A 70,443-nucleotide genomic window follows, 5' to 3' on the forward strand; every position below is an offset into this window, starting at 1 on the left:
GAGGCTGCCATCCACAGACGCACAGAGGCAGACCTGCAGTGGCGTCAGGAGGCCTGGGCCACCTTCCAGGGACACTGTGCGCTGATGGCGAACTCCGTTGCCAGCCTTTCTGCACACATTGCCCATGCCATCCCTCCCCTAGCACTGCCCCCGCCCCCTCCTGCTCCTCCTGCAATGGCCCCTCCTGCTCCTCCTCCTGCCCCTCCTGCAATGGCCCCTCCTGCCCCTCCTGCCCACCTCCCCGTTCAGGCTGCCCCAATGCAGCCTGCCCCCCATGTCCAGGTCCGCCCCTGCAGGAGTGGTCGCAGGGGCCACCCCTCCCAGGAGTAGCACCCCTCCCCCTCCAAGTTCAAGGTCTCCTCCCCTTCTCCCCCCTTTGTAAATAAAAAACGACAAGTTTTTTTGGTGAAACCAAACTGTGTTGTTGTGTATTGGGAGGTAAGGGGAAAGGAGATAAGGGAAGGGGAGGGGAGGATTGGGGGAAGGGGAGGGGAGGGAGTTGTCCAGGGAAACCAAGGCGACTCTACTCCAGGGCCTGTGAGAACATGTCCGTGAGGTCCTCCTGGATGCGCACCCCATCATGGTGCACCTGCCCCCGCCCTCTCCTGCAGTGGCCCCTCCTGCTCCTGCTCCTCCTGCCCACCTCCCCATTCAGCCTGCCCCCTATGTCCAGGTCCACCCCCGCAGGAGCGGTCACAGGGGCTACCCTTCCCAGGAGTAGCTTCCCTCCCCCTCCCAGTTCAAGGTCTCCTCCTCCTCTCAGTTCAAGGTCTCCTCTCTGTTACGCGAGGTAACGTGAATAATTAATTTAGAATGCTGATCAACCTAATAAAATCATGAAGATGACAAATGCGGACTCCAAATTCCATATCTATCACTGGTTTTCTAAAAAAAAAAAGGGAAATAATTGTAAAGAGTTATGAGTTTGTGATGCATAAATGAATACCAACTCTGAAGATAAAATTTAACCACAGGACTATATTTGACATGCATAAAATCACAATCAAGTAAGGGATAGATTACAAAAGAGTAAACACAACACAAAATACATTAAACACAGTCTAGGCGCGGAGGGCGATTGCGGTGATGCTGGCGACCTCGATCCTTTGGTCCTTCCGGGCCTCAGGAGAGGAACTGCCAGGAGATCCCTTGATGGACGAAGCTGTGGCTGGCGACCTCGATCTTTTGGTCCTTCCGGGCCTCAGGAGAGGAACAGCCAGGAGATCCCTCGAAGATGACTGGAATCGGGTGCGCCGATTTGAGCCTTCTGCACGAACCTCGAATCCTCTTCCTATTCTTCGGGACAGCTCGAACAGACAATGGTAGCCTAGAATATCCCTAAACCTAACCCTGAACTAAAAGAAAACCCTAGCTATGGCTGACGCGCCCGACGAACAAACTCGACGACGGCTGAAATGCTTTGAACCAACGACGATAGTTAATCTAACTAAACCTAAATCTAAACCTAATCCTAATTGGTAGGTACAAGCCTTCCGCTTGACCTGACCAAACCCTTAACAGACAAGAGCACTCTGCTCTGAACTAGACTGCTCATACATATTTCATATAACAATCATGAACATTCTGCACATCTCCCTCTCCCCCAAACTGTGGTGTTATGTATTGGGAGATAAGGGGAGAGGAGGGAGTTGTAGGGGGAAACCGAGGCGACCCTACTGTGGGGCCTGTGAAAACATGTCAGTGAGGGCCTCCCGGATGCGCACCCCATCCTGGTGTGCCTGGCCGCTGGCAGCTGTGTGGGGCTGTTCGTAGGCCTGGCCCTCCGCTGCCATCCATGCGGGAAGGAAGGCCTCCCTGCTCCGCTCCACAATGTTGTGGAGCACGCAGCATGCGGCCAGTACCTCCGTTGCATTCTGCTCACCCATCTCGAGACGGGTGAGCAAACACTGGAAGCGGGCTTTTAATCGGCCAAAGGCGAGCTCCACTTGATTGTGGGCCCGGTTGAGGTGGTCGTTGAACCGGGCCCGGTTCTGGTCCAGCTGCCCCGTGTACGGCCGCATTAGCCAGGGCAGCAGGGGGTAGGCCCCGTCCCCGATGACACAGATGGGCATAGGCACATCCCCGACAGTCAACTCCCGCTGGGGGAAGTAGGTGCCCGCCTCCAGCCTGCGAAACAGTCCGGAGTTGCGGAGGATGCGGGAGTCGTGTGCCCTTCCGGACCAGCCCACATAAATGTCCAGAAAGCGGCCCCGGTGGTCCACGAGGGCCTGCAGAACAATGGAGCAGTACCCCTTTCTGTTCATGAAATGGGCTGCTCGATGCTCCGGGGCCCGGAAGGGGATGTGGGTTGTATCCAGGGCTCCCCCGCAGTTGGGGAACCCGAGGGCAGCGAAGCCGGCGAGGGTAGCATCCACGTTCCGCAGGCGGATCACTCTGGGGAGCAGGACGTCATTGATGGCATGGACGACCTGCAGAAGGGTGCAGAGAAACACAGAGGAACATATCACATAAGGCAGGGGTGGATGTGTGCTCCCTTGGCCCCCTCCCCGTGATTCCCTCTGTCCTCGCACGCACACACACACACACCACAGCCCCCTCGCCCTACACCCCCCCCCCCCAGCAGGCCTGTGCAAGGGAGGGACAGCCTGAACTCCTGGGTGACCCAGCGTGGAGTCTTGGCTGCCCTTGGGCATGGAGTGCAGCACCCTCCCCCCACCCCACTCTCCACTCCTCCTGGGACTTACCTCCATCACGACAGCGCCGACAGTGGATCTGCCCACCCCGAATTGGTGTGCCACTGATCGGTAGCTGTCCGAGGTGGCTAGCTTCCAGACTGCGATGGCGACCCTCTTCTTGATGGGGATGGGTGCACGCAGCCGGGTGGTGGCTCTCTGAAGTGCAGGGGTGAGCCAGGCACAGAGCTCCAGGAATGTCTGCTTTCGCATGCGGAAGTTCCGGAGCCATTGCTGGTCATCCCATTGCCCTAGGACCAGCCGGTCCCACCAGTCGGTACTGGTGTCCAGTCTCCACAGTGGCCTCTCCACCCTGGGGTGGGGGTACCACAGGGATGCCATGGCCTCTCTGGTGAGGGAGTCCAAAGTGGTCTGTGCCTCCTGGTCCTGGAACAGGAGGGCACCAGCCTGGAGCAGCAGCTGCAGGCACTGCAAAATGTCCGACACGGGCCAGAGCAGGGACATGGCCACCCCATGTTCCATGGCACAAGAAACAAGGCAAGGAAAAAAAACCTGGCAAAAGCAGTAGGTGGCCAAAGGCAGCTGTGTCCAAAAGTCAGAGGGTAACCACCAAATCTGCTATGGCTGTCAGTCCCTGCAAGAGGAATATAGCACGGAGTGGAGAGAAATGGCTGTCCGGGGAGATCCCTTTAAGCATGTGTCTGAAAGGAGCTCCAGCCCCCGCCCCCGGAAAGGGCTAGTGCCCTTGTGCCCTCTGCAAAATGGTTCCGGGCTTCTGCTTTTGCGGAAAAGCGCGCCGCCAATGTAGACGCGCTTTTCCACAAAAGCGCATTGTTATAACACGAATTCCACGCCAATCTAGACGTTCTTTTCCCAAAATGCTTTTAACGGAAAACTTTTCCGTTAAAAGCATTTCCGGAAAATCATGTCAGTCTAGACGCAGCCTATGTGTGGCAAGGTCCTTGCCCTAGGACTCTTTCTTCAGCCACAAATGACCAGGAAACCCTCTCTTGTGCAGTCACCAATATCTTTTAATTGCTAGCTTCCCACCACCTTCTATTTACAGAGTTTTATTTTCCCCAGCAGGTAACTCAGCACCCTTTTACTTCTGGCAGAGACACTTAGCCGCTCTCTGACTCCTCTCTCTCCACTTCCCTTCTGGCTGCCTTATCTAGCCCTCTGGTTAATGAGTCCCACAGCTGCTTCCATTAGCCCTTCAGACATGGGCTTGTTCAGCTGGCTGTAACTGGCCTTTTCAGCCAGGCTGTAGTGGCAGACCTCTGGCTTATACCTGCAGTCTGTCCAATAGATACCCAATAGATAAAGAAACAACAACTAAGTTTTCTTTAATCATCCCAAGATGATTAAAGAAAACTTAGTTTGATGGCATTTAATCGGGCAAGAAACTACTTAATAATTGAGGTTGTGAAATCCTCATTCTATGATTATGTCCTCACTTTCTTATTTTTTGTATGATCTCTGTCTGGTTTTTAATTGTTTTTGTCTGTTGTATAATTAATTTTGCTAGATATAAATCAATTAAAGTAGTGGAGTATGATTGGTTAGATTATTCTGTTACAGTGTGTTAGGATTGATTAGTGAAATTTTAGTAAAATAATTGTTTAATGTATAGCTAAGCAGGACTCAAGTTTCACTATATAAACTGGGGTTCAAGAAGGAGACTAGCAAAAAAGGAAAAGAAGGAACAGAAATAATAGGAAAGACCCAAAAGAACTCACTTCCAAGACACAACCTAAGTTCAGAGCTGCCAAGAATCCTCTACATAAGGTTGCCAGATGGTTTAACCAAAAATACCGAACCAGGGAGGACAAAAAGGGGGAAGACAAAAGGTGTTGAGAAAAAAAAAAAGGACCCCGAAAGTTATTAAGAAAAAAAAAACCCCAAAACAACCCAGCATTAAAATAGCATGACCCCTTTAAGTACGAGAGGGGTGACGTTGAGCACTAAGACCCCCACGGAAGGCATTGGTTCCCCTTGCTTCAGGTCTTTTTGCTGGTGGCCATCTTGTTTTCTTGATTGAGAAAAGGTAAGCAAAGGGGGCGTAGGTCTGGGGAAAAGGGGTTAGGCCCAGTTGCCGAGTATGTCATAGGGTTGCCAGGTGTCCGGTATTTCTGCCTCCTGGCAGGGGAAAAAAACAGAAAATACTGAACATTTTAGGTGTCCAGTGTTTTCTGAATTTTTTTACTGGGCAGAAGGAGAAAATACTGGACTGTCCGGGTTAATACTGGACACCTGGCAACCCTACCTCTGCATGACTGACATGCAGCAACCAGAATCCAGACGAGACAGACCTGGCCTGGGCAACAGGGGAAGTTTGTCTGCCTTGATCAGGATTGGTGAGGCTCGTACTGTATGCTTAGTATGTGTATTCTGCTTGCTTGGTAATTTTTAATAACTAGAGAGTAAGGCTATTCCTGTGTATGTCTCTTTCACTGATAAAAGGCCCTGCAAACCTGCAGGAAGTTGTGCCCTGAGACCTAGGATTTGGGTAATGGTGGGCATTTAAATGTATAGGGTTACACTGTCAGCCCTAGGAACTGGGTAAAAATGTGTGCCCCTAGGCTATGCCTACACTGCAGGTTTCTTGCGCAAGAACAGCTTGCAGCACGTCTACACTGCTCATGTGTTCTTGCACAAGTAAATTTACAGTAAAGCATCCGAAGAGAGGGTTTTTTGCGCAAGTTATTCCTCTCCCCATGAGGAATAAGCCCTTTTGCACAAGAGCTCTTGCGCAAGAAGACAGCGTGGACGGGCAACAGAGCTTTCTTGCACAAGAGAGCTTCCCCACTGCCATTGAGGCTCTTGTGTAAAAGCACATGGCAGCGTGGATGCACTCTGGCGCAAAACATTTCAACAACCAGCATTGTTGTGGCCTTTTAGAGCTGCTTTTCTCTCGATATGTTGTAGTCCTCCAGCATGACCCTGTCACACCATACTCTAGGGCTGTGTCTAGACTGGCAAGTCTTTCCACAAAAGCAGCTACTTTTCTGGAAAAACTTGCCAGCTGTCTACACTGGCTGCTTGAATTTCCGCAAGAACACTGACTTCCTACTGTCTGAAATCAGTGCTTCTTGCGGAAATACTATGCTGCTCCCATTCGGGCAAAAGTCCCTTTTGTGCAAAGCTTTTGCGCAAAAGGGCCAGTGTAGACAGCTCAGATTTGTTTTGCGCAAAAAAGCCCCGATCGCGAAAATGGCGATCGGTGCTTTTTTGCGCAAAAACGCGTCTAGATTGGCACGGACGCTTTTCCGCAAAAAGTGCTTTTGCGGAAAAGCGTCCATGCCAATCTAGACGCTCTTTTCCGCAAATGCTTTTAACGAAAAACTTTTCTGTTAAAAGCATTTGCGGAAAATCATGCCAGTCTAGACATAGCTTAGGGCTATGTCTACACTGCAGGCTTCTTGCGCAAAACATTTAGGCTGTGTCTACACTGGCCCCTTCTTCGGAAGAGGCATGCTAATTTCTAACTTTGGAATAGGGAAATCCGCGGGGGATTTAAATATCCCCCACGGGATTTAAATAAACATGGCTGCTGCTTTTTTCCGGCTTGGGGAAAAGCCGGAAAAGAGTGTCCAGACTGGCGCGATCCTCCGGAATAAAGCCCTATTCCGGAGGATCTCTTATTCCTACTTTCAAGTAGGGCTTTATTCTGGAGGATCACGCCAGTCTGGACACTCTTTTCCGGCTTTTCCCCAAGCCGGAAAAAAAGGGGCGGCCATGTTTATTTAAATCCCGCGGGGAATATTTAAATCCCCCATGGATTTCCCTATTCCAAAGTTAGAAATTAGCATGCCTCTTCCGAAGAAGGGGCCAGTCTAGATGTAGCCTTATTGCGCGAGAAGCCTGCAGTGTAGACACAGCCCTAGAGTGTGGTGTGACAGGGTCATGCTGCAGGACTACAATATATCAAGAGAAAGGCAGCTCTAAAAGGCCGCAACAACCCTGGTTAATCAGGAGCAAATGAGACATGGCTGCTGTAAATCAATCAGAGCCCTCTGATCTCACCTGAGGCTGCTGTGGAGCATTTTAAAAAGAAGACCTCCTTGCAGGGAGGGATGGAGAGAGTAAATGGAGTAAGAGGAGACCACAGAAGATAGGAAAAGAACCAGACAAATGAAGAAAGGTAACCAATGGCAACATTGCCAGAGACAGCAAAGGGGGGTGAGATGCTCCTAACGGGTTTTTGACCCTTCTTTTCCTGGTAGCCTAAGAACTGAAGAGGACTGTTTTTGCAGTCCAGGCTGACCCCAATTCCCTTTGTAGCTGGGGGACCATAGCTCAAACCCTGCCAAGGTCTAATAGCACAGTACTGAGACTATCAGGTTAAGGACTTAGCAGGTTACTGGGACCTAGAAGTGGGGTTACCCTGCCACAGTGGGTACAATTTTGTGCACACTGACAATAGTGTAGGATGTTCAGGGAAGGTGAATGACACATCTTTAAGAACACAGGACTGTTAAAAATAAACAACTACAAGCACAGACTTTCTTTCCCAACCTGTGAATTACCATTGGGAATGCTGACATTCTAGTAATAATCCTGGAGGTTCCAGTCTACCCCTTGGTCTTCTGGCTTATAATGGGATTGGTCACTTCAACAGCACCCATGTATGACTTGACTATTGGCTCAGCAGGTTCAGAATGATAATTGAATATGCTTCTGGTCATTTGAAGAGATGCTGGCATTGAATACTCTCAAGATTAGACATCAGTATGAAAAATATCCTAATTATTATAGCTGCCTGCTGTGTCCTATATAAAATATATGAAGCAAAGAGGGGAAAGTTTCTGCCTGGATGAAGGGCAGCAGTGGAGAGGCTAACTTCTGAATTTAGAGCCATTAAAATTGCTCAACACTGAGCTAACTGCTCAGCAAGGCTTGGAAAGACCATTTTATAGTGAACCAGTATAGTTTATGTTGTGTTGTGCTGCTGGCTCTGCTCTTTTGTGGCTTGGTAAGAGCTCTGTAGTGAGACATTTCTACTGACCTAACTCTCAGGGTAGGAATTGCTATGCTAAGTGGAGGGCTTCTCTTAGCAACATAGCAACCCTCTTTCAGGGAGGTGTATAGAAGCATCTCCTCTCTGCTGTAGCCTTTTAAGTGAAAAGCCCTGAGCATGCAGTAGAGCTGGGAGTTGGAAAAGAATTCATTAGTACAGATTAGACTAAATTGCTTCTCAAACTGTAAATTACAGTTTTTTCAATAGCTTGGAAATCACATTTCTGATATTTGAGATTGGGGAAAAAAAGCATATCTAAAATTGAAAAAGGGAAATATATATTTTCACATAATGCATAAGACCTGGACAGAATCTGTTTTTAAAAGACAGACATTCATATAGATAAGAAGACTATCCAGTCACAATTATAGGATTTTATTTTAAAAGTTTGGAATGGATGTGAGGCCTAATTTTGGAGAACAAACAGCCTGTACATAATGGGATTAGTCAGAAACTTTCCTTGTACGAAGCTTCTTTCATAACTAACTATACTAAAATTTCAACAATGAGCAGTCTGTGGCACCTTTAGTGATGAATACATTTATTAGGTCATGAGCTTTTGTGGGTATAGCTCATCTGATGAAGTGGGTTTGAGTAGAAATTACAGAATACAATGTATTTATTTTTGTGTGTGAGAGTGTGCGTGTGTGTGTGTGCAGTTTTACCCAGGAAAGCTCATGACCTCAGATTCAGTAATTTTCAGTCCAACTCATTTGATGAAGTGGGTTTTACCTATGAAAGCTCATGAACTAATAAATTTTAGTCCTCAAGGTGCCAGAAAACTGCTAGTTGTTTTTATAGTCACAGACTAACATGGCTACCGCTGATACTTTATACTAGGTTTCTTACACCTTGCTTCTCTAAAGGATATGGTACTGGTCACTGTTGGAGACAGGGCACTAGACTAGATGGACCAATGGTCATATCTGCTATGGCACTTTCTATGTTTGTGGCTTTACTGTAATTGATATTTCTTGCAATTTCAATAGGCTTCACATACAGTAGAACCTCAGTTACAAACATCTTGGGAATGAAGCTTGATAACTCTGAACTGAGTATTATGGTTATTTCAAAGGTTTACAACTGAACATTGATTTAATACAGCTTTGAAACTTTAGTATGCAGAAAAAAATGCTGCTTTCCCCCCTTTAAATAGTTTACATTTTACACAGTACTATTGTTTGCTTTAAAAAATTCTCTCTTCTGCTGCCTGAATGTATATCTCATTTGTGAAAGATGTTTGACTGGTCATTTAATAACTTTGATGTTTATAACTGAGGTTCTACTGAGTTATAAGACCATCAATATTGTCAGGGATAAGGGGTTGGAATTATGGGAAAATTGTTTCCATTCATTCCTTATTTGGTGTAGAATGTTTTCCTGGAAGCTTCCTCTTTTTTGTCTTTCAGAAAGCAATCAGGAAGATAATCGTTTTTGCTACAGGTGATTGGAAAATCAGAAATACTAATTTTTAATGGTTTCTGTCACTTTTAAACAAAGAGAAATGAAGCGAGCCACCATTTAACTAGAGAAGGAATGGGAAGGACTAGCACAGATAAAAGAAATGAGACAGCAGAGTAGGGGCCCCATCCTCAGGCACGCGCAGGTAGCCACAGAAGCGAGGAGGTGGCACGTGTGCAGGAGGAAGGCCTTGAGCTAGGACACAAAAGTGGCGCCTGCGCTCTCACTACGAGAGGCTCAGCCCGCCTGAACGGGAAGCTTGCGCAATCGCAGTGGGGGCTACCTCCGCGGGAAAACGGCGAGCATGCGCAATGTGCGCGTGTTGGGCGCGGAGGAAGGGGGGGCCGGCCCGCGACGCATGCGTCACGTAAGCTTGTGTGCGGTTGCCGGCGCCTCCTCGCCTTTAAGCGGGTGGTTTAGTGTCCTCCGTCAGGAGGCGAGGGAAGGGAGGGGGGAACAGCGCCTGCGGTGCAGAGTGCGTGGCTGGCTCGGCGCGGGCCGCTCGTTCCCGCGCGGCGAGGATGTCTGGCTGGGAGCGGGAGATGGACTTCGGGCCCGGCGGCTCGGGGCGGGGCGGCGCGGGCGACGGGCGCATCTACGTGGGCAACCTGCCGGCCGACGTGCGGGAGAAGGACCTGGAGGAGCTGTTCTACAAGTACGGCCGCATCCGCGACATCGAGCTCAAGAGCAAGCGCGGCCTGGTGCCCTTCGCCTTCGTGCGCTTCGAGGACCCGCGGTGAGCCGGCCGCGCGGGGGGTGGGCCGGCCTGGGCCGCAGCGACGCGCTCCCGCGGCCCGCCCAGGCGGATTCCCCCCGGCCCCGTGACGGGAGGCTGCTCTGCGCCAGAGCCGGGCCCTCGGCGCCTCCCCGCCTTCGCCCCCGGCCTGCCCCTCCCCCGCAGAAGGCGCCTGCCGGCCTCTCCTCGCGGGAGCGCCGACCCCGGCCCCCCCTTCCCCACACACCCTTCCTGCCGCGCCCGCGCCTCCCCCGGCCCTGGCCCTGTCAGCGGGGATCCGCGCTCCCCCTGCGAGCCGAAGGAAGCCTGCGACACCGCTGCGTCGTCCTTCCCCACCCGGGGGGGGGGGCAAAGGCCCATCGGGCTGTTCCGATCCTTCCCCCGTCGCTTGGCTTCCCCCCTCTGCTAGTTGAAATGAGCAGATTTCCCACTTCGAATCCAAGATGCCACCGCGCAGTGTGTAATGTCACAATTGTATCTCCTGGGAAGCAATTGTACTACGGACTCCCAGGTGTGAGCTTGTAAATTAGTGTCTGTGTGTGTGTGTGTGGGGGGGGGGGGGTGTAAGAAAGAAAGCACCAATGGATTAGGTTTGAAAATTTTTCCTCCAGTCTGGCTCAGCAAGGGATACTGCTTTGCACCACATTGTTGTTAAATACAAAAAAAAAAAAAGGACAAGTAGGAGGGAGGAATGCAAGCTCATTGTTACCCTTTTTTAGTGAGTTAAACTGATTGCAGCATTTTAGATAACTGTCCTGTGAATTCTCCCAAGCTTTCCTTTTTTGGGGAGCATCAGATGGGATAAGTCTGGGTCATGGTCTTGTACAAACAGTGACCTGTTTGTGAATGTACACATAGTCCTAGATTCTGAATTTTTGTTCATCTGACTGTGTACACAAAAAACAAAGTCTAGTTATACCTTAAAGACTAACAAAACATGTAAATGGTATGATGAGCTTTCATAGGCAAAACCCACTTCTTCAGATGACTGGAGTATTTTTTTTTTTTTTTTAAAAAGACTTAAATGGGTTTTGCCCATGAAAGCTCATCATACCATCTACATGTTGTGTTAGTCTTTAAGGTATAACTAGACTTTTTTGTGTGTACAGTCAGATGAACAGAAATTCAGAATCTAGGACTATGTGTACATTTACAAACAGATTACTGTTTGTACAAGACCAACACTACATGTAGATGGTATGAGTTTTCATGGGCAAAACCCATTTAAGTCTCTTTTTTTTTTTTTTTTTTAAATACTCCAGTCATCTGAAGAAGTGGGTTTTGCCTATGAAAGCTCATCATATCATCTACATGTTTTGTTAGTCTTTAAGGTGCTACTAGACTATTCCTTGTTTTATAAGTTTTTCCAGTTACAAACTAACTTGGCTACCCCCTCTGAAGGTTTTACACATGAAGTTACCATCTTTTCTTCCCTTAAAAATCGGTTTGTGATGTTTAAGTACTCGCACACTCAAACTGATGCTTACCTGCAGCAATTATGACAATTCATGCCTGCTAGGTCTTACATTTATGGTTTTGTTTTTTAATATGGGCATATTGTGCCTAAACAGTTATCATTGGTGACATGTACCTGAATTTCCTAATAGTGGAGTTACAATATCACACATGATGACAGTGAATTCAGGCTTTTTTATTCTCTATTTTTAATCAGAGTTGATGGACATATTGTAGATGTCGTCTTAGATATTACAGAGACACTAGTTCTTTGGCTCAGCAGAGACACTGCATCACAGATATCTGATTGCCAGTGACAGAGAAAGCAATATCCTTATAGCAGTTACAACAATTATTTAACAGTTACAACTGGGGAAAAAAGAATGTAAATGAGAGAATTGTGGGGTTTTTCCCCCCTTTTTAAGGTAGATTAACATTTGGTGGGAGGTGTGTAACAGTCAGAATTATGTGACCAGCCATTTCCTCTAGGACCATCAGGCAATGTGTTATGGACCACTGTTGATTAAGACTTTATAATTTTGTTCCCAAAATGGGTAAGTCGCTACAACAGTGAGGCAATCTAATAGGAAGAGGTGTTCTTTGTTTATGTAATTTGATAGATTATTTTGTTTACGGGTATTTTGTTGATGCTTAAGAAGAATTTAAATCTATAGGCCTCCTTGGTGCTATGATGATACAAATGCCAACTAATAACAATAGAGGCAAAACTTCTCAGGATTTAGATGCTCTAATGCATTGTGTTCTTATATATATCACCTTCCAGAGTTATTTCTATTTTATGCAAAACTTTCAGAAATTCATTTTAGAGGGGGTTTGGTTTGCACATTTTGTAAAATTCAGCTTGTAAGGTCTGAAATTTGAAGAGATTTATGTTTAAACAGTTATAACTTTGCATTTAGTTTCAGGGTTTTGGTTTCAGTTCATACCCTTCTGCTTGCATTAGCACAAGCCAGCTGGGATGGGAAGCGAGATTAGATTTAGACTTTAATACAACATCAGAATTCTCTCAGAAACAAAAGTCCCTTTATATACTTATGCAAGCCAAATCACCATAATGAGGTAGTTACTAATAAGTAGGTTATTAGTGAAGGTAAAGTATTTGTCGTCATTGATCCATACAGAACAAAGCGCTTTCATAATCTGGTAGGCAGAGTTAAATGAAAATGCAGCCTTTCTGAGAAAGTAAGGGAAAATGACTAGCCCTCTGCAAATCTGCGGATATCTGCAGGTATTCACATCCATAGCCACAGCTCACTTTTGTGAATATGGATGCAAATACAAATTTTGTATCTGCACAGTGCTCTAAAAGTGGCCCCCTCCTGAAAGAATAGAGGATAGCCTGAACTTGTTGATGAATGCAATATACTGTGACTCTCCTGTGTTTTCCAGTGACCATATTGTATTTTAGCTGAAATGTATGGTACACAGGAACCTAAGAGATTAGAAAAAACTTATACTGGTTTACAGATATGACAGTGGAGCTAGCCAGTGATAGCTGATGAGCCCATTTCATACTTAGTCCAAAATATCCTAAAATATTGTTTTCAGCTACTTTAAAAACTGCAGTATTTCTAACATGCGTAATGTCCCACTAAGATGTTGGGAATCACTGATTAAGCATCATTAATCACTGATTCGTGTTGTTTGTTTGCAGAGATGCAGAAGATGCAGTTTATGGGAGAAATGGTTATGATTATGGTGAAAGCCGACTGCGTGTTGAATTCCCCAGATCCTCCCGAGGTCGGGGTGGAGGTTTTGGTGGGGGGCTGCGTGGGAGGAATGGCCCTCCATCACGACGCTCAGAATTTCGAGTCCTTGTTTCAGGTATGTTACTTTCTACTTCAGCCTGGCTAGGACTCATCCTAATGCTGTCTCTCTTGCTTATTGCATCCTTGTCTCGGGGAGAAGGAGCTTCTCGTATCATTTCATCAGTTTAAGGTTTTTCCTATAACATAAAAACCTCTTCCTGTAAAGGAGTATCACAGTGCAAGGAGAGGACAATCCCTTTCCAGGTTGACTCAAGGAGGAATCTTGTTGGTTTTTGGAGTGCATCTTGGTGAATGGTGAGCAGAAAAGTCTTTATACGGGGTCAGTTATGAACTCAGTTTTGGATTTCGAAAGGTACCAATATTGCATGAGTGAACAGGTAGGTAGGAGGAACTTGGGCATCATTCTTGTATGATGAAAACAGATGGGCGCTAGATGGAATGGTTCCTAATATTTCATCATGATCAGAAAGGATATCTTACGAGGTAATTTGTTTTGATAAGGGTTGACATTTCATTCATTTACAAAAAAATGCTGTGGTCTGTGCCTCAGCAGCTCCACACGATCTGCTTATCGACAAATGATCTACTCACTGTGGGAAAGAATGGCTTAAGGCACCATGGAAGGGAGCCCCCTCAATCAACCAGTGGATTCTTAAGGTGGGACTTCATACCAAAAAACCTAAAGAAACAAACTGAACAGGCCATTCAAGTAGTGAGTTGACATTGGGCCATATGGGTGGAGGGAGCCCTTTGGAGGAGAGAAATGAAAGTATGTTTTGAAAGTTCTGCAATGTATATCAAACCCCAGGAGGAAATTCAGTACTCCCTGACAGCAGATGCTTGGAACAGTCCATAAAACACAAAACCATACCTATATATATCTCCCAAATACATGCTTATCTCCTTGCATTACTTTAAGATATCCACACCTCTGTTCTCTGCATGCTCCTGTGAGTTTGGCTTAAAGAGTGTCCTGCAAGGAAGCCACTCTACTGTATTGATAATATCTTCAGCATTGCAGCAGGATCTGAATACTAATCATTGATACGAGGAGAACATCCCCTCTTCAGGAGCCTGGGAGGGCTGGGGGAGAATAACTGAAAATCATCCTTTTTTTATAATTATTATTTTTCACGTGAGTGTGAAAACCTGCATTGATAGAGGGTGTTGAGAAGCCTTCTTGAAAATTGCCAGGACCAGTACATTCGAGTCTCCAGCATGTTGTGGGGCAGGAAAACTCAATCCTTTACCTTCCTTTAGGTAAATGTGCCGATTAATTACCAGTAAAACGCATGTGTTTTGCTCACTGCCAGAGGATGAGCTGTTGGAATCTCAGGACCCAAATTAATACAACTGATATGAATTGGACAAGCCAATCTTGGATGGGGAGCTGAGCTTGAGGAACCTTAAGGAAAAAATGTCCTACTTTGAAAGCAAAATCTTCATTACAAACATACAGGGCTTGAGGGGTGGTTCTGAATTACTTTGCAACAGCAGAAATACTAGTTTCCTCTGAAATATCAGCACTTTGAATTCCAGAGAGACCCAGGGATTATCTTACTGACAGGAGGTCCAAATTTTGAACCTTGCATGAAGGGCTCTGCTGCTGGTTTTCTGGAATGGAACTTAGTACTGTTTTTGGATCCCTCCATTCTTTTTGCAGTTCTGATCCTATGGAAAAGTGATAAAGGACATGGAAGTGATGGAGCCCTTGGCATGGCGGGGTCAGCATCCCTGGGACAGCCTGAGTAGATGGCTTTTTTGTTTATGTAGTGTCTTATGTTTTGTGTTCTCCATGCTTAGGGCTTCCTCCATCAGGCAGCTGGCAGGACCTGAAGGATCATATGCGTGAAGCTGGTGATGTTTGTTATGCAGATGTTCAGAAAGATGGAATGGGTATAGTTGAGTTTCTCCGCCAGGAAGACATGGAATACGCACTGCGTAAATTGGATGACACCAAATTCCGCTCTCATGAGGTGGGTTCATGCCTTCAGGGGAAGAGCATGTGCGTGCAGAGTCATGGAGGAGCATACACTTTTTTTTTCCCTTGTCATGCTGGTCTCAGGAGGCATAAGAACAGAAACCTAATCATGGAGTTGGTGATTAATAGTAACCTGTTAGAATAATATAAAGGGCCTTTCCTACATTTTATGATGCATACCCCACTATGGCTTGGCATGTTAGGGTCTTGGCTCAGTGCATGAAGTAACTAATACTGGATTTAAAAAAAAAAAAAAACATTTGGAAGGGACAGGTCCCAGACAAGCCTGTTTGTCTTACCTGAGAGCTGTTCTGTAGGGTACACCTTTCATTACCAGGAAGCCAAGAATTTGGACTGCTTGCCTCTGACTTCTACGAGGTAAGCTAACTTGCTATGGCATTTTCCCTTTTGCCATAGTGGCTCACAGCCTTCTTTCAACTAAGCCAACTTGTGTTGCCTCTGCCAGCTGGGGGCTTTGTCAGCAAACTGCAGCATTCTCCCAGAGGACAAACTGAACAGCTCTGTTGGTTTCTATAGCTATTTATCCCTTGCCCCAGCATGGAACCTCTTCTGATGGTCTCCTGGTGTCTTAGCCAGTAAACCACAGCTTTTTCATTCTTGGAGCGGTGCTACTTCATTGCAACCACCTTCCAGTGGATGACCTGTTCTGCTCCAACCATCTCCTCTGCAGCTGAAGGCTGAGAGTGCTTGCTATGGAGATTTCCTTACCGAACTTGAGGTGCTGATACATGATTGTGACCTGAGAGTTTGGCCTCTCCTTACGGTGCTGAAGGACCATACTGGTACCTATAGCTATTCCCTGCAGCAGTTAAGGATGGAGTCAGACCATTGAGACCTTCACCCTCTAGCAGCACTGGCTGCCACAGCCTCTTCCTTTGTGGTTGGATGTGGGAGGCACTTGTCCATGTTCCTCTTCTGGCTGCTGAGCCTCTGCCCTTGCAGATGATTATGGCTATCAAGGTATTTCTCATTAGTATATGCACAAAATTGTTTAATAACATACCTCTTTGAGGCATCAAGTGCCAGCGCAGAGTTTGACCCAAGCAGCAGTAGATGGATTATAACACCCTCTTTGTGAAAACTCCAATATTTGATTATTTGATTGAGCTCCATTTGGTGATGTTCATATTAGTGGACAACTTAATCAGGATGCAATGTAAATGTTTGGGTTTTCTTCTTTGTTTAAATTTCAGGGTGAAACTTCCTATATCAGAGTCTGTCCTGAAAGAAGTACCAGCTATGGCTACTCGCGGTCCCGTTCTGGTTCAAGGGGTCGCGATTCTCCCTACCAAAGCAGGGGATCACCACGCTACTCGTCCCCCTTCAGGCCATACTGATTGCATCCCACAGGGACTTTTTAAAAATGTGAACTGAGCCTCCTTTTTGCTCAGAATTTACATTCCAAAACTGATGGATATAGTTTTTCGTAGGAGCTCTTTGTTTTTCCTTTTTATTCAATAAAAGTCTTTTTTTATGACTTAACTGTTTTTACTAGGGAAATATTGGAAACTAGATATTTGGAAGATCTGCAGCTTAGTTTTGTTTTTGGTTTGGAAAATGTCAAGTGTACTTTTTTTTCCCTCCTGAGGAAAAATAAGCTTGAGAATTAGTGCAGTATCTCTTGATGGCTTGTCTACAGGATGGTGATAAAAAGCAATGGAGTGACTGTATGGCTCAGCCTGTTGTGTAGAAATATATTTAAATGTTTTAGTAACTCACAAGCGGTGGTTGTTTTTTTGTACAATTAGAAGATCACTGCATTAAGAGAAGGTGGGGAGTAGGTGCAAGCAACTTTTGGGAGGTTGTGGGCTGCTAGATGCCTAGATATGTACTGAGTGGTTTTCCCTTCTTGCGGTATCAGAACAGTACACTCCACAAGGGCAAGTGGAAAGGGACTGAATTGCCTGAAAGCATTTTCACACATGCAACGGTATTAATGAGCTGACTTTCTCCCCTTTACAATAACTAGGAAAAATAATTAAAATTGGGCAGTAGCACCTTTTCTCAGTTGTGCTTTATGCATTTATCAAGCATCTCGGGCCAATGCAAAAGTACAGCTTGTTTTACAAATGCCTAAAATCACAGTGCAGTTAGTGACTCATGAAGTCAGAGGCTATGGTAGGACAAATAATAAAATCCTGCTGCTCCTGGCTGTTCTTATAAACAGTCTCTAAATAATACTTAACACTTTTCAGCATTAGAGCCCATAGTGCTTTACAGAAAAGACTAGTATCATTTACATATAGCATATGTGGGGAACAGGAGGGAAGCAATTTGACTCAGGATCATACAGGAGGGTAGGAATACAGAGCTAAGAAAATCTTAGGGCTGGAAGAGACCTCAGGAGGCCATCAAGTCCAGCCCCCTGCCCAAAGTAGGACCAATCCCAACTAAATCAACCCAGGTCTAATGAATACTAGGACCAATCCCAACTAAATCAACCCAGGTCTAATGATTACCAGTGCTTCATCTAGGACTGTTAATGCATTTCTTTCGGTAAACGTGTACATATTTACGTACAAGGGTGGGGAGGAGGTAGCTTCAGGAGAGCTGGTGCATATGGAAAGCCAGCTTTTAAGTAGGCTTCTTGTGAGCACTGACTCTGAGGGAGCCCCCTGCACTGCTGCCTCTAATACAAAGGTGGGGGGGTAGCTATGTGTTACCCTTTACACGTTTACATTATCACATTCCTAGCTCCAACCATTAACACACTCCTTCTAGTGGAGGTGTATCATGGAGCTCATGGTTTATGTTGTCTACCTGGGCTAGAGAAGATTGATAGACTACTTAAATGTGTTCTGATGTGACCAAAAAAGTTACTGTGCACTTTTGTTTCACACCTGACAGCAGAACAAATGTTTAGTGTACATGTAGTGGAACTATGTAGAATAAATGACAGTTCTGCTGCCTCAGCCTGAGATGGGAAGGCTTAGCTATTCTAGTGAATTTCAGCAGTGCAAGCAATTGCAAAGCTTAACAGCTTTGTATCCCACAGAAGTGGATGGATATTGACAGTATTACGGCAACTACACTTGCTATGAGCAAAGCCCACAATGGTTGAATCTTGTACCAGCTTACCACCCTGTCAATGTGGACAGAAGCAGTGGGCAACTGGTCTTTTGAATACACCTTCATAATGACCTGGACTTGGGAATCTTTCCACTTATCTGAGTAGGGATCTTCACTCTAAAACCATTATTTCACTTCAAAAACAAGTACATTTCTCATACACTCTTAACTACAAATTTAGTTACCTAATTTAAACTGGACAAAGCACTGAATGGAGTATAGCATATGTGGAACAAGATAGCGTTTACTTGGAGATATTTTGTAGAAGCAAAAAAGTTAAAGATTGCAGTATGTAATAAATCAAGTGCTTTTACATAGCATTGTCCTATGGGAGAGTTTGGGTAAGTACCAGATCACTGAGTGACAAGTTTCCAGTGAATCTAGGTACTGCAACATTCTACTCATTCTGCCTAAGTAATTTGATAAAGAAAAATAGCACCTCGTTCCTCTTACCCCCAAACCAGGGTTGATGGACACAGCTATTGTGTCTAGAGTGCTAACTGTGCATGATAGTTTCAAGGTTGACATGGTAAGCTTCACCATATATTGACTAATCAGAGGCATTGAGGCCAAATTTCTAGACTTGTAAATAGACAATAGCCTTCTGTCTTTGTACTGAAAAAATACACCAAACCTTTAATTTCAAAGTAATCTTACAGAACAAAGGAAGAAAAAGTAATTATGTGCAGCTATTATTCTTGAGACTTGACCGTTGAATCAAGATATGTCCCAGACAATGAAGTGGCACGCCAGACCTTGACTTTCATTCAGAGACTTGCAGAAAAGTATCTTGCTCGTTTAGCTTTGGTAAAGGGATGTTACCTAATAGTAAACAAAACAATGATGGTATGAGACAAACTATTCATTATTCAGCCATTTTTACCACACAACATTCAGTTGCCTATGTGGCTCATTTTAAAAACTAGCAACTGACTAATTTTCCCCCTGTAAATAAGCTCCATTTTACTTTGGATATCTTTTATCTCTAGGAATAAGTCAAGAGCAATAACATTAAGGCAGAATAAAACCCTTTTCTTTCTACACTAATGGCTAAGAAATATAGAGCTAGACACCAGTTTCTCCATGGGTGGCCAAAGCTATTAATGCCCTATTTCAGTATTCTGCTGCTGGCCAGTATACATGGAAATTCAACTGTGGAAGGTTACATCTATCAAGTCATCTCAACTCTCTTACCTGAATGTTATCAAGTCCAAATGAGTTATATATTAAGATGGCTGTACCTGGTGGGGCTATGAAATATTCCTCAACTGTTTCTCTGGCATTACACAGCAGATCTTCAGTGCAATTGCCTTCTGTGATGTTATCTTCTCTGAGATACAAACATCTGAGGAGAACAAGAAACTACTAGCAATTTCTGAGACTAATTTCTTTGCCAGCTAAGCACAGGAGCATCTGATACGAGATGTAAAGTCAAGCCCCTTGAGCTGGGAGCAGATTGCTTGCCTCTATTCATTAACAAACTTTTAAACTTGTTTCAGTTCAAAATGCTCTTGGCGTATCTTGCATTACTTTTGTTTAGGGCCACTAGAAGGTGGGTGAGCAACCTCAATCTCCTTCCTGTCTGCCCTATTGCTTAATTAGTTGGCGGGGCCCACGTACCACCATACAAATGAGTTACTGTAAACTACAATGAAACCTTGGGAAATTTCCCAGTGTCCTCAAATCAGCAGGACCTTCAGCACTGAGCTGTACAGACACAAGCACAGAAGCACTGTATTGGACTTACAGCTCAAGATTATTGTTGCTACTTTGTAAATAGGTGAATGAAAGTTTATAGTCAAGCTGACTTCTTGATCAACTAAAGCTGCAGAAATGACAGCAATACAAAGCAGGCAGCCTGTGTATCAAGCAGCAGGTATAAGCAAATTTAAAAGGGACCAAGGATCTTGTTCCAGGACTTTTGGAGGACAGCTTGTTCTGACATGAAGGATCTGCACAAGATATGTTAAGGAATTGAAGTACATCTTTGTTGTGCTTCTGTGCCTAATTTCAGGGACACACACTGGCGGTGCTCTTCTTCCACAGAACCACACTGACGTAGAACACTAGATATAAAGTTTTTGTGGGAAAGGGATCAGTTGCATAGCTGGAATGATCAGTGAAAACAGTACTTCTGTTGAGACTATGGATGTAGGCAACTTGGAAAGATAACAAATAAGCAAGTTATTTGCCATGATTTGTTACCTGTCCTCTAGTACTGAATCCATTGGCTCTACTCCTTGTGTGTTAACAGCATGAAGTTGATCAGCAAATTGGATTGCTTTCTCCAGCCGTTGTACACCTTCCAAGGTGCGGAAGTCAACTAGTGCCAACCGTTCCAGATGATCAAGCACTTCCACAGTTAGAGTTTTCTGTAAAAAGAAGAAAACAATCATATATGTAGGTCCTGGAAGAATACTGCCACATACTGATGAGTTGGTTTGGGCAGAGATGAGTAAGCTACAAAAAAATTACTGCCAAAATACTTTAGAGAAAAAGCATTTTTTGTTCAAGAAATAAAAAAGCATTTTGTTTATTATATTTGAGCATCTTGATTTCTTTTGCTGTATTTTATATTTCCTCATCTTTTTAGTGAAACCAGATTAGAAGCTCCTGAAAAGCAGTGATGAATGAATACAGCAGTGTAGCACAAGTGCCCAGCTGTTTGTATGAACCAGCATTCCCACTATTTTTCCTTTCCTCATTTGGTGTTTAGTAGAGGTAAGTAAAAAAAGCTGTTACTCTTATAATCCATACATACAACTCCACAAGGCAGTTGGCTAGAGCAGTCTGTCTCAACCTTTCAAAACTACTGTACCCCTTTCAGGAATCTGATTTGTCTTGAATACCCTCAGGTTTCACCTCACTTAAAACCACATGCCTACCAAAATCAAATGTAAAAATTCGAAGTGTCTCAGAACAATTACTGAAAAACTGCTTACTTTCTCACTTTTATATCATAAAATACATACTTATATTTCAGCGTATAGAATATAGAGCAGCATAAACAAGTCATTTACATGAAATTTTAGTTTGTACAGATTTGATAGTGCTTTAAATAGCTAAATGAGTTGATGACCTTTGTGTACCTCCAGTTGAGAACCACGGGGCTAAAGGAGCGCCCAAAGCTGTCTCAACACTTGCATTTGCTTGACAACACTTTTGTTGTTCTTGGTGCTTAACCCCTTCTCCCCTGTGAAGCAGAGTTTTTCCCCCAGCAAGTGCACATGTGAACACTGTTTGTTGGCAGGAGTACTCTCCTGCTGACAGTGCAAAACCCCCCTCACTGGGGGTGAAAGTATTTTGCTGGCAAAAGTGCCAACAAACAGCATTCACATGTTCTGACTTTTACTGACAGGCCAGTGTCCACACAGCTTTGTTACTAAAAGCTGTGTAGTGTACGCATGCCCAAAGAACATATTACTGCAGCCATTGATCAATCCATAGAGCTAGCAATGTGGAGTAGATCCACAACTTGAGTAATCTGTTATTCTGTTGACTTCAGTGGAGCATGACTATTTATAGCAGCTGATATGCCTCAAAGTTTGAGTGACCTGTGAACTATTATGAGAACACTTGATTTAAATACATGCTATCCCAGACATCAAAGGTTTAGTTTAATTATTAGCAGTTTAATTTGAAAATCAATGACAATTTATTTTGTATAGCTCTGACTTCCAGGTTCTAATCTGCACTAACATCTAAGCACAACTGAATATAGGGTGTAGAGAAACTGTCAAATTTTATTTGGAAGGGATGTCATTAATTTAGCCATTATTTCTTCTCAAATTTGTAGATGTCATCTGATAGAAGAAAGTTATAGTTTTGAATTGAAATGTTTTGCTGAATTCACAATACCTGAGGGAGTGGTTTCTGTTCCATGTACTGCCATGTTGGATTCTGGTAGACCTAAAGTGGAAGAGATAGGCAACAATAAAGAGCAGCAGCAGTTTGAATATTTAGGGTGAATAATTTCAGATCATAGCCGTGTTGTCTGAAATATTCATTAATGAATTCTGGTTTTAGGGGAAAATTAGCCCTAGAGAGGAGAATGAAACCAAACTCACATATACCAAGAAATAAAGTTGAAAGATTGGCTGTAGTGATGAATCAACTGACACAAAACAAAATATACTTTGCACTTCTGAACCTTGGATATCAGAATTATTTAAGCATAGGGAAGCTTCCTGAAATTGTGACCTGCCAAAGGACATGTAAGGTGGTGGTACATCACTCAGGAGTAAGTGCTTTCAACCTTGAACTGTATTTTGTTGCCCAAAACGTGCTGATTTAAATATTCATGTTCATTTACCTTCTGATTAACGTAAAGTGGATTATATTTTGTAATCTATTGTTTGGCAGCTTTTAATTTACTAATAAAACTACTGAAAGTTAGATGTATTAGAAACTCTGCCTCCTAGCTGCGGTCACCTTTCTGTAATTGTTTGTGAGGACACATACAAGTGTAACGGATTGAATGGATCCTGATTCCTGTGTGTAGCTTTAGGATCGCTCTGGGCTGTAGAGTGGGTGGTGACTGTTCCACTGGGATGTGCCCGGCTGCTGCAAGAGTGTCAGGCTCCATATCGCAACTATCGGCCTTTGACCACAGGCCGCTCTGTGCTCACTGCCGCCGCTTGTCAGAGGGGGGCGCCCCTCGGGCGGCTGCTCGCCGGCGGCGGATGGAAACCCTGGGTGGGGGACACCCTCGGGGCAGCGGCCCCCGGCCCCTGCTGTGCGGCCGCGGGGGTCTCACCCGGCCCCTGCGCCGTGGGTCCCCCGAAGCTCGCTGCCGGCCGTCACGCCCTTCCGAAGCAGCCCGCGTGACGCGGCTCCCTGGGGGGAGGCCGCCCCAGCACCAGGCGCCCCCGAGGGAGCGGCCGATCCGCGGAGCCCACATTGAGCCTCGTTCCCGTGTGCGCGCGCGCTTCCGGATCCGGGGCCTCGTGCGGCGCGGCGGATGTGCGTCACCACGCCGCGCGCGCCAGCGGCCTAGAGGAAACGGAAACACGTCAGCGCTGATCGCCGCCCTTAGCAGCGGCGGCGGGGGGGAGGAGGAGGCAGCGGCGGGAGGCCCGCTCGGTGCCCCGGCGCCTGCGCCATGAACAGCGTGGGGGAGGCCTGCACGGAGCTGAAGCGCGAGTACGACCAGTGCTTCAACCGCTGGTTCGCCGAGAAGTTCCTGAAGGGGGAGAGCGCGGGGGACCCCTGCGTGCAGCTCTTCAAGCGCTACCAGCTCTGCGTGCAGGTGCGACGGCTCGCGCCGGGGGGGCGGTTACAGGGGGCCCCGCCCCGGCCTCTGCGCCTCCTCTCCCCCCTCCGGCCGAGGGGGCAGGGAAGTGACCAGCCGACTGGGCTCTTACTTCCCTGATTCCGGCCTGGAAGGGGAATGCGTGAGGGGTGCAGGGTTTGGGTGGTGACCTGGGTCGGAGGCGCAGGGGGAGGGTTGGGGGGAGGCGCCAAGTGCAGGCTCTGGCTGGGAGGTACTTACAGCATCCCCTCAGGCTTGCTACTGGTCTTCTGCGCCCCTGGATGCTGTTCAGAGCAAAGGGCTGTGAGGGTCTCGTGCCTCTCTGTGTAGGGGCACCGTCCCCTTGGACTACAAGCTCAGCCCAGATAGCTCCCATTGCCTGGTTGCACAGAGAGCACGTGGCCCCTGCAGCTTGCTACTTTGAGTACCACCTGGGGTCGTAGCTGGCATAGAGCCTGCTTAAAGCTCGGGCTGGTTCATGGACAGAAGTGGGCTGGATCAGGCAGGGTAGCAGGACTCTGGTCTAAAGACTATTTAGATAAGTTATGTGTGTTCAAATCATCAGAGCCAGATGAAATTTATCTTAAGAGTATGGATATGAATGGGTAACCAGTTACTGAGGAGCAGCCTCACTCACGCCTGCAGCCTTAATGGGTTTTTCTTACCGGTTATGGTTAACTACTGGCAGCTGAAGCATCCCTGACCCACTTAGACATAGGGGTGCTCCAGCCGGCCTTGTCTGCAAGGAGCCCAGACTTGTCACAGGCAGGAGCTGCTCCAGATCTCTGGAGCAGCCTCTGCCTGCAGTGGGGAGCCGCTCCTGCCTGTCCACTGTCCGCTCCCCCTTCAGTTAGTTAAGTTGAACAAACAGGATTTTACATCCCTAAGTCTGAGATGTTTTAACTGGAGATATGGGAGGTAATTGTCTTTCTTTCCTTGGCACCGGTGGGACCTCAGTCAGTGTACTGTACTGCATCCAGTTGGGTACAACATTTTAGGAAATTGGAGAAAGTCCAAAGGAGTATAACAAAAATAGTTTAGAAAAAGTAACCTACAAGAAAAGGTTAAAAAAACCTAAGTATGTCTCATCTTCAGAGAAGACTGGGTGGAGAAGGCCCTGATAAGACTTTCAGATATGTTAAGGGCTATTATTAAAAGAATTAGCCAATTAGCCCGTCATAAGACAGGATTTTCAGGTCTTCTCTCCAGAGCGCTCTTGCTCTGTGTCTCTCTCTCTCTCTCTCCTCCTACTGCCTACTCCCCTCTCTCATTTCTCCTCCACCTCCTGCCTCTCTCTCCGTCTCTTTCTTTCTCTTGTCCTCCTCCTGCCTCTCTCTCTCCCTGCACCCCTTCCTCTCCCCTTCCCTCCCACCGTGGCGCTTGGCTGAGTGCTGGCTGAGGGTGGGGCCGTGTATGTCACCGCTCTCCCTTCCCGTCCCACCACAGGGGAGCCCAAATGGCCCATTGCACTGCTGGCTCCCCCAGCAGCCCAGCCGAGGGGCGCAGCACTCAGCTGAGTTCCACAGCGGGAGGGGAAGGGGGGCAGTGACGTACATGGCCCCGTCTCCTGGCCGTGTATGTCACCGTCCTGCCCCCGTTCCCTCCCTTCCGTGGTGGCTCGGCTGAGTGTTGCACGCTCAGCCAGGCCACCATGGGGGAGGAGGGGCGGGGCGGTGGCAGGGGAGTAAGCGGCTATTAAGGGGTCTGTGCTCCCCATGTGTGGGGAGCGTGGACCCCAAACGGCTGCTTGCTGCCCAGGGCCCAGCTGAGCGGTGCTACCGCCAGAGCTAGGGTTGCCTGGTGTCTGGCTTTCTATCAGACAGTCCGGTATTTGCACCATCTGTCCAGTAGAAAAATTCAGAAAATACCGAACATGTGCAATGTCCGGTATTTTGTGAATTTCCACCTGGGCGCGGGAGGGAAGCCTGGTGGGGGCAGGGGAGCGACTGGGAGGCGGAGCGCGATTGGCTTTGGGAGCCCTGTAGTCGCGTGCAAAAGCTGGATGGGGCGGGTGCCAGTCGTGGCCTGTCTCCCAGCTGGGAGACTCTGGTTGGGAGAGGAAGCCGGGAGGGGGGAGTGGCTCCCAGCCCCGTCCCCGCCAGACTTCTCCTGGCAAAGACTTTTCACAAGCATGTGCTGCCTTTGGGCTCTGCTCCCAGGGAGCTGGCTGCTGCCTCATGCTGTAGACTCTGCAGTACAGCTGGTTCCCCAGGAGTGGGGCTGGCAGCTAGTGTGCATAAGACAGCTCCTGGTGCACACTGGGTCCCGCTGTGGGCCCTTTTCCCAGGGAGCTAGCTGTCATCCTGTGTTTTGGGCTTTTAAATATAAAACTTATATCCAGAGCTTGCAGTGTGTGAAACTACTAGGTTTTTAACAGTTACTTGAAATGATTTTTTTTTTACGTCCCTTAATAAATGTAGGGCAAATTATTAATTGATTTAATCTGAAGTAAAGAAGATTTAGAATAAAGAGAAATTTTGTCAGGGCAGTTAAACTGTGAAATAGGCTTCCAAGGGAGATCATGGAATCCATACTACTGGAGACTTTTAAGAACAGATTGGACAAACACTTGTCAGGGTTAGTCTAGGTTTACTTGGTCCTGGTGAGATCTGTTTCTTCCTGTCCTACATTTGTGATATAAATTGTCATTTTTTCTTAATTTCTCCTGTAGAGCTTAATTGCAGTAACTTTTACTTATGTTTTTTCTCAAAAATGTGTGTATATGAATATATAATTCTACTTTCCTCCATTTCTTCCACATTCCTTCTACGTGAAGCTTTACAGACTATTCTTGACAATCCATTTGGTAGAACACAAAAACACCAATTTGCCTAACAGTCATGCTATCAATTTATTTCATGATAATCGTTACTCAATGAAGACTTCATCTTTTGCCTTGGTTCTTGTGCTCACAGTGCTGAAACAACATCTTTAGGTCCCTCTAGTTTCTCTTAAACTCGCCACATTAGGGCTGCGTCTAGACTGGCAAGATTTTGCGCAAATACTTTTAATGAAAAAGTTTTTCCGTTAAAAGTATTTGCGCAAGAGAGCAGTTATACTGGCATGTGCCTTTGCGCAAAAGATTTGCTTTTGCGCAAAAGTATCCGTGCCAGTGTATACGCTCTCTTGTGCAAGAAAGCTCCAATGGTCATTTTAGCCATCGGGCTTTCTTGCACAAGAAATTCATGTTGCCTGTCTACACTGGCCCTCTTACACAAGAATACTTGTGCAAGAGGGCTTATCCCTGAACAGGAGCGTCAGAGTATTTGCGCAAGAACCACTGATTTTGTACATTACAAAGTCAGTGTTCTTGTGCAAATTCTCGCGGCCAGTGTAGACAGGCGTCAAGATTTTGCGCAAAAGCGACCACTATTGCGCAAAATCATGCCAGTCTATACGCAGCCTAGGTATATTTCCTCCAACATACAGATGAGTGTTTGGTCTTGGTCTTGGATACATTTATCTGAAAGAGCCTTGGCTATGTTTTATACTGTGTTTGCATTTTGATCTTTAATTATATCAGACTGTGAACATGTCTTCATGTAGTATCATGAAACTTATTAAAACAAATGTTTTTTTCCCTCCTAGAAAGCTATTAAGGAGAAAGACATACCCATCGAAGGGCTGGAATTCATGGGTCCCAATAAAGGAAAACCTGAAAACTCCTCCTGACCTTGTTCAGGCATATTGTGCCACTATTATGACCTTCAGGACTTGGAGAAAGAACCTCACAAAGACTAGAGATTGACTTGAATTAGCTGTTGTTTCTGTCTGACTTTTAAAGGAGTCTTTTCTGCAGTTTCTTTCAGCTAGGTTGTGTGGCAATTACTGTTTCATCTTAAATGAATGTTCTTCATCTGGCATCGTGTAGTGTGTGAAAAGCCTTTTTATCACTCTATGATCATAAGTGAATGTATTCCAAACTAGGAGAGTACTTATTGAAGTGGGTTTAGATATTAGCTGACCTATAATCAATTTCTAGTCCTTTTTTTTTTAATTTGTTAGACTTTAATTGCTGAAATTAATGTGAAAGGGGTAAATTAACTTATTGTAGTGTGCTGCTGGATTTTATTGATTTCAGTGTTCCTAAAAACTGATGTACTATATGAAACAAAGCTGTAGCGCAACTAGTGGTGCTATAAAAGTACCACTTCTGGAGTTTAAATGATTTTTGTTTGGGTTCCCAAGATACTATTTTAATATAGAATACATATAAAAGAGACATCTGTCTAGTAAAACCTGTCTACAGACTTTTTGAGATGGGAAGCAGCCAGTCACAGAAGTGAAAAGGGGCAACTGCCTTGGGTAGTTAATGCAGACAGGTGAAAGGCACTGACACACTGTTGAATTTATCTATACTACTGAAATGGCTGTAGCCCCATGAAGTTTCAAGTGTGAAGAGCTACGAAAGGATCTCATAAAACAAGTTGACCAGGCAACAAAATGGCAGATGAATATTAAGGTTAATAATACTAGGGATGTCAAGACGACATTGACTACATGATTAACTGATAAGCCTGGGTTTATCAGTTAATCCTATGGACTACATCTATTCCCCCCCACCCCTTGCTGCCTCTGGATCTCACCTCTAAATAAATAAATATCTTGATACTGGAAAAAGTTCAGAAAAGGGCAACAAAAACAATGTAAGGCATGGAACTGCTGCCATCTGAGAAGAGATTTATAAGACTGCGATTTCTTCAGCTTAAAAAAAGAGGAGACTAAGGGGGATATGATAGAGGTCTAAAATCATAACTGGTGTGGAGAAAGTGAAAAAGGAAAAGTTATTTTCTTGTTCCCATAACACCAGAACTAGGGGTCACCAAATGAAATGGATAACTAGCAGATTTAAAACAAACAGAAGGAAGTATTTCTTTACAATACCGAGTCAACCTCTGCAATACCTGGACAGAGGATGTTGTGAAGGCCAGGGCTTTAACAGAATTTAAAAAACAAGATAAATTAATGAAGGTTAGGTCCATCAATAGCTATTAGGCAGGAACGGTGTCCCTAGCCTCTGTTTGTCAGAAGCTGGGAATGGGCAGCAGGGGCTGGATCACTTGATGATTCTTTGTTCTTGTGACCACTGTCAGAAGACAGGACACTGGGCTAGATGGTCTGACCCAGTATGGCCATTCTTATGTCATTCAGTTACACTTCAGTTTTCCTTATCCTACAGGCATATACCCCTCTGTCTCTGCTCTCAAATATATTGTGCAGATTAGCCTCAAAATCATGACATTAAATGTCATCTTAAGTTAGATATTTGAATTAGAGAAGGGGTTCCTGCCTTAGGACACCCTAAACCATATTTGAGTGTCAGAAATTTGTCTTTCTGCTTTGTAATAAGAAATCTGAAAGGACAGGGAGAAATACAACTTTACAATATACTCTGGTATGAAAATTAGTGTTCTACACCAAATTTTAGCTGGCTGAAGTCTGATTTTAAGAGTTACTGAAGTTTGATTTAGTAACCTCAGGAAATATTGAGTAGTGATCAATATAGCATGTGAAAGGTTATTAGAGAGCTAAGCTTGTTTTCCAGTGTTCTTTTGAGACTTCTGTTTAGCCCCTCTTCCTTGCAGCAATGCACCTTGCACTCTAGACTTCCTATTGAAAAACATTTTTTCATAGAAGCTTCTGATGAATTAAAAACACCAAGTCAGCCTGAAGATTATAAAGAACAAAGTTTCCCCCAGTCTGTCTTACCCATATCCCTCAAGAATGGAGCTTTTTTTTCTTCAGACTGTAATGTAGCTGGAGAAAACAAGAGATGGGGGTGATTCAGTACAGCAGTCCCACCATCCCCACTTCTGAACCTGAACTTTTCAAAAGAGAATACACTCTTAGCCATATGAAAGTTGACATCATAATGAGCACAGGCAGCAGCTGAAGGAGTCAGGCAAAGTCTCCTCTATTGATGTTGCTTCTGCTCTCCAACAGACTGTTTAAAAACTATTGCTATTCTTTTGGACTATAGGAGGGCTTCAATTCTTTGGAAATTAATTAGTCAATAAGACCAAACATTTGGCTGTTTCGGCTTTAAACAAGGAGAAAAACCTTGATCTTTTTGTAAGAGTAGAGCCTGATTTATTCCAGAGGAGATCTGCAACTACAGGCAGTCCCCGGGTTACGTACAAGATAGGGACTGTAGGTTTGTTCTTAAGTTGAATTTGTATGTAAGTCGGAACTGGTACGTATTGTAGGGGAAACTCTAGCCAAACATTTCTCCAGAGCTCAGTTTTATTCTCCCACACCTCACTTCCCTCAGTCCTTTATTCTCAAGCTGAGGTGTCTGCTGAGAAAAGCCGCTCCGCGTCGCCCTGGTCTGCTGTGGGGGGGCCACTAGCTTCACATCTCCCTGGTCTGCTGGGGGGAAGCAGCTAGTGCGGGATTTCCTCACCCCATTTGTAAGTAGGGATCTGATGTAAGTTGGATCCATGTAACCCGGGGACTGCCTGTACAGAGTTCTGGTGTAGAGGATTGAGAGAGTTTTGGCCAACAAATGAAAGAAAACTATTTTTGTATGAAATAAACTTAAACAACAAATGGTCTGGTAGCACTTTATAGACTAATAAAAACTATGTAGATTGTATCATGAGCTTTTGTGGGCACAGCCCACTTCTTCAGATGACCAGAGTCATCTGTTGTTTAAGTTTATTCTGTACAGACTAACTCGGCTACCCACTGAAGCTATCTTTGTATGGGTTGCAGTGGGCCACTATTGTAGGTTACTCTAGAGTTTGCAGAAACAAAGTTTCTCTATACAAGTATTCATAGCACTTAAAATCATTAAAGAAATGGACATATATAATTTCTGTAAGATTAAACTAATATTTCATCTGTTTAATTGGTGAATGTTGGACCTCCCTGTTCTGGCTCCCTCAGGACCAGACCCAGAAACATAGCTATCCCTTTGAGGCTAGTGAGCTTCTTTAAGGTTATGCATTCAGAAATGTAATCCTCCCTGTGGCCAAAACATAGAATGTCTCAAGGAGATTGTGTGGCTGTAGACCCTACATGGCACCCACCCTTCAAAAAAAAAAAATAGGCATAGCATATGAAAGCTATTCATTCCCATTGTCTTCAGTATAGGTCTGATCCTGCTATGTGTATTCAAACTTTTCTGCAGTAAAAACTTAAACCAAATCAATTTGATCCTGTAAAATATTAGAACCCTGTTATCTAAAAGTATTAGAAACAGCACTAGCTTATATTTAAGCCTCATACACCCAGATTGAGTGGTAATATGAAAAAATATTGTAAAAGTCACCTATAAATGAGGCATTTATATAGGATACAAGTTATCAAGCAACTTTTCTTTGGAGCATTTCATGCAGAGAAAGATGGTAGGATGGCCTCTTTTGGGGCAGAATTCATGTCTGTCAGGGATGCTGTTTGTGAAACCACTTTTAACATTCCTAAAAATCATGTTCACTCCATGCTGCAGCTTGCACTTCACCTCAGTGAGGGGTGGGAAGAAAGAGGCATTACTTCTAAAACTTAGAAAAAACAGCTTCATCAGCTAATACATGGAAGCTAGAAAAAAGTGCCTTATTCTGAGCTTTATGCTTGCTTTACCAAACGTATTCAGCTAAGATGCTCTGTGGACTGTAATAACTGGAATGAAATAAATAACTGAAATAGAGGGATATGGTGTCTTACATTGGCTGGCTGATCATTTGCTATTCTCCCGTCAGCTAGAAAATAGTAGGAATAGAATAGCTAAGCTTTTTAGACAGCTTTTTTTTTTTAAGCATGATATTGCTTTCCTAACAGTATAAATGATCTTTTCCCCTTATTTTACAATTATTTCCACTAATGCAATGAGGATGCTTACTCAGTAAGAACAAAGCTTTCAGTTCCAGCAGAATTTAGAGTTTCTGGCTGATTATGTTCTGTATGTTCTCACAGCTGTCTCACTCTGCAGCTAGAATACTCCTGATCTGTACTGGAGCTTTTAATGTTCTAAAGGAGCAGTAGTGAAATAAGACTCCACTAAAGTGACTTGTAAGTACATTAACCCAATCAAAAACCAGCTGTTGCACCATCTGTGTACCACCACCTCTCATTTGTGAACTAAGCATTTTTAAAAAATTTATGAAAACGAGGGCTAAGGAGGATTCACCTTTGGCTAAACTGAATTGTCATAGCTAAGGAGCTGCTTCCTCTTTAAAAGCAAGTTGTCTTCTCAACAAGACTTTATTCATGGTGAAATGTGAAAATTCTGCTGCTTCAGACTGCCAACAGATTGATTATAATGAAAAGGAAGCTTGCCTGGATCTGGCCCCTGATGCTCAGGGCTTCTCCTGCCCCTATACTGGGGAGTCCATGCTGGTGTTCCAGCCCCCCCATGGGACTGAAACAATCTACTAGCCTGGGCCCTTCTAGCCCAGTGGTCTCCAATCTTTTTAAACATGAGATCACCTTTTTTAATTTAAGTGCAATCCAGGATTTACCTCAAACCCAAATAGTTACCACACCTCTTCTGCAAGGCCCTGTCTCTGCTAACTCCATCCTCACTCACTTATCAGGCTGGAGACAAAAGAGTTGGAGTACAGGGGAGGAGGATGCAGGCTCTGGTCTTGGGCCAAAGGATTTGGAGTGTGGGAGTAGCTCTAAGCTGAGCCTGGGGCAGGAAGTTGAAGTGCAAGAGGGGGTTTGGATGCAGGGGGACTTGGCTAAGGCAGTGGTTTGGGGGGCAGGAGGGGTTCAGGGCTGCAGTTTGGAATGCAGGCTCTAGCTGGGCACTGCTTACTCCTACCCTGGCCCTGCACCACTTCCAAAAGCAGCCAGCAAGTTCTCTATCCTTGCCCCTGTGTAGATGGGATACAGAGTGGGGGGGAAGGGCACTCGGACAGCTCCCCCTCCTCTTACTGTGCCCTGCACAGCAAGCTGGAGACTCCAGGGGGGAACAGGAGGCAGCCCCAAGGTAGAGGGCAGGAGCAGCACAGCAGTCCTGAGGAGAGCAGATGAAATGCCAGCACTTGATAGCCTCCTGGCCAAACCAGTCAGGATCACCTGTCAAAAGTTCCAAGATCTACCAGTAGATCCCGGTCTACTGGTTGTTGAATGTGGGAAGTGAGAAGCAGAAAGACAATCGGGGGCTCAGTGAATTTGTGGGTTTTTTGGTTTCTAACAATTTTCTGTGGGTTAACCCTTCTCCCTCCAAACCCAAAAAGGTTCCCCATCTCTGGTTTAGATGACCCCTAATTGATCTCCCTTCAGCCAATCAGAGGATAATGTAACTTTAGAGCCAATCCTGGTTCTTGCATTAGTTTAGTCATAGGAATGCATACTAGAAAGCCAGTCTGTCATAGGCCATAATCAGGGCTTGACAAACCCCAGTGAGCTAATTGCCAGCCCCTCATTGTGCATGCACCAGAACAGCACTGCACATGCGCATAGTGCCAGTGAATGGGATGCATGGAGCCACCGGCTGAAATCTATTTGCCACAGGCAAGCCCTGGCCATAATGCAGTAAAAACTCCTACCCCTAAATGGCTGTGTCAAGTAGATAGGCAGCATTTAAATCCCTCTCACTACCATACTGCTTACAACACTTTTCTGTCCTCCACCCCTAACAACTCAAAATATCTGGAAAATACTAGATTAAGGTTTTCAGCTTTACAAAGGTTCACACACAGATGTTACATTAGGATTTATTTATGTTAAGTGATCTCTCCTTCAAGTACAGGACTAAAGGTCAGAACATCATTTAGAATGTGACAGTACAAGGAATGCAGAATATTGTTTAGATTGAGGGTCCCATACAATGCTCTGGTCCACGTGGAGAAGTGACCCCAACTGCTACTGTGGTCCAAGTATTCAGTGATCATCTTCATAGCCAGTTGGGAGAGGATTAACATGAGGATTGTGAAACAGAGTTTTGGTCCCATCTCCCCATGGGAAGCGCTGTTGAAAGAAAAAATTGCTCAGTAACTGCTTGACAAATCTGATAACATACTAGAAGTCAGTTTCTATAAACACAACTTTTGAGTAGGGATGTTAGATATTAATTTAATAATCATGTAACCACATCAAAACTTAATTATACAATCATTCCATAATTAAAGGAATGGGCCCAGCAGCCAGTGTGCTCCCAGTCCCACTCCTGGAGACCCCTCTGCCACCCTGAATGTAGCAGCAGCAGCACCTATCTGTGCAGGTCTCAAGCTCCCCATGGACAGGGACTGCGCTAGCATCCCAAGGAGCAGCCTCTGTTTGCAATGAGCCCAGGCCCACTGCAGACAGAGGCTGCTTTACTACAGCCTGCCTTGCTCCCACCCCCACAATGCTGCCTCTTAGATGGCAGCTTGGAGGGGGAACAGGCAGCTCTGTTGAGCTGGTGTTCATGAGGAGCCAGCTTTTAAGCCAGTTCTCCCTGCAAGTACCAGCTCCTCAACTCACCTCCTCCTCACCTTTGTGGGAGGCAGTAAAGATGAAGAAAGGCAACTGGAGAGGGGAGGGGGCAGGGAGAAGGCGAAGGGTGATAGAGAGGCAGCAGCTTGAAAGCCACATGTACTGTCTCCTACCTGTTCCCCTTACACCTGTGGTGAAAGAGGTAGCAGCACAGAGGGTGAGGGGGGCAGGTGGCTCTGAGGGATCCAGTGCTCATGGGGAGCCAACTTAAGAGCTGACTCCTCACAAGCACCAGTTCCTGCCTTCCCTTCCCCTCTTGCTGCCTTGGATAAAGAGGCAGCAAGGGGGGGGGGGGTAAATGCATGTCGCTGATAGGATTAACAGTTAAGACCAGGCTTATTGATTAATCGTAGTCAACTACACATTCACAGCCCTACTTTTGAGTCTGTACATACTACAGAAGTTAGATGCCTGCAATTAGTAAGCTGAAGCTGAATAATTTACACCCACCACTTGCATGAAGTTAGACACACATTTTCTTGAATGCCTGGATAAATCTACAATTCTAAAAATGTGATAATCCAGTTAAGCACTGAGGGCAGCAGTAGAATGGCAAACACTGACTTCCCTGGGCTGATATATTCCCCAGTTCGGGACTGGTCAGGTCTCGAAGGTGCCAGACCGGAGAGGCACAACCAGTAATTAAGTGGTAGAGAGAACTTTACAAATTACTTTACTTCAAAACAAGGAGTAGAATTAAGAATCAAAGAGCCAACAATTACTTGCACTCCATTTGGATTTTCTCTAATAGTTTCTGCTTGGGGTATTAGCAGGTTGGGGTTATTTCAAAGGTTCTCAATAGTTTTTATAGCAAGACCTCTTCTCTCATTTAGCAGTACGGGAAAGATAGCATGATCTCAGCCTGACACTAGTTTGTGACCCCTTGGCTGAGAGCCCATCGTACACATCCTCCCACCCTCATTCCTGACAAAGCCTTCTTTTGATCAGGCATGAATATAAATGGAAAAACTTATACAGGACCAAAACTTGGATGTTTAAAGTTTCTTGCACTCAGGCATGAGTATAAATAGGAAGGAGAATGCCACAACTTCACCTAAATACCTCAGCAGACAGCCTGAAAGTGCTCCACTGCCTTAACAGAAGTGAACTCTTGATTCACGGTATGACAAATGCTTAGATATTTTCCCCATCCATTAGGGATGTTAAGAAGCATGTAATTCATTAATCATGTAGATGACAAAAATTGCTAACTATAAGATTAATCAATAACGGCTAGCACTGCAAGCATTCAGGCCCAGCTTGCACAAGGTCTGAGTCTCCCCCCTCCCCTGGTCCATTGCAACTCTTCATTAAAAACTATTTTAGAAGCTGGGTGGGCAGGCACCCCAGGTCAGCCCCAGCTTGCACCAGGTCCTGGGAGCTACCCATTATGGGGACTGAGCCAGGCTGCCTTTCCACCCAGCTCCTAAAATAGTTTTAATGTAGAATAGGGATGTTAATTTGAGTTTAATCAGCTAATTGATTAGTGAATGGAATTTCCATTGATAACACAATTAGTCAATAAAGGGAGAACTGCAGAGCCGCAGTATGGTTACTTCCCAGTGATAGGAGCTAACCCCTCTTCGGCTCTGCCTTTTAAATACTCTAAGACTCCAGGCTCTTAATATGTTTAAAAAGGAGAGGCACAGCATCTGGATCCAGGCATGATACAGGAATCAGCTGATTCCCAGCTCCAGTCCAGTTCCTACTCTATGCCTCTGCCTCCCCTGTCCCCCCCAGGGAGTCGGTGCTGGGGGGAACTAGCTTTTAAGCTGACTCCCCCAGCACCAGCTCCCACTCACCTCCTTGCTGTCTCTCTCTGATAGAGGCAGCAAGAGGGCATAGTTTACTAGTCACTTCCATCCCTAATGCAGAGCCACAGTGGGGGTTTGGTCCTGTGATCCAGCACAAGCTTGGACTGAGCCAAGCTGCTGGCCAGGCCGCTGGCCAGGCCTCTAAAAAAAATTATTGGCTGGTAGGAGAAGGGGGAGAAATGCGTACAGTCCACAGCATTAACTGTTAAGCCATTTGCTTATTGGTTAATCATTAAATTGACTACACTATTATGTCCCTACCATCCATCAGTTCCATTAATTATAATGTATATCTACTGCAAGAAAATACAGGCTGCAGACATTTTGGAATAAATTCAGTGAAGATGATAGCACCTTTAAAATGTTGTTGCACATACCTTGGTCCGAATGCGGAGATGAGGATAAGGAATAAACTCTGCTCTTTCATGCTCATGCTGCATCTTTAAGTAGCAGTTCAGCATGCAAACTGCAACACCAGGAAGAGCAACCACAAAAGTCAGAATCTTCCATGTCTGAGCTAATGAAGGAAATAGGATACTGTGAAGTAGGTCAACAGAACAGCTAGTAAAAAATCATTTTCATTTGATGCATTTCAAAGTTTGTTATGAATTAGAATGAAAACAAGTTTTCAGAGTTTAGAGAAATTAACTATTGTGTCTTTGCATAATTTAAGATTTGTTTGAACATAATTTTTCAAAAACATGTTTTCAGTTTTATATGAAAGCTGTGACATGAATTCCAATAATATAGCTTCTAGTATTACATACAAAATAAATAACTATGTTCAATAATTCTAGTTACAAACAATTTTTCAACATAAAAAACCTGATATTTTGAAGGAAAGTTCCAAAGTCCCCAGTTTCAGGTAAAAGTTGACTTAATCAGTGGTTTGGCAGAAAACTTTAAAATTTCCTGATGAGCTCCAGTTAACAGGTAGGGAGGCAGCGAAGGGGGAGAGGGAAATAAGAATAATCGGCCGGACCCTGCAATGAGCCTCGGCTGACTGAGTAGCTGACTGACAAGTTCTACATCCTACCACAACCCCGCAGACACTGGGGCCGGTCTGTGCCGGGACGAGAGCACGGGAGCGATTACACCGCGCGCTGCAAACCCTCCCACCAGGGGAAGCGCCCTCCGTACAGCGGGGGCGGGGCCGACGCAGACTTGGGGGAGGGGACACGGGGGAGCCCCCCCCATCGCACACGGGGAGGGAGGGGGAGGCGGCCCCGGGCCGAGCACTGGGGCACGGACGGCGGCGGCTCGCTGCTTCCTCGGGCTGGGCGGGGCCGCGTCTCCCGGGGTAACTGGGCCCCGCCGAAGGTCACCCGGTCACCGCCGGCCCCGCCCGGCCGGGCTCCCCGCTCACCTGCCCCGGCCTCCGCATGAGCCGCCGCCGACATGCGCCGCCCCAGCGGGGAGCGGGGAGCGCCGGCGAGGAGCAGCCGGGAGACTCGAGCGAGCGCCGCCATCTCTGCCGCTGGGGTCAGTCAGGCCGCAGGAGCGTCTCCGGAACAGGTAATAAGCGAACCGGAAATGGGCGGCCAGACGGCGGCCTGCGTGGGACACGCCAGCACGTCACGCGCATGCGCGCCACTCCCAGCACCATTTCCTACGAGGATGACCCCGCCGCCCCCAGGCTCGTACGGAGCATGCGCCCTCCACCGAGCGGCTTCCATCTTGAGACTGACCTTGAGCACGGCGCTTGGCCGCGGACAAAAGTCCGCCCTGTTTGCGCATGCGCTCATGGGCGGCCTCTCACTCGTCACGTGGTTCTTTCTGGCGCCTCTCCTCTTCCCCCCTCCCGTCCTCTGGCCGCCATTTTGGGCAGTGAGCGCTCTGCGGGCGCTGGCTGGGAGCTGCCGGCTGCTTCGCTAGATGGGCGGGGCCCCGTGCGGGGGGGGGGGGGCGCCTAGGTCTGGAGCCGGCGTGGGGATGTTGTATAGCGGCGCGCCAGGCGCGGGAGCAGGGACGGGCGGGTAGAGGGAGGGGCCGTTCCAGAGCAGCGCGGGGGTTCCAGAGCCGTGCGGCCGGGTTCTAGAAGCGCAGGGTGGGATTCTAGAGCAGCGCGGGCGGGTTCTAGGCGCACGGGGCGGGGGTACCAGAGCAGCGCGGGCGGGTTCTAGGCGCACGGGGCGGGGGTACCAGAGCAGCGCGAGCGGGTTCTAGGCGCACGAGGCGGGGGTACCAGAGCAGCGCGGGCGGGTTCTAGGCGCACGGGGCGGGGGTACCAGAGCAGCGTGGGCGGGTTCTAGGCGCACGGGGTGGGGGAACCAGAGCAGCGTGGGCGGGTTCTAGGCGCATGGGGGGGATCAGGGCAGTGTATCCCGGGTTCTAGACGCGCATGGCGGGGGTTCCAGAGCAGCGTGGGTGGGTTCTAGTCGCGGGGGCGGGGTTCCAGAGGAATGCAAGGGGGTTCTAGACGCACAAGCGCTGCATTAATGGGAGGTGAAGGAGGCCGCCAAATGAGCCCCTTGTCTCCAGCAGCTCTCCACAGCATCCAGAGTCCTGCCAGCTCTTCCTGGGTCCCAGCAGAGGAGGGGGCAGCTCCAAACCTCTATCTAGATGAGGCTAGAAAGTGGGGGCTGTCACTTCAAAGCCTTAGTCTCAATGGGAAGGGTGTAAGAGGAGTAACTGGGTTAGTCTGTATCTGCAAAAGCAACTGTGGCACCTTAAAGACTAACAGATATTTAGGCATCAACTTTTTTGGAGAAAACCTGCTTCCTCAAAATGCCTCTGATGAAGTGGGTTTTACCCAGGAAAGCTTCAGCCCAAATCTGTAGACTTTGAGGTGCCACCGGAGTCCTTGTTGCTTTTTAATTGAAATAGTGGTTTTACTTATGTGGGGCCACATTTAACATGCTCTGATTTTCAGGAACCTGCCCAACTGCCTGGAAGTGGGGTGGAAATGAAAATATTGAAAGCTGTTGTCGCCCTTTGGGCTGTGAAGGAAACCTTGCTCTCCAGCAGCAACTTTGGTCTGTTCACGTAATTTCTGGAGGAGGAGAAAATCCTAGCACCCTAATTTTAGCTCAGAAATGAGGATCACAATGTCTGCAGCTCTGTGTGAGCCTCTTCTGAGTGCAGAATGGCTGCTGCATTTGACTGGCTACTGCTCTGTCTGGCCTTAACTCAGCACTTTGGGATGAAGAGTGTTCTGACGTGGCAGTAAAAGTACTCTTTCTTAATGAAATACACTTACAGACCCCAGTGATTTATTTCTCATGTATTTGTTTATGTGCTGGTTCTAATGTTTATTTGAGCCATAGAAGTCTAAAAGAATAATATAGCCTCTTGCCCATTTTACAGCTAGACTGAATTAAAGGAGTGGGTCTCATCTTTATAGTGAAAATGAATCATGAAACTTTAAAAAAAAATTATATGCTGTATTTTCATTTAATTTTTTTCTAGCCCCTTTGGTTGCAAAACATATTGAATGCAAACAGCTGCAGAACTGAAGTAATAATACATAGCACTGATACCTGTAAATGTTATGACATTTTCCTTAGCATGTATAATTTATATATTTATAATATTATTTGCTCACTGGGGTTGTCAGCTACTTTTATCAGCTGTATATATTAGCCTACCTTCTGCATGGTTCCTGGGTTCTTTTGTGGTAGCACCATTTTACTGGACCCTGTTTAATGCCCAGGTGACCACAGAGAGAATTAATTTAAACAGAACAGGTACAATTTCAAAGATTCATCAATGCTGTAGTAAACTGAAAAGATTCCTGTTCTGGGTAGCATATGTAACAACAGAGAACAGGAAAATAGGTTGAGTTCAAGCTAAGGACAGCAGTGAGTGTGTGATATGCACGTTAATAATGGAAACAATCAGATTTTCCATCCATCTTGACAATTCAAATGGAGAAAAGGGGATGCTCACTAAGGCTAGGTCTAGATTACAGGACTTTATCGGAAAAAGGTATGCAAATTGCTCTACACAATTTGCATAGCTTTTTCCGATAGCTTTTCTGAAGAGGCTTTTCCATCATTTGGCCAAGTCTAGATGGGGCCAAATGGCAGAAAAGCCTCTTTCGGCAGAGCCCTTATGCCTCGTGAAACAAGGTATACAGGTTTCCCTGAAAGAGCACGTTTGCTCTTCTGCAAAAAAATTCTTCCAGTATCCCACAAAAATCCCATAGTCTAGACATAGCCTAAGACAGAAAGAGGTATTGGTGTCTGCTGAAGAAAGTCTGTAAAAAGTGGTAGAGTGCAGAAAGAACAATGAAGAACCAAATACGCACGTGAATTTTGTGAAATGATGTTTAGTAAGTCCCTGTTGGTTATGCGTCAAGAACTTAAATGTGCTCAGGTTTCAGTAATGTACCGTATTTTCCGGCGTATAAGACGACTTTTGATGTTAAAAAACATCCCCCAAAAATCGGGGGTCGTCTTATACGCCGGGTATGTGGCTTTGCAAAGCCTCGGGGGAAGCCAGTGGCGGGGTGCCTCCGCGGCTTTGCAAAGCCTCGGGGGAAGCCGGCGGTGGGGCATCCCAGGCGTGCCTGGGCTGCCCTGCCGCCGGAGCCCCTCCGCGGCTTTGCAAAGCCTCGGGGGAAGCCGGCGGCGGGACAGCCCCGGCGCGCCTGGGCTGCCCCGCCGCTGGAGCCCCTCCGTGGCTTTGCAAAGCCTCGGGGGGAAGCCGACGGCGGGACAGCCCCGGCGCGCCTGGGCTGCCCCGCCGCTGGCTTCCCCTGAGGCTTTGCAAAGCCACGGAGGGGCTCAGGCGGCGGGGCAGCCCAGGCGCAGCGGGGCAGCCCAGGCGCGCCGGGGCTGTCCCGCTGCCGGGGCGTCCTCAGAGGCTTTGCTCCCGGTGTCCCTGGTCTGCTGGAGACGGTCCCCAGCAGACCAGAGGCACCGGGAGCAAAGCCGAAGCTGCGGCGGGGTGCCGCGCTTCTGACAAGCCTCAGAGGCGCGGGACCCAGCCGCTGCTGCGGCTTTGCTCCTGGTGCCTCTGGTCTGCTGGGGACCGTCTCCAGCAGACCAGGGACACCGGGAGCAAAGCTGGGGAGGCGGAGGGGTGCTGGGGTATAAGACGAAACCCTATCTTTTAACTAAAAAATTAGGGGGTCGTCTTATGCGCCCAGTAGCCTTATACGCCGGAAAATATGGTATGTTAAATCCTGATTAGAATGATAACTAGACTGGATGTCATACCTCCTGACTTTTAAGAAACACTTGCATGCTTTAATGCTTTTCTGTTTCAAAGCTATTTTTTGCAGGGAAGGATAATGGACACTTGGGGACCTAGAAGTGGAATCTTCCTTTTTTTCTTTCTCGTACCATTCCATATGTTTGGTTTTAGGGGTTTTAAGTTAGAAAGATTTCTTTAAATGTTTTGCAGTGTCTTTATTGATGTACAACAATCCTTGGAAAGGAGAAAGTGGCAATTTGTTAATAGAATTTAATTAGTCATTGCTCATTATTAAAATCTTCCTCCATTAGTCACAAGTTTTTACCAGACTTTAGGGATCACATTTTCTTTAGATGGCAGTTTCAATCACTTGGCATTATCTGAGTTGAATAACTCAAATAATTACTTATGGATTTAGAATTCTCTCTTCCATTTGACAACTGTTGAGTGCCTTGTGTGATGTGTTTGATGTATATCTCTACTGAGCAGATATCCACACCACAAAAACCTGTTCTTGGCACAGGTGATATGTGGCACTTCTATTAATCTAGCAGGTTAAGAGTCTCGAGACATGGAAACTGATTTCCTCTCCAAAGCTAGAAATAATCTATCCAGTCCAGAACAGACATAAAATGGAAGAATAGATGTGCACTTAGTCTAGAGGTTAGAGCAAAGACCAAGGAGTTTGGGTTTCTATTTTTGCTTCTGTCACTGACTCTGTAATCTTGAGCAGGTCACTCTGGGCATGTCTGCACTAGGAAATTATTTTGAAATAACTTATTGTAAAATAACTCCAGAAATAACTATTTTGAAATAGCGTTTCCACAATAATGGGAAGCCTTGAAATTAGTCTGAGGCAGGTTCCCTTAATATGGATGTGGTACCTCAACTTAGAGCCACAGGAAGCACTGGAGAGTAATTACTTTGAGTGACTCTGAGGAATAGTAATTTTGAAATAGCAGGGCAGTGTCCACGCTGCCGTGGGCAGAGGCTGCTTCACAGCAGCCTCCACTGTCCCTGTGCTGCTGCCTCTATTAGAGGCAGCAGCGCGAGAGAGCAGGCAGCACCCGTTCCTCCTTTCCCTCTCCCCTTGCTGCCTCTGATACAGAGGCAGTAAGAAGGGTGAATGCAAATAGTTGACTAGATTAATCACTAAGACTAAACTTACTGGTTATTCGACTACTTGTTCGCATCCCTAAAGCCTACCCCAATGAAACTAGATGCAGCAACTCTTGGATGACTTTCAAGATGTCCTGTTTATCCGCTTAGTGTGGACAAATCTTGTAAACCAATACTTCGTGGTAGCACCAGAGCAGAAAGTGTGGGACATTCACCATCCCCCTATCCCGGATGATGTGATTAGCCATCTAACAAGATCTCAGTACAAAGCTTGAGATGGGAGTAATCAAAGGGTCAAGGAGCAAGTGGAGGAGCCCCGTTATCTTTGTGCTGAAACCCAGTGGCACCTGGCACCATCAGATTCTACACCGATTTCCACAAAGTTAATGCCATATCTCAGTTTGTTGTCTATCTGATGACCTGTGTTAAAGAACTGTAATACCTGAGGAGGGCCACGTATGTATTGACCATCAGCTTAACTACGGGGTATTGGCAAATACCCCTTACGCCTAACTCACAGGCGGAGACTGCTTTTCCCACTCCATTTGGTCTCCATCAATTTACAGCCATGCTTTTTGGACTGCAATTGCCACCTTCCAGAAGCTGATGAACAAAGTATTGCAGCCTCATGACCAATACATAGCTGCCGATATAGACAACATTGTCATCTATAGAGGTTCCTACAAGACCACCTCCAACATCTGAAGAAAGTCCTCCAACTAGGCAGGATGCTGGCCTCATTGCAAAACTGCAAAGTGTCACTTTGGGAAAGAGGAAGTGACTTATTTCAGGTACATGATGGGAGGTGGTAAATTACAGCCAGTGGTTGACAAGGGACAAACCCTATCGAAAAATGCCAAGACCCAAAACAAAGGAGCATGTGCACTAGTTTCTAGGTCTAGCCAGCTATTACCAAAACCGACAAGAAGTCCTGTAGTACCTTACAAACTAACAGATGTATTGGAGCATAAGCATCTGACGAAGTGAGTCTTTGCCCATGGAAGCTTATGCTCCAATACATATGTTAGTCTGTAAGGTGCTACAAGACTCCTTGTCACTTTTGCAGATCCAAACTAACACGGCGACCCCTCTGATACTTGAAACTAGCTATTACCAGTGTTTCATTCTTGACTTTGTGACAGTTGCTGCTCTTCTTACAAATCTAACTAAGAACTCCCAACCCCATCAGGCACAAAGGATGGATCATTGTGAGAGGACCTTCCAAAAACCAGTCCTCAGACATCCAGATTTCACAAAAGAGTTTGTGCTCCATACAAATGCCTCAGGAGTTGTTAGGGGTTGTTCTATCCCCAGAGGTTAACAAGGAAGAACATTGTTTTGTTCCTGAGCAGAAAACTATTCCCAAGAGTAACATGGTATTTCAACAATTAAAAAAGTGGTAAAATGGGCTATTGATGCCCTGTGGTACTATCTGCTAGGAACAACATTTAAACTAATTACTGACCATTCACCCCTCTGGCAGCTACACAACATGAAAGAGACTACCCCTCCAGATCATGTGGTAGTACCTCTCCCTACAGCCCTATGATTTGTGTGTTCCATCATCCAGGCAAGGCCCACACCAATGTAGATTTCTTCTCAAGGTTGGGTGAAGGGGAAACTGGCAGAGAACACCAGCCAGGTTCTCTCTTAAGGAAGAGTATGTGTGAGGGTGAATGCATCCCTGCAATGGTCTGGAAGAGGTTAACACAATGGGGGAAGGAAGTCCTGGCCCTCTCAGCCATACTAGGCATGCTCCAAATGCTGGGCTAGCATAAAAGGAAGCAACTCGACTCAGTCTGGGCTGGATACTGGAGAGAAAGGACCTGCAGCAGGAGCTCCAGAGGCAAAACAGGTACAGATCCAGGCAGTGGGAACTGGAGACTGGAACAAGTCTGCAGAGCTGGTGGAATCATAGGGAGTGACTCGTGCTGAAGAGCTGGAGGACTCCGAAGCCTCATTGATCGTCCTGCCATGAGAGAGACGATGATGGTAGGTCGAATGAACTCAGAGGCTGTGTCTAGACTGGCAAGTTTTTCCGCAAAAGCAGCTGCTTTTGCCGAAAAACTTGCCAGCTAAATACACTGGCTACTTGAATTTCCACAAGAACACTGACTTCCTACTGTCTGAAATCAGTGCTTCTTGCAGAAATACTATGCTGCTCCCGTTCAAGCAAAAGTCCTTTTATGCAAAAGGGCCAGTGTAGACAGCTCAGATTTGTTTTGCGCAAAAAAGCCCCAATCGCGAAAATGGCAATTGGGGCTTTTTTGTGGAAAAGCGTGTCTTGATTGTCACGGACTTTTTTCCGCAAAAAGTGCTTTTCTGTTAAAAGCATTTGCGGAAAATCATGCCAGTCTAGACGTAGCCAGAGTGTTTTGGTTGGCTTTCCTTCCCTCCCCCTCCCCCCCAAGCTAGTGGTGGACCACTCCACAACACGCAGGACTCTGGGTTGGGGCCTAGTGGAGTGGGATGGGACCAGGCCCACCTACTGGGATTGCTGCCCCACCCACTTCATCTACAACAACCTTCTGGCTACTGGCCATTAGTCCATGTTGCCCTGCAACCAAAGGGCTACTCTTTAGATTCCACCCATCAGGCCATGTTGCCCTGCAATCCAAGGGCTATGCCATAGACTCTAGCCATTAGGAAGCACTGCCTTGTGGTGACAGACTGACTTTTGGGTAACCTTTAGACAGCGATAAATGCGGTGATCACACATGCCTGTGACAGCCCCCACTCTGTCTCAGGACAGGGTGTGCTTGCACTGCCACAGCATCCAAAATGAGATCTTGGGTCTGATTTGGAAGCTACTGGGATCTTCTCATCTACTGTGGAAGTCCATCCCTGAGGCCAGTCTTTTCAGTAGGGCTTATTACTCATAAATTGAGCCAGTGTTTCCAAAAGAAACCACAATTCAGATGCATGTTGGGTGCTGAGTTCTTAAAAATCTCATGGGAAGTGCTGGGTACTGAGCATTCTTGAAAAATCTGGTCCCAGATGTGAATACAAGTACTGGAAAATATGGCCATAAGCTTTCTGGATAATCTGGCTTCAAGAATCTTTAATAGTTACTTGGTGGTTTGAATTTTAATCAAAGATCACCTTTGAAAATGTTGAAACCAAAAACAGGACTATGTAGCACTTTAAAGACTAACAAGATGGTTTAATAGGTGATGAGCTTCTGTGGGTTTCAACATTTTTGAAAATGTTGTCTTTGATCTTTCTGTGTCTTATTTATTCTACCTGTAACTGGGGATAATGATGCTTCCATACCTCACTGGTAGAATGTGACAATGTTCCAAAACCACTTCAAAAATTCTCAAATGGAAGTAACTATTGGAGTACAAACTACTATTATTTCAGGTGTAGTGATAGAGATGCAGCCGTATTAGTCTGGTCTAGCTGAAACAAAAGACAGGACTATGCAGCACTTTAAAGACTAATAAGATAGTTTATTAGGTGATGAGCTTTCGTGGGCCAGACCCACTTCCTCAGATCAATTTGTGGAAGAAAATTGGCACAACCATATATATATATATATCAGATGTAGTATTTCAGTGCTCCACATGGTGGCAAACTGTGCATTCAGTGGGGATTTGAGAACTAATATACTCTCAAATGGCACTGTGGGATTTTCAGAGTGGCAGTCTGTGTGCATTTTCAAGTTTGGAGAGAAATGGCCAGACCTCCAGAAAAGCAACATGTCCAGAGTCTGCTATGGGGTGGGGGTACTGACAAGTGCAGAGGGCTTTAAACTAGGTTTGACGGGGACAGGTGAGCAAAGCCCACAGGTAAGTGCTGAATGTGCGGGACTGGGAGATGGGGGGGACTATGGCCTATAATGGCAAGGAGAAAGGAGGGTCAGGGCACAACAGGGAGGCAAGATCAAATCAGTATCTTAGATGCCTATATACAAATGCAAGAAGTATGGGTAATAAGCAGGAAGAACTGGAATTGCTAACCAATAAATACAACTATGATATCATTGGTATTACAGAAACCTGGTGGGATGGGACGCATGATTGGAATGTTGGTATGGAAGGGTACGGCTTGCTCAGGAAGGACAGACGGGAAAAAAGGGAGGAGGGGTTGCCTTGTATATTAAAAATGTACACACTTGGACTGAAGTGGAGATGAACGTAGGAGATGGCTGTGTAGAGAGTCTCTGGGTTAAGCTAAAAGGGGTAAAAAACGAGGGTGATATCATGCTAGGAGTCTACTACAGGCCACCTAGCCAGGTGGAAGAGGTGGATGAGGCCTTTTTTAAACAATTAACAAAACTATCCAAAGCCCAAGATTTGGTGGTGATGGGGGACTTCAACTATCCAGACATATGTTGGGAAACTAACACAGCGAGGCACAGGCTATCCAATAAGTTTCTGGACTGCATTGGAGACAACTTTCTGTTTCAGAAGGTTGAAAAAGCTACCAGAGGAGAAGCTGTTCTGGATTTGGTTTTAACAAATAGGGAGGAACTAGTTGAGAACTTGAAAGTGGAAGACAGTATAGGGGACAGTGATCACGAAATAATAGAGTTCATGATCTTAAGGAAAGGTTGAAGGGAGACCAGCACAATTGAGGTAATGGATTTCAGGAAGGCAGATTTTGATAAGCTCAGAGAACTTGTAGGTAAGGTCCCATGGGAAGCAAGACTGAAGGGAAAAACAACAGAGGAGAGTTGGAAGTATTTCAAAGGGACGTTGTTAAGGGCCCAAAAGCAAACAATTCCGCTGTGTAGGAAAGATAGAAAATATGGCAAAAGACCAGCTTGGCTTAACAAGGAGATCTTGCATGATCTCAAAATAAAAAAGGAGTCCTATAAAAAATGGAAACTAGGACAACTAACAAAGGATGAATATAGGCAAGCAACACGGGAATGCAGGGGCAAGATTAGAAAGGCAAAGGCACAAAATGAGATCAAACTAGCTACAGGCATAAAGGGAAACAAGAAGACCTTTTATAAATACATTAAAAGCAAGAGGAAGACCAAGGACAGGGTAGGCCCACTGCTTAGTGAGGAGGGAGAAGCAGTAACAGGGAACTTGGAAATGGCAGAGATGCTCAATGACTTCTTTGTTTCGGTCTTCACCGAGAAGTCTGCAGGTGTGCCTAACATAGTGAATACAAGCAGAGAGAGAGTAAGTTTAGAAGATAGGATACACAAAGAACAAGTTAAAAATCACTTAGGAAAGTTAGATGTCAGCAAGTCACCAGGTCCTGATGAAATGCATCCCAGGATACTCAAGGAGCTGATAGAGGAGGTATCTGAGCCTTTAGCTATGATCTTTGAAAAATCATGGCAGACAGGGGAGATTCCAGAAGACTGGAAAAGGGCAAATATTGTGCCCATCTATAAAAAGGGGAATAAGAACAACCCAGGAAACTACAGACCGGTCAGTTTAACGTCTGTCCCAGGGAAGATAATGGAGCAGATAATTAAGGAAATCATATGCAAACACTTGGAAGGTAATAAAGTGATAGGGAATAGCCAGCATGGGTTTGTGAAGAACAAGTCATGCCAAACTAATCTGATAGCTTTCTTTGATAAGATAACGAGCCTTGTGGATAAGGGAGAAGCGATGGATGTCATATACCTAGACTTTAGTAAGGCATTTGATACGGTCTTGCATGATATTCTTATTGATAAACTAGGCAAATATAACTTAGATAGGGCCACGATAAGGTGGGTGCATAATTGGCTGGATAACGGTAGTCAGAGAGTTGTTGTTAACGGTTCTAAATCCTGCTGGAAAGGGATAACAAGTGGAGTTCCTCAAGTGTCTGTTTTGGGACCCGTACTGTTCAATATCTTCATCAATGATGTAGATATTGGGATAGAGAGTACACTTATTAAGTTTGCAGATGATACCAAACTGGGTGGGGTTGCGACTTCTTTGGAGGATAGGGACATAATTCAAAATGACCTTAGCAAGTTAGAGAAATGGTCAGAGGTAAACAGGATGAGGTTTAATAAAGAGAAATGCAAAGTGCTCCACTTAGGAAGGAACAATCAGTTCCATACATACAAGATGGGAAGCGACTGTCTAGGAAGGAACATGGCGGAAAGGGATCTAGGGGTCATAGTGGACCACAAGTTGAATATGAGTCAACAGTGTGATGCTGTTGCAAAAAAAGCAAATATGATTCTAGGTTGTATCAACAGGTGTGTTGTAAGCAAAACTCGTGAAGTCATTCTGCCGCTCTACTCTGCACTAGTTAGGCCTCAGCTGGAGTACTGTGTCCAGTTCTGGGTGCCACATTTCAAGAAAGATGTGGAGAAATTGGAAAGGGTGCAGAGAAGAGCGACAAGAATGATTAAAGGTTTAGAGAACATGACCTATGAAGCCAGGCTTCATGAACTGGGCTTGTTTAGTTTGGAAAAAAGAAGATTAAGGGGGGACATGATGGCGGTTTTCAAATATCTAAAAGGGTGTCACAAGGAGGAAGGAGAAAATTTGTTCCTCTTGGTTTCTGAGGACAGGACAAGGAGTAATGGGCTTAAAGTGCAGCAGGGGAGATTTAGATTGGACATTAGGAAAAAATTCCTAACTGTCAGGGTGGTCAAATATTGGAATAAATTGCCAAGGGAGGTGGTGGAATCTCCCTCTCTGGAGATATTTAAGAACAGGTTGGATAGACATCTGTCAGGGATGGTGTAGACGGAGCTTGGTCCTGCCTTGAGGGCGGGGGGCTGGACTCGATGACCTCTTGAGGTCCCTTCCAGTCCTATTATTCTATGATTCTATGAATAATTGTGAAGTCTGGAGTTTAGACACACAGTTTAAGGGTGCTCTTCATTTCCCTACAGCTCAGAAAAGTGATCAGAAATAAATATTCTGTCATCTCTATATTCTTTGTGTTGTCACCAGAACACTGTCAACTTTGTATGTTAAGGTGGGAGAGGAAAATGGGGAAAGCAGAAAGCCATTGTCCTGTCTCCCAGAATGATCTGGAAATAGGGTTGCCAGGTGTCCGGTTTTGAACCGGACAGTCCAGTATTTGAGCTTTCTGTTCAGAAAACAAATGGAGAAAATATAAATGTCTGGTATTTTCTAAATAAGATATTATGTAGATTGTGATGCAATGTCATGTGTGTCCAGTATTTTTGTTGAAACCATCTGGCAACCCTATCTGGAAATATTATGCAAATCTTCATTTGAAGATCCTGGAAACTGCAGGAGGATTTTAGCTCCAAACTCTGAAGGAGGGGGAGCTCTGCATTTCTGTCACCACATACTGCAGTCCTGCTCTGTGCAAGTAGCTTAGAAGCCTGTTTTTTAACTGGCTGAAGAAACATTTCATGCATTGTGCATGCATGGGAGGGTTTGTTCTCATTCTCACTTATAGCTGACCTGTAATGTTTCTCTGCTTCTGGCCTGCCATTCTTTCATGAGAATCGGGGAAGGGGGAAATCTAAAGAGGCCTGTGTAAAAGTTGTTAAATCTCCACACTGCATCATCCCCTCCCCAGTCTCCTGCCTCTGACCTTGTTCTTACTGACCTTGTCCTATCTGAAAATCTCCGACCACTTGTGGACAGAGGTGTAACTCCTATCGTTAGCAGCTTTGGGCATTTATATGCCACTGTATAGACAATCTCAGAGCCAGTAAGCAAGTGGTTAAGCTGTTGAGGAGAAATGGGTTAAAGCAGCTCCGTACTTACCAAACTGTAATGCTGTAGACAAATCTTTAAAAGCCGTCCCATATTAGGGACAATGATAGAGTTCAATACCTTCTTTATGGAACCCTGCAATCTGCTCTGCCCTGGCTTGGCTCAGGGCTCTGTATCACCTGTTTTGTATTAAAGATAGGGTCACACTAGCTACCAGTTTCCTAGGAACTGTTGGGTCCTTCTCAGGCTTCCTAGGAAGGGAAATATCTAAAACATGCAGGCATATGGGTGAGCGGGGGTATTGGGAATGGAGACTAGAGATTCACATTGTGCATTTTTACACAAAAGTCAATATCCAGACATCCCTGGACACTCTTTTTTGTCACACTTTATGATGCTCAGAAGCTTGAGGGGGTAGCCAAATTAGTCTGTACAGAAAAAAAACAACAAATGGCCTGGTAGCATTTTATAGACTAACAAAACATGTAGATGGGATCATGAGCTTTCATGGGCACAGCCATCTGAAGAAGTGGGCTGTGCCCACGAAAGCTCATGATCCCATCTACATGTTTTGTTAGTCTATAAAGTGCTACCAGACCATTTATTGTTTTTTATGATGCTGTTTCTCTTCTAGAATACCAACAGCTGCACTGTTTGTTTTTGTGAACCTTTTTTTATCCACAAACTGTAAAAATGGCCTTCGAACAAGGACAAAACCAGTAAATCCCAGTATTATTTGCTCACTCTGGATCTCAGGATATTGTGAGTTTTTAAAATTCACTACACACATTCACTAGCACACTCAGACAGGTACACTCACACTTATAGATAAACCCCTAGGCCTGATTCACCACTGCTTTTCACTATTTAAGCCTGTCTGGTGCAAGTGTAAAATGTTGCTGTTCTGATCTGCTAGTGTATTACAGCGACTTTGCACAGGTGTAAATGATTACAATGCGATTAATTAATTAGGTCCTCTGTCTGCATGCACATACATATACTCAGACATATCTTTGGGGCCAGATTCTGATCTCTATTGTCCGTGACTCCACTGTTGTCAGTGAACTTACTCTAGATTTACACTGGTGTAACTAAGATCAGAATGTAGCCCCTTTACACACTCTCTCACACACATGCATGCGCCCATACTTTCACGCCTGCACGTACAGTCACAGTACTGTTTTGAGTACCCTCTCACTGCATCCCCAAGAATACACATTCTCCGGTCACACAAGCTCACTCTTCTTGACATACATTCTCAGGCGTGCACATGCATTCTTTCTCACACACATCCATTCTTTTTCCCACACACACAGACATTTAAAAAAGCTCTTGTTTTCAGAGAGGTTTTATTTATAGGCCCTGCCTCTTTGTGACTGTGAAAGGGAGAAAGCCCCTTAGAGGGCTCCTTTCATGTGTAAATCAGCCCAGACTGGGAGCCTTGGGGTCATCGAGGGGAGGATTTCATTCTTAATTACTCCGAGAGAAAGCAGGCAGGAGACTTTCTCAAACTAAGAGGGTTGGTCTCTACTAGGGGAAGCAGTTTGAGACACCCAAGTTTCTCTTGTACCAGAACCTTGGGAGAGTTTTTCTGCAGAGAGCCCTTCCTTCTCCTCCTGCTGAGATGCTACATGTATGACACTACCAACGGGGAGTGAACACCATCATCCAGACTGGGTTTCTTCCCGGGGAGAAGGTTACACTTGTTATCACAAAAAGAGCAGGTGCAAACATATCAGGGACCACTGGATGGGCCAGCTGAGTTCGTTTTATCTGTTTAATACTAGTTGGCTGTGTCTACACTGGCGCGATCCTGTGCAAAAGTGGCTGCTCTTGCACAAAAACTTGCTGCCTGTCTACACTGGCCGTGTGTTCTTGCGCAAGTAAACTAACATTCTAATGTATGAAATCAGGGCTTCTTGCGCCAGAACTCTGACACTCCCGCTCAGGAATAAGCCCTTTTGTGCAACTGTTCTTGCACAAGAGGCCGTGTAGACAGGCAACGTTAATTTCTTGCGCAAGAAAGCCCGATGGTTAAAATGGCCATCAGAGCTTTCTCACGCAAGAGAGCTTCTATACTGGCATGGATGCTCTTGCGCAAAAGCACATGCCAGTGTAGACGCTCTCTTCTGGAAGAGTTTTTGCAGAAGAACTCTTCCACAAAAGCGTTTTTTGTGGGAGAACGCGCCAGTGTAGATGTAGCCATTTTGTTTTGAGTCAGGTTGATTCATTCACTTATAGTTGCTGAATTTACTGTGCACATCTATAGGCTTCCATCTGAGGTCCAAAGCACTTCACAAATAATAAGATCCCTAGTTCCCCCGCAAGGTAGGGGAATTGTTTTGTGCACATAGACAAGGTGGCCCATAGAAAGAACATGGGATTTAACCTTAGGTAAGCCTCAGTTCCCCATTTGTAAAATGGGGGTAATATTTTCTACCTGGTAACCTGATAAAGGTATTGTGAGGATAAAAAATCCACTAAACACAGATTTCTGCAGTGATATGGCTTTCAATACCTGGATGGAAGCTGGCACAAAGGAGGTGTGGATTGAAATCTGTTTATCATAAGTCAGGGAAGATTTAAAACTGAGGCACTGAGAAGTTGCATGGCTATCTCGAGGTAACAAAGCACATCAGTTCACAGAATAAAACTTGACCAGTGCCATACCAGACAATTTGCTGAACCATAGGAGGACAATATTATCTAGCAGCATTATGTTTCCACGGTTTACTGAGCTCGTAGAAGACTATTAATGTTAAATAATAACATAGAACATGAGAGCTATGTTGGTGGCTGTAAATAAACTTTATGGGACATTGGAAACATGGCCACACCCATGATAAGTGGACATCTGGCTAACTAAAATTGTGATGGATTAGAGAGTGCCAGATTACAGAGGTTCAACCTGTACATCCCTTTGCTGGTGTAAAGACAAATCCTATCAGCAGTAACACTTTTCCATTCTGCAATACCTCTCCTCAGAGCCTCTCTCGTTTGTTATCGGCATTGATGATTCATGATACGCCTATCTCTTTTTTCTTTCACAGACAGGGTAGATAGGCAGAGAACCTGTGGTGGAGCCAGGAATAGAACCCAGATGTCCTGCTTTCCAGTCCTATTCCAGAACTATAAGGCCTTCTTCTTCTTCAGCCACACATTGGATTTGAGGGGAAACTGCAAACGGGATGAATCAGAGAGATTAGTTATATCTGTCAACACCAGCTCTCCTCGCATATCTTTTTTCCTTCATCTATCACAGAGGCACATTGCCTCCTTTCATCTGCCCTTCCCCACCCTCCCTTTCACCTCATTCTGGTTGCCTCCACCTATCTAGATTAATACAAAAAACCCAGTTCCTGGACTGAAAGTCAGCCTATGTCAGAATATTCATGGAACAGCCCCCAGGAAGCCCTCACACAGCAGATTTTAAATTGCAGCAACTAAAAACTAAAGGAGCTGGGATGGGAAGGGTGGAGCTGTTCAGTCTGGAAGCACCTGTTTGAGAAGCAGACCCAGCGAGTAGTGGTGGGGGAGCCATGGCCAATGAAGTCAGCAGTCTGAAGTGTTTGAAAAGGCCAGGGAAATAAATGGGTCACTTCTCCTGCAAAGGAAGGCTTTGTCTACACTGGTGCGATCTTGCGCCAGAAATATTCAAATGAGGCTAAGCATGGAAAATTGCCGAGCCTCATTTGCATATCTAATGAGCCGCCATTTTGCGGAAGAAGATCTTGCGCCAGAAGGAGCTGTCTACACAGCCCCTTCTTGCGCAAGAAAAACCCTCTTGCGCAATGCTGTTATTCCTGGAAATAATCAGAGTAGCAGCATTGCGCAAGAGGGGTTTTCTTGCACAAGAAGGGACAGTGTAGATCTCCTTCTTGTGCAAGAGCCTCTTCTGCAAAATGGCAGCTCATTAGATATGCTAATGAGGCTCAGTGATATTCCACGCTAAGCCTCATTTGCATATTTCTGAAGCAAGATCGTGCCAGACATAATCAAAGTGTTGGAGCAGCCTTAGCACAGGCCAACATCCTTTTATGAGCTGGGGACTGAAAGTACTTTCCTGACGGAGTTCATTCACAGCTTGTGTTATCATATCCCCCTGCTTCACGCACTGGGAGGAACGAGAGTTATCTGGGTGTAGCCAAGGGAATGGAGAGTTTAGAACAGGGGTGGGGAACCTCAGGCCCAGGGATCCGGACCCTGAATCTCACCCTCAATTCCTGCATTGGGGAGCCTGCTCCATCATGGAGCTGTAGCACAGAATCTACTAGGTTGCCCCCCTTCCTCCACCCTAGGCTCTGGTGTGTGAGGGAAAGGGGGGAGTATCTTTCTGCTTCTCCAGGGCTATGTCTACACTAGCGGCTTCTTGCGCAAGAACACGTCCACACTGCCATGTGCGAGCTGTGCTTTTGCGCAAAGCGCCCATGGCAGTGTGGACGCTCTCTTGTGAAAGAAAGCGCTGGTGGCCATTTTAGCCATAGGGCTTTCTTGTGCAAGAAATCCCTCCCGAGCATCTACACTGCCCTCTTGCACAAGAGCTCATGCACAAGAGGGCTTACACCTGTCAAAAAAGAGTGTAGCTCTTGCGCAAGGAGCCCTCTCTTACCACGCCGTACTGTAAATTTCCTTGCGCAAGAGCGGGCGGGCAGTGTAGACGCTCTGCAGATTCTTGCGCAAGAACAGCTGTAGACATAGCCCTACACCAGTGAGGGTTTTTTTGTGTGCGTGGCCCCTGACTGATTTTTCTGTGGGTCAGTGTAGGGATGGAAGCAACTAGTCGACTCTCTGATAAGCAAATGCTTTCTGCAGGGTTACTAAACACGTGGCCCACGGCCCGTTAGTTTGCGACCCGCAGTGCAGTTTGGGTTTGCGTGGGGCTCAACTCACAGCCTTCAGGTGGGATCCTTTGAACACGGCCTCCACTGGGAACAAGCTTCACAACAGTGAGGCATCTCCCAGGTGGGGTGAGCACTGAAAGACACAAGCAGGCAGGCTGGCTGGAACAGATGGGTACATGGTGTCAGCATTTTTATCCCGCAGGGAGGAAGTGCCAGGAGTTCCAGGGCATTGTGGGAAGTGCTTTGTATTTGTGCCTGTCAGTGTGAAAGGAGGTATTTGCATATATTTGCATACATATTTGCATGTATATGCAACCACACTTAAATTGCGGCCCTTGGCATGCACTGTGAGTATCATTGTGGCCCCTGGGGCTTCCAAAGTTGAGTAGCCCTGACTTATTGGATAGTTGACTTGTACCTGGACTAGGTGCTTCCCCCACTTGCTGCCTCTAGAGAGGAGGGAGTAGGAGTGGGTGCTAGGGGAACCCAGCTTAAAAGCCGGTTCTCCCCAGCACCATCTCTGAGAGGGGCAGAGAAGGCAGGGGGATAGCAGGGACTGGGTGCAAGCTGGGAATCTGCTGATTCCCGGCTTGTACACAGTTCCAGACTCTGCCTCTGCTTTTTAAATGTATTAGGAGCCAATAGGCTCTTAAAACATTTAAAAATGAGAAGCACAGCAGGAGGGACCCAGTATGAGCAAGGACAGCTAATTCCCGGCTCATGCTAGGTCCCTCCTTCCCACTGCACATCAGCCTTTTATATGTATTAAGAGATGAGTAATGAACCTCTGTGGTTCCATTTCCTCATCAATAAAATGGAGATAATAATATAGTACTTGACACACTTTTTCTATAGTTCTTTGAGATTCTTGCGTATGAATGCTGTGGATAAATGCTGAGTATTTTTATGAGTCAACCATTTAAGAAGGATAAACATGTTTGATTTTTTTTCTACTGTCCCACAAATGGTTTATTTAGGACCAGGTTATTTCAAATGGGCTCTTTCACCACATGTTGAATCTCTCTAGTCTGGCACTCTCTCATCCAGCAACATCTTTGGTCCTGCATGATTTAGTTATTTAGATATCCACTTAGCATGGGTGTGGCCAAGTTTCCTGTGGTCTCATAAAGTTTGTTTACAGGTGTTAGTCCTGGCTCTCAGTGGTCCCTGTTGTTATTTAGCTCTAATTTACCCCTCAATATCTTCTTAGAGCCCAGTACACAGGGGAAGTGTTGGTAATGCTGCTAGACAATATTGATCTCCCATGGTTCAGCAAATTCTCTGGATTGGTATCAGTCAGGTTCCAAAGGTGCCGGAGTAGAGGTTCCACTACTTGCTCTTCCAGTTTCTCTTTATAGATCACAGTGGAACCATTTATGATCTGTGATGTTATCGGGGAAGGTTATGATGCCGAAGTCTGGCAACAGTGACTTCAGACAAGAGAATCAACTTTAAAAAGTGACACAAACCCCAATTCTAAGCCCTTTCTCTTTGTGCACATGTGGGGTGGGGCAGGGAAATAGCTCCTTAGGAATCCCCTGGCATGGGGGAGTTTCCTTCTTGGAGAACAGCTGTAGAAACAATTTTGCATTACCCCTTTTCCCTTGCACCTTCTAAGGGCTTGTGATGCGGGAGGGATATGTCAGAGGAGGGAAGGCCAAGGTCAGAGTGAATTATGCTCTAGCTATTACTGGCTGCTGTAATGGCCTAGATAGGGTCATGACCGGCAGTCAGAAGTTAGAATTCCCTGGGCGACTCTAACTTACACCAAGGACTGGAATGGCACCCAGCTGCTTTCATAAACCAGAGGTCTGCAAAGGTGGCATAATGCTGCTTTGGCCATTTCATCCTGATCTTTGCTGAATCCAGCTCAGAATGGGGGACACAAAGACAGAGTCTGATTCTCCACAATGTCATGCCTTGTGTTTTCCTATCCACTTTGCAGAAGTGTAAATGACGTGCTTCAAAACCAGAACGGTAGCATTTTACACTGCCTTTGCAACTGGGCCAATGAGCAAAGGGTTGCAAGGCACTGCCAAATTGGGCCCAGCGAGAGTGGGAATGACAGACACAGAGAAATCATGTTGCAGTTTTAGGAAGGAAATTAGAAAACAAGTGGAAAGGCAAATGGGCTTAATTAGATTTTGTTTTTCAGTCTTCACTACATAGGAAAGATTGTTTTTAATGGCTTTTGTCTCCATTTTCTTTTAAATACCTCAGGAGGGCTGTCCACTCTTGGAAATCTGTTATGAGATACTTGAATTGTGTGAGATGGAGCAGAGCCACAATCAGTAAGTTGCTTAAAAAAAGTGCATAATTGCAGTGGTATTTCAGAGGAAAGCCTGCTCTTTCTTTCCTAGAAACACCATCCTGGTTCCCCTCGATATATGTAACATGAGCCCAAAGAGAAGGAACTTGATGGTGGGATCATTTTGAAGACCTGTGGAGTTAGGCTAAGACTGGCTTTGGTGGAGGAATTAAGTCTAGGGCATTCCTTTGACTGCTGACATGGGTACACAGGAATGCGGTCTCTGGGACTCTCAGAAGCATGCTGAGTTACTGTGAATTTGAGGACCTACCTAGTCCATCTGTATGCACATGAGATTACTTGCTTGGCACTGTTAAAACATAAAGGAGACCGGAGAATAACAAAACACTGGAGCATGCAAGGCAAGGGGAAAGAGACAAGAAAAGTATCCGATTATAGTAGCTTATTAATATAAAGACTAAAGGTTCAGGCTTAGCTGTTGATTCCAGCATACAATTGCACATTCAAGTGGTAACACGTGGAATGTGGGGTATGGGTTTAAACGAAAAGTTGGGTAAAAATCTCTTACAAAAAACAGAATTCAATCCTATTTGAATGTGACTATCAGGAACTTTAATAGGAAAAGTACACTTATTTAGAGCCAAGATCAATATTTGTACATATACCAAAACGCAAAAAACTGAATCATTTGGGAAGGGTGTGCATGCCATAGTTGATATTAGGGGAAAATAATGTCCCATAGATTGTAACTGATTGTATTGAAATGCACATAGATCATTCAGTACTAGGAGGAATTATATATTTGATAGATTATAGAATAGATAGAATGTAGGATCCAGACAAGCCAGGAGGAGAGGAGATCTTTAGTGAAATGTGCAAGAGATAGCATTGCCTTTAAAATTCCTATGGCACCAATATTCTGAAACGAAACAGGGAGGTTTACATCTGACGTAAAAAGTTTAAACATCATCTAAAGAAACAAGATCACTCCTGGAGATGCAAGACTCCAAAGGTCATATTATTGTCACTGAAATAGGCAGGAAACAACTTCCCTAACATACACAATCTACAAATTTGCTTCTGAAACACACAGGATGTCTTTTACCAATATAATTTCAAACAGAGGAAGGAAATCAAGGAGATTCAGAGCAGCCTTGGTTGGCAAGATGGTTGCATGTTCCATATGGCTTGTTATCTTTCAGAAGGAAAAAGATCTATTAAACCTCATAAATATAATAATAATAAAGGACCAAATCTTGTTCCCCATTGAGGTAATGAACATTTATTGATTTAACTGAATAAGATCAGGCCTAAATCAGGCCTTTTGATAGTTATACAACGGAAAATTAGTTGTGGATAAATTAACATTGTTGAACAAGGATGTTACTGTGGTAAAACTGGAGGGGAGGGGGGAAATTTTAGGTGCTGCCCGGCCCCCAGCACATTCCCTTGTGCCCGTTTCTGGCATAAACCAGCCAATGGGGTCTGTTTGTTAGAATAACAGGCAGCTAAGAAGAATCATGCCCCCTCTCCTGGGCTCAGTTATTCATGAAGCACCTGGCCAGGCAAGGAAACATTTTAAGCTCTGCAGGCAGGCTGGCTAGTTTGGCAGCTGACAAGTAAGTCTCTTGGCCACAGCCTGCATCTGCCTCCCCCAGCCCTTTCCTGCCCCAACTGTCTGCCCCCCCCCCCCCCACTCAACATACCTAAACCCTATGTCCTCCTCTTACACCTATACCCCCTCCCAGATCTGGCACTCCTGTCTGCTGCCCCAGATCACAATCCCCTCCTACTCTCGGTCACATCCCAAACCCCTGCCCTAGGTCACAACCGCCTGCTTCATCCCAACTCCCTCTCAGACTCCAGTTTCCCTCCTGCACCCCAGTCCCTTACCCCAACCTCCCTTCTGCACCCAACCTCCATCCCAGACCCTGCATTAATAGCATGGAAGAATGCAGCTCTCAACCACTTTCCAAAATCTTGGAGTGGCCCCCATCAAAAATTATTGCCCACCCCTGGTCTAGACCATCTCTGATAGATGTCTATCTATCCTGCTTTTAAATATCTCCAGTTGATGGAGATTCCACAACCTCCCTAGGCAATTTATTCCAGTGTTTAACCACCGTGACAGGAAGTTTTTCCTAATGTCCAACTTAAACCTCCCTTACTGCAGTTTATTTTTTTTAATGTCTCAGGGGTTTAAATTTAATCTCATATTGATCCTCTTTCTGGGTAGGGAGTTTTCCCCCCTCTTCTCTACACCTTTGCTCCTTTTCATACCATAATAGGGTTTGCACAAAAGAATCTTCAACAGTTTGCACATCCTCCATATTCGGCACTCCCATTTTAGTGCTCAAAACCCACGAAAATGGTATACATCTAAATGAGACCTTGGTCCCATTTGAGAAAACAGTTCTATCAATAATTAAGCCAAATTCTGAAATACTTACTGTATCCTTAATCAGAAAAAACTTCAGTTGCCTTCAATGAAAGTTTTGTCTAGTAACTTCAAGATTTAAGGACAAGTATTATTTTAAATTGAGAACCACATTAAAATAGTTACAAAACTATGCTGTAGTCCTGCCCCCATTGTTCTATAAACTAAACCAGTGATTTTTCAACCTCTTTTCATCTGCAGACTCCCTAAAAAGTTTTTGAAATCTTAAAAATAGTCTGCAGAGTCCAAGGGATCCAGGATGGACCATAAATTGAAAATAACTGTGCTAAACCCATAGCACAATCGGTATACCTCTCAGAAAAGGGAAATTCTGTCCACATTGGTCAGGAAAACTGTGCTAGAATTACGTTTGAACACTGATAGTGCTAGTTTGATTTGAATAGTAACCGAGTCAAGTCCTAAGAGTTTGCTCAATGTGTGGCGGTGGCAGCCTGGGAATCATATACAGCTTCTAATGCCAGATTTTTCAAATGCACACAAATTACAATTGGGCACCTGTCTCCTACTGACTTAAGTCCCACTGATTTTCACTGCATCCAGATGCCATATGTGCCTTTGAAACTCTCTCCTTCTGTAATTTTGGGCAAGTAACTTAGTGTGGCATTTTCAAAAGTGCCTAAAATCCCATTGAAATTCAGTAAGACGTGCTCACAAGTCATTTAGTCTCTCTACAACAGCGGTCTCCAACCTTTTTAAGCACAAGATCATTTTTTGAATTTAAGATCTACCTCAGATGTTAGCGTCCCCTGCCTCTGTCTCCCCCACCCTGCACAACAAGCAGGAAGCTCCCAGGCGCAGCTCTGAGACTCTGGGCAAGGCAGTGCGGGAAGGGGCAGCTGAAGTGCCTCCCAGACAAACCAGTCAGGATCCCCTGCCATAGGGGAAAATCTACCAGTAGATCCTGCTCTACTGGTTGGTGACCACTGCTCTAGAAAATATCCCTTTAATCTAGGGGGTGGGAAGGGGCAATAAGTGGTCTGCAGGCCAGATGCAGTTCACCAGGGTTATCCCATGGCAGGCCAGTGGCATTTTATTTACCTGCGCACCTGCAGGTACAGCCTCTCGCAGTTCCCATTGGCTGTGGATCACCCTTCCTGGCCAATGGGAGCTGTGGGAAGAGGTGTGTCCTGCTTCCTGCAGCTTCCATTGTCCAGGAATGGCGGACACACAGGTAAATAGAGCATTTGGCCACCTACCAGGGGCTAAGCCTGGCCAACTGCATCTGGCCTGCGAGCTACCTACCTGCTCTCGCTTCTGTCTGCCTTATGTGTAGGGGGCTTGGTGATCATCATCTGAAAGGCAGAGTCATCTTCCTCTGCTGAGCTGTGCCAAGTCCATAGTTTACGTTTCTATAAGGAGAACCAAATACAGCCAAAGTTAAAACCAAAGCAGTTTTCCTGAGGCTGTCTTTGATGTTCTTCTTGGTCTTTTCCAGTCTAGTATCCATGTCAGCGTACATTGGGAACTGTAACCAGGATGGTGTCACATGAAGGTGCTTTTGTGCTGCCCAGTGTATGTGTTCTCTTCCATGGGACAGCTGAGAGTATCTCTTGGGATACTCATCCCAGGTCATTTCCCCTCCCATCTTTCTCTTTCTTAGTCTTTCCCTAGACTTTTCCAGCTGTAACCTCTCTCACCCTCTCCCAAAAGGTTAATCTTTCCCTTGCTGATGTGACAAGTTCCTTTTTTGAAGGATGGTTCACACCCGCTACCTGAGCCATGTAGCCGCAGGATGTTTCCTCCACCTGTACCGTTTGGGGCATGATGGACTGAGCTGCATGCCTGAAAGCAAGGGAGGCAAGATCAAGCCAATTCACTGTATGATGGTGAATCTCCCCAGTGCAGCCATGTTAGCGTGTCTGTCACCAGTCCTCTTCATTGGGCTGTAGATTGGCCAATGCACCTGTTTGCTGGAATACGAGAGAAATATCCAGAGCAGTTTTGGTCGGTAAGACTGAATTTGGTTTAGATTTGCTTGCCTTTTTTTGTGTTACAAAGATGAAAATAAAAAGGCTTTATAAAGGCATTCATGTTGGAATTAGACAATTTCTCTGATTTAAAAATTGTGTTTTGCAGACTCTTGGGGAAACAAAGTAGATATAGTGCCCTGCAAAGGTTACCTCCCTGTGTCTGCCCAGGCCTTTAGAACAACTGAAGTACAGCTTGTCCTCCTTTCTCCCTACCAACCCTTCTGGTAGTTTTGTACTTTTATTACTACAAAATAATAATAGGCTTTTGTTTTGTTCTTAGCTCACGCTGTCATGCAGCATGGGGAAGGCCCAGTTCTGATCAGCGGGAGCAGGATATGGCCCTAAGAATGTATCCGTGTATACTACTCTCATTCTCTTGCACTCCTTCCTTGCTATGCCCCTGCAAGGGGGAAGGAAAGAAGGAACCCTTGAGTGTAAACTTTATGGCTTTCATAGGTGCAATTTACGCTCAGAGGGCCTGATTCTGATCTTCAGCATTGTAAACTGGGGTAATTCTATTGACGACACTACAGTTAAAGTGGGTGATCGTTCAGAATCAGAGCTCAGCACTCTGGATGTACATTGGGTGCTCAGCCTCTTTGTAAATCTTGCTGCTATTTAGGTGTTTCAACAAGAGCTGGACAATTGCTGTCATTATTTTAAGCATTGAAACAGAATGCACTGGGTTCTGCTCTTATACCAGAGTAAATTAAATCAGTAGTAATACTCCAAAATTAGACTCGTATCTCTGAAAATACACTATAGCCTAAGATCCCAGGATGTAACTTAAAGGGAGTTCAGGGCTTAAAAAGACTGACCTCTTGGGTTAATGTCTGTCTCTATTCTGCCTGTCCCATTTTAGCCGAAGTCTGCACTACAGGGGAAGGTCGAATTAAGGTACTCAAATCCAGCTATTTTAATTACATAGTTGGAGTTTCCCTACCATCCCCACAGCAAGAGGTCAAGAGGTTTGCTTTCTCCTGTTGGGGGCGCCCTCTGAGTTTGATTTAGCTGGTCTTTACTCGACCCATTACATTTAAACTCTGGAAGATCGACCACAGCAGTGTCGATTTTCTGTGTAGTGAAGACAAGCACCAACTGTGTGACCCTAGAGATGCAGGTCTGAGCTTCGGACTTGAATGCCGAGGCACCAAAAGTGTAACCTGAAGGTCAAATGTGCCCCATAGAGCTCTAAAATAGCCACCTGGCTGTCCTTATCTTTCAAGTGTAAACAATGGCTTCATTATTTTTTTAAATGCATACAAGGTCTAAGTCAATAGATCAGTTCCATATGTGCATTCTGAATCAAATCTGCTAATATTAGGGAACAAATAAACACTTTACTGCTACTTTACCTCTGTTAACATAGGGATAGCTATAGGACAAACATAGCTATGCACCAGCACGCTGGATTCCAAATCCAATGTCAAATTCTTCTCTAAAGTACTATTGTAAAGCCAATGGGAGAAATTGACCTGCCGTGTCTTTATTACTGCTAGTGATGCACAACCCGGAAAGAACCAAGCTTGACTTTCAGATCTGAGGCTGTATTTGCAATCTGGGGGTTATGTGAAAAAAGTATTTGTGCTCACAAACTTAATACTGTGTCTCCACAATTATTGAGACAAACATGGAGCTCAGCAATGCTGACATTTTTTTAGTCACTTTCAGTGTAGTCTTGTATTTTAATTTGAAGGTACAGTTAGTGGAAACTACAAGTCCCAGCATGCCTTATTTCCTCTTGTTCTTTTGTTCTAAGCAATGAGGCTTGCAAGTCTCAAGGGATTTAATCAGAAAAATCTCATATAAACTTCCTTTCTCAGAAGATCAAAAGGAATCGGTTTTAACTTTCAGTTAGTATTTAAAGGAATAATTTCACACCAAGGCTGGTTATCATCGTACCACTCCAAATTAAGTTTAGCAAGATGAAATTAAATTTTTATTTTCCCAGTGGCAATACATACTACTCATAATCTTAAGGCACTGTTTCTTTAAAAAGTTCATAAAACTTTGAACATAATCCAAAATAGTTTCGCACAGGTTTATATTCTGGCAGCTGTACGAATAAACCTTGGCTTCTGCATCAAGATTACTTTTAAAAATCTGCCCTATTAAAAATGTTAAGGTCCCTCATGATCTGAAGACTCTCTGTTCCTTGAAGCAAGGCATGCAGACATAGAGCTTGGTGGATGTAAAACCCTGCCACCAGGCCTAGGGAAGGGACAGGGTTCTGTTTCAGAAGAATTTCACACACCTTTACACACTGAATTTACACCTTCGGCAGTCTTTAACTCCTGTTCAAGGTGGCAGAGAACATACTTGCACACAGATGTGAGGGCTCATGGAGCTGAAGGATCAAGACACAAGTGGCCAAAACTATGCTCTCAGTCTCACCCATCAAAGCCAATGATCACTTTTAGTAGGAGTGTAACCAAAGGGAAGATTATCCCAACATTTCTCAGGCTACAACTACATTAGAGAACTTACATCTAGTGTAGCCTCTCTAAGTCTTCCATCAATTTAATTAATCCACCCCTTATGTGTGGTTGGAAATGCTTTCCCTCTGTCCACACTGGGGCTTAGGTCAGTATAACTTATTTTGCTGAAGGGGTAACTTATTTACACACCTGAGTGACATAAGCTATACCCAAATTATGGTAGTTTTGACATAGCTTCAGACTTGAAATCCCCCAGAACTAAGGAACCTCAATCACTAAGTACTTGAGACCAGAAACTTCCCTATGAGAAGCCAATTATTCTGCTGGGTGTCTCAAATAGTAAATGTTGCCTCATTTTTAATACTTCCTACAGTCTCATTTTCTCCTGGGTCACAACATTTTGCTAAAATTATAAACTCTTCTGGATAGAAGACATCTTTGGAAAGGGTTATTCTTATTACTTGCCCTGCCTGAGACAAACTGGTCCTTATAGGGTTAATTTCATCATGAACATCAGCCTTTCCTGAAGGATCAGGGTCTGGTGCTGTTGACATCAATGGAGGAGGCTGCAGAGTTTTGAGGTTTTCTTCTGACTTTACAGTCCAAACATGAGACCTGTTAATTCACAGGAATTAGTGCATATTGATCATCTGCAGCCCTCCCAGACCTGTCAGACATCTATGCATGGAGGAGAAGTGGTAGATGTTGGGCTCCAGCTGCAAAGGGACACGCAGAGGACATAGAGAAATGCTGAGCTGGATTCTTGATTCTTTGAAAATAGAGACTTCTTTATCCTGTTCCAGTCCCTGTGTTCTGTTCTGTTGTATTCTGCAGTGAGGACACAGACTCAGCTTCCTTTTTGGTGTGTGATGCTAGCAGATGGAAATCCATCTCAGCTTTCAAAAACTCTGAATAACTGATTAAGAACAAAATTGTTGGTCTGGAAGCTGGTTCCTTCTCGTCGTCTTTTCTCTCGGCAGCCTGCCTTTCAAGGGTAAAGTTTCTAATTACAGGTTAGGGAGGCAGGTTTAATCCCACAGCAGACCCCTTGATGCTGCACTAGAGAATGCTATTTATACACCTGAATGAATAGGATGCAGCATTTCACTTGAGAAGAATAAGGTGGTTTTCAGTTTCTCACTTTTATTTTCATGTGAAATGATCCACATTAGATTCACCAGGCTTGTGACCTAAATTACTAGGGATTTTGAATAGCAAACAACCAGCAACTGCAATAGAAAGAGCGAAAAGAGAAGCAGGAGTCAGAGGGAGGGATGAGGTGAGAAAAGCAGGCACAACAGAAAAAGGGTGAGAGAGAGACACTGTGTTGAAAGAAAATAGAAGAAGGTAGAAACAGGCAGACACTGAGAAAACCAGCGTGAAAAGACAAAGATGTTGCTTCCTATACAATAAGGCAGGTTTTGGTAGATCAGTGGGTCTACAGAAATATCTGGAAAGTCTGTTGTATGTTGGTCTGTGTGCACAGACCAACGCACAGTAAAATAATTGTAAAGAAGGCTAAGGACAGGAGAGCCAGCAGTGAAATCTGAGGGTGTAGCACACAGGGACTCCAGTGTTCCTCTGTAAATGGAATCCATGCTCCACAAGTAGATTCACTGTTAGCATTAACTTGGGGCCTTTGGGGGTCTATCACTGGAAACAGATGATTTCTGGTTTGGATCTTTCTTGTAGGGTCATGACCTGCAAGGTTGCTTAAGGACACAGGTATTAATTTTCTCATTTCTTTGGGTACTGAACTCCTCTCTCTCCCTGCAGACTTCTTTGCCCTTGTCTCTAGTTGTAGGTATAACTCTAAGTATGGTTGTGGGGTATGTGTATGTGTCGGTTATGCTGGTGGTTTTTGTTTTGTTTCATTTTGGTTTTTTCTTTGTTTTGGGGGTTTTTTTGGCTGCTGTGGAAATAATTATACTTTCAAAGAGTGTTTTGGACTCTCTCTGGGTAAGAAACAGGTGATCCAGACACATATATCTGAGTCAGTGGATTATTGAATCCAAGACCCTCAATGGATCCTAGAAAGCTGTGGCCTTACTAGTATATAGCTAACACATGTCCTTTCCACTGGATTTAATGCAAGCTAAAGGGCTGGTAAGGATGTTGCAAGGAGCAGCTGTGCTGCATTCTATTAAAAATAATCCTTATCCTCTTTACTCATCTGAAGAAGTGGGTTGTGCCCATGATATTATATATAGGTTTTTGTTAGTCTCTAAGGTGCCACAGGACTGCTCGGATAAACATAAGAACAGCCGTACTGGGTCAGACCAAAGATCCATCCAGCCCAGTATCCTGTCTACCAACAGTGGCCAACACCAAAAGCCCCAGAGAGAGTGAACAAACTGAACAGGGAATCAAGTAATCCCTCTCATGTCATCCATTTCCAGCCTCTGACAAACAGAGGCTTAGGGACACCATTCCTACTCATCTTGGCTAATAGTCATTGATGGAACTAACCCCAGTGAATTTATCTAGTTCTTTTTTGAACCTTGTTAAATTCCTGGTCTTCACAACATCCCCTGGCAAGGAGTCCCATGGGTTTACTGTGCACTGCGTGAAGAAAAATGTCCTTTTGTTTGTTTTAAACCTGCTGCCTATTAATTTCATTGGGTGACCCCTAGTTCTTATATTGTGGGAATAAGTAAATAACTTTTCCTTATTCACTTTTTCCACTCCAGTCATGATTTTACATGATTTTATAGACCTCTATGCTATCCGTCCTTAATCTCCTCTTTTCAAGGCTGAAAAGTTTTTAATCTTTCTTCATAAAGGACCCGTTCCAAATCCCTAATAATTTTGTTGCCCTTTTCTGAACCTTTTCTACTGCCAATATATCTTTTTTGAGATGAGGCAACCACATCTGTACACAGTATTCAAAATGTGTGCTTACCATAGTTTTATATAAAGGCAATAATATATTCTTTGTCTTATTCTATATCTCTTTTTAAAATTATTCCTAGCATTCTGTTTGCTTTTTTGACTGTCACTGCACATTGAGTGGATGTTTTCAGTTAACTGTTCACAATGACTCCAAGATCTCTAAATTCATCCCCATCATTTTGTGTGTATAGCTGGGATAATTTTTTCCAATGGGCATTACTTTACATTTACCAACATTAAATTTCATTTGCCATTTTGTTGCCCAGTCACATAGTTGTGTGAGATCTTTTTGAAGTTCTTTACAGTCAGCTTTGGTCTTGAGCAGTTTAGTACCATCTGCAAATTTTACCACCTCACTGTTTATCCCTTTCTCTAGATCATTTATAAATAGGTTGAATAGGATTAGTCCTAGTTCGGAACCTTGAGAGACACTACTAATTACCTCTCCATTCTGAAAACTGACCATTTATTCCTACCCTTTCTTTCCTGTCTTTTAACCAGTTATCAGTCTATGAGAGGACCTTTTCTCTTATCTCATGTCAACTTACTTAAGGGACTTTGGTGAAGGACCTTGTCAAAGGCTTTCTGGAAATCTAAGTGTACTATATCTACACCTCAATCTGGGACAGTTCCTCAGATTGGTCCCCTAAAAAGAATGCTTGGATTTGGGAAGCTCCCTAACAACCTCAGATGTGAAGACCAAAGCAAATAATTCATTTAGAATGAAAACTGCTGTATAATTATATGTAGGTTGTGTAGGCTGGAGATGTTGTCATCATATGTGTCTGGAAAGAGCCTTGTTCACTGCCAGAGCAATGCAAATAGTAAATAAAAATATTTGTATGTATAGCATTTTAATAACCTGGCAAATATGTGTGCCACTTTCCCATATTGAATGGAATTAACCGATCTACTACACATCATAAGCCTCTATCAGAGGCAGCTGTGCAAAAAGAGGTTCTCCTTTAAAAGCTCGTGTGCTTTTAGATCTGAGTTCTATCTCTGTTAGACAGCCACAGGCTTGCTGTAATACTGGTAATAACTGAGGGTCACACAGTTTGTTCAGCAGACATATTACACATTGTGTAAATGGGGAGGTGGAGAGATTTAGGGGGAGCTGTTGCTGTACAGTATTTGTGGGAGGTTTTCTGTTCTAAAAATAGGAACCTGTCAGAGTGGGAGGATTTCAGAGGGGGAGATGACTTCTTAGAGAAAAGATTAGTGGTGAGGACATGGGATGGTCATATTTCAAGACAAACACCTGTAAATCAATCTAAGCCTGTAAGTAGCAACCTATTAAACTGAGTTCACCCTAGCTGCCTAGCAGTACAGGCCCTGTGTCTCCATTCAGCAAAGCCAGAATAATCTACTCATCCCTTTCTGAGTCAGACTGGACTGTAAGACTCTGAGTCAGACTGGACTGTAGACTATTCCCTTCTCACCATATGCTAACCAAGATCCTGACAGTTGTATGCTACATACAGTGATGTGAAACATCTGCCCCCCCCAAAAAAAAACAGTTCAATCCGAGGCTACCTAATGTGAATTATCTGCATGCATTCCAGCTAGATGCACAGTGTTAGGTATATTGGAAGTGGAGGAATTAGGAGCCGTTTGAGAGAGCTGCGACTGTCATGTGAAGTGATCAGGTGGAACTATGGTCCAACAAGCCTTTGCATTATAAATATTTTCTTTTTAAAAAATAGCATGTCTACAGAATATCCCACTGCACTCAGATTATATTTTCCCATCATAAAAACGACCCCCCTACAACCACCTGACAGAGGCAGATTGTACCCATATGTCTCCCCCATTTTTTCCATTTCAGATTTCTGCATCGGGGTGGACTTAAACTAACAGTGCCTGTGTGGAACATGGGTTCAACTGTCAGAACATTCTCTTCTGAAATATTCAGGTTCCAGGTTGCATTGCTAGCTTTCATGGCCTCACTAGGCATACCTACAATGTAATTTGACACATGAGCCTTAGGTCTTAACCTTAGCTTAAGCAGAACTGGGGTTCTCTCTTATAATTTGATTATAAGTTTCCTTTTTTCTGTGGCATTTGATTACTCTTATTGGGGACCGATGGTTTGTCTCTGGCAAGCTGTATTCTTGATTTTTAGGGTTCTGCTACAGTAATTTTCCTTTCTGTACATGCTTTGTCTTAATTTCTTAACTCCGAGAACTGTGGATATTAATTCCTTAAAAAGAGTCTTCTTCTGTTTGTAGCTTAGGCAATTTTGATGGCGTATCAGTCATACCAGATGGAAGATTGAGTTCTGCCTCTACAGAATGCTAAAAAACTAGTTTAAGTGCAATATGATGCCGGTTAAATGTGTGTCTCAGTTCTCTAGGGTGCTTATAGACAAGATTACCCCTTTAGGAGGCAAGATTGGCTTGGGTGAGATTCTGGCATACAGCTGTCAGATAACAACTGAGTCTGTGCCATTGCTAGAGTAAAGAACATTTCATTTCCAGTAGGCATGAAGACTTGCCAGTGTGATTTGTTACATTGAAATTGTGTATCTCTGAATAGATTATGTAAATTTAATCTGGGCAATACCCCCAATTGTGTTAGATATAATTACCTTCAAAGTTCTTTTTAATCTTTTATTTGGATCATGTCCCAAGATTCAGCTGTTTTGGATTGGGGTAGAAATTGAATTATTTATTATCAATTAGAGGCTGTCAGAGCCTTTGACATCACATTGAGCTGGCATTGTTTGGTATCTCTATTAATGATCTTACAGATAAAAGCATGAAATTATTGGTTAGGAAGCTTTTATTCTAGGCGGAGATGGCTAGTTTGCATACTTGGCTGGATGCTTTCCCTACATCCCGTCTCATTATGGCTCTGTTTAATCAAGCTCTGTTTAATCATACATTGCCAAATTGATTGTAAGAGTAATTCTCCAATAGATGGAACCTAGTCGTGACTTCCCTTGACATCCTAGCTCAACACATTTTGACTCTTCTGCTTTGGCTGTGATCTGTCGTCAAACTGGAACAAGCAATTTTTTGACCATGACCGATTTATTTAACAATACTGGCGCTGTGGTAACTTTGGATGCTGAGCTTCGGTTTCCTCAGGTTAGAGGATGGACAAGACGACCTAATGGAGGGTTTCCCTCTCACATGTGTGATTCTGTTTTCTGATTTGGGAGTTTTAAACATCTTTTTTTAAATGTGTGGATTTTGGCATTCACAAGGAAAACACGTGTCATATAAGAGCTGCAGAACCTAGTATTGCTTCATGGAGGGAGTCAGCAAGGAACTCAAGACACAAGGCTCTGCACATCACCTCTTAGCATACCCATCACAAAAAGAGCATCCTAGGAGGAAGTGGGAGAGGGGAAATGGGACTAAGCACCTTTTGCACCTTGTGGATTCTAGTGATTTGGGGAGCCAGTACAGCCCAGAATAGGGGGATACTTGGGAGTGAAAGAGGAAAAGTTAGCAGGGTTTAACCAGGACAGTGGAGTCCTGAGACACTGTCTTCAGGAGGAGGCTGGAACCTTTTCATGTCATAATCCCACATTAAACAGATTTATTTGGGGTAGGGGAAGAACTTTTTCCCCAGCAATGAAGTTCCACACACTTCAGCTTGTTCCCCTCAAAGATGCCTGTTGCTCCCAATTCTTATTTCATTCCTCCAGCTTTCTCGTGGTCGTCCACAGTTTTTTATGCTTCTGTGCTGCACACTGTTGCCTTCCAGTTCTGTTCTTGGAGAACCAGGGCTTCATATCCAGCCTGAGTCATGAAAAGCCTCCCTCCTCCCCATCTCTGCTTGAACCAAAGCAGATCAGAAAGAAGACTTATAAAAAGCAATGAAAGAGCAGGGGAAGACACACCTAAGCCCTTCTAGACAAGGGTACAGGATTAAGGAAACACACCTTGCCTCATTTGCATAGAAGATGGGACAGGGAGGCATCTCCATTAGCATACAGAATGGAGAACATCAATTCCAAGGCAAGAAAGGCATTGAACTCTGGAACACAGAAAGCAGGAAAGCATTGCCTGATGGGAAATTT

The 70,443-nt window shown here is 45.0% G+C and overlaps 4 protein-coding genes across 4 annotated transcripts; 2 read left to right on the forward strand and 2 right to left on the reverse strand.

Moving 5' to 3' along the window:
• The first annotated feature begins 9,485 nt into the window (after positions 1 to 9,485).
• Positions 9,486 to 16,595, forward strand: SRSF9 (serine and arginine rich splicing factor 9). The gene is made up of 4 exons (XM_075898083.2): positions 9,486 to 9,871; positions 13,002 to 13,171; positions 14,920 to 15,092; positions 16,312 to 16,595. Exons 1-4 carry the CDS (start codon positions 9,657 to 9,659, stop codon positions 16,453 to 16,455), a joined length of 702 nt encoding a protein of 233 aa, XP_075754198.1. The 5' UTR covers positions 9,486 to 9,656; the 3' UTR covers positions 16,456 to 16,595.
• Positions 16,596 to 18,803: 2,208 nt separating this feature from the next.
• On the reverse strand, positions 18,804 to 23,142 carry GATC (glutamyl-tRNA amidotransferase subunit C). The gene is made up of 5 exons (XM_075898084.2): positions 22,944 to 23,142; positions 22,046 to 22,096; positions 20,393 to 20,559; positions 19,429 to 19,532; positions 18,804 to 19,009 (listed from the first exon to the last, which is right to left on the reverse strand). Exons 1-5 carry the CDS (start codon positions 23,085 to 23,087, stop codon positions 18,951 to 18,953), a joined length of 525 nt encoding a protein of 174 aa, XP_075754199.2. The 5' UTR covers positions 23,088 to 23,142; the 3' UTR covers positions 18,804 to 18,950.
• Positions 23,143 to 23,184: 42 nt separating this feature from the next.
• TRIAP1 (TP53 regulated inhibitor of apoptosis 1) lies at positions 23,185 to 31,086 on the forward strand. Its single transcript, XM_075898087.2, has 2 exons — positions 23,185 to 23,435; positions 27,027 to 31,086. Exons 1-2 carry the CDS (start codon positions 23,289 to 23,291, stop codon positions 27,108 to 27,110), a joined length of 231 nt encoding a protein of 76 aa, XP_075754202.1. The 5' UTR covers positions 23,185 to 23,288; the 3' UTR covers positions 27,111 to 31,086.
• A 2,000-nt stretch (positions 31,087 to 33,086) lies between these two features.
• COX6A1 (cytochrome c oxidase subunit 6A1) lies at positions 33,087 to 37,200 on the reverse strand. The gene is made up of 3 exons (XM_075898085.2): positions 37,041 to 37,200; positions 36,052 to 36,191; positions 33,087 to 33,353 (listed from the first exon to the last, which is right to left on the reverse strand). Exons 1-3 carry the CDS (start codon positions 37,141 to 37,143, stop codon positions 33,267 to 33,269), a joined length of 330 nt encoding a protein of 109 aa, XP_075754200.1. The 5' UTR covers positions 37,144 to 37,200; the 3' UTR covers positions 33,087 to 33,266.
• Between the last annotated feature and the right edge of the window lie 33,243 nt (positions 37,201 to 70,443).

This window comes from Pelodiscus sinensis, chromosome Z (genome assembly GCF_052426305.1).
Source record: "Pelodiscus sinensis isolate ZL-2025 chromosome Z, ASM5242630v1, whole genome shotgun sequence".
Taxonomy (NCBI): domain Eukaryota; kingdom Metazoa; phylum Chordata; order Testudines; family Trionychidae; genus Pelodiscus; species Pelodiscus sinensis.

Bases quoted from the DNA above. Each gene is read 5' to 3' on its own strand.
- SRSF9 (XM_075898083.2), top strand. From the start codon at position 9,657: ATGTCTGGCTGGGAGCGGGAGATGGACTTCGGGCCCGGCGGCTCGGGG. The intron at 13,172-14,919 runs GTATGTTACTTT...CTCCATGCTTAG, and splicing joins ATTTCGAGTCCTTGTTTCAG to GGCTTCCTCCATCAGGCAGC. The intron at 15,093-16,311 runs GTGGGTTCATGC...TTTAAATTTCAG, and splicing joins CCAAATTCCGCTCTCATGAG to GGTGAAACTTCCTATATCAG.
- COX6A1 (XM_075898085.2), bottom strand. From the start codon at position 37,143: ATGGCGGCGCTCGCTCGAGTCTCCCGGCTGCTCCTCGCCGGCGCTCCC. The intron at 36,192-37,040 runs GTGAGCGGGGAG...TTCCTTCATTAG, and splicing joins TCATGCGGAGGCCGGGGCAG to CTCAGACATGGAAGATTCTG. The intron at 33,354-36,051 runs GTATGTGCAACA...TTCTTTCAACAG, and splicing joins ATCTCCGCATTCGGACCAAG to CGCTTCCCATGGGGAGATGG.
- TRIAP1 (XM_075898087.2), top strand. From the start codon at position 23,289: ATGAACAGCGTGGGGGAGGCCTGCACGGAGCTGAAGCGCGAGTACGAC. The intron at 23,436-27,026 runs GTGCGACGGCTC...TTTCCCTCCTAG, and splicing joins GCTACCAGCTCTGCGTGCAG to AAAGCTATTAAGGAGAAAGA.
- GATC (XM_075898084.2), bottom strand. From the start codon at position 23,087: ATGTGGGCTCCGCGGATCGGCCGCTCCCTCGGGGGCGCCTGGTGCTGG. The intron at 19,533-20,392 runs GTAACAAATCAT...TGTTCTCCTCAG, and splicing joins GATTCAGTACTAGAGGACAG to ATGTTTGTATCTCAGAGAAG. The intron at 19,010-19,428 runs GTACAGCCATCT...GTTTACTATTAG, and splicing joins ATATTTCATAGCCCCACCAG to GTAACATCCCTTTACCAAAG.